The sequence below is a fragment of the Gouania willdenowi genome, chromosome 10, assembly GCF_900634775.1.
Source record: "Gouania willdenowi chromosome 10, fGouWil2.1, whole genome shotgun sequence".
NCBI lineage: Eukaryota > Metazoa > Chordata > Actinopteri > Blenniiformes > Gobiesocidae > Gouania > Gouania willdenowi.
Window position 1 is genome coordinate 39018398 of NC_041053.1, and position 72089 is coordinate 39090486.

The 72089-nt window shown below is 38.6% G+C and overlaps 1 protein-coding gene across 1 annotated transcript; it reads right to left on the bottom strand.

Annotated features, from left to right (window-relative positions):
• Positions 1-7535: 7535 nt before the first annotated feature.
• Positions 7536-59204, bottom strand: ankrd50 (ankyrin repeat domain 50). The gene is made up of 4 exons (XM_028459427.1): positions 58979-59204; positions 55022-56132; positions 29792-30024; positions 7536-11488 (listed from the first exon to the last, which is right to left on the bottom strand). Exons 2-4 carry the CDS (start codon positions 55525-55527, stop codon positions 7950-7952), a joined length of 4278 nt encoding a protein of 1425 aa, XP_028315228.1. The 5' UTR covers positions 55528-56132; positions 58979-59204; the 3' UTR covers positions 7536-7949.
• Between the last annotated feature and the right edge of the window lie 12885 nt (positions 59205-72089).

Here is a 72089-nt window from a genome sequence, read left to right on the forward strand (position 1 = left end):
ATAATAGACATTATATACTCATTGAGTTTAGAGTGCATAGTATGCAGTATGCCACACGTCTCAGCCAGACACGGCATTTTTCTGTAATGACAAAAGCTCAAAGGATTATGGGAAATGTAGGATTTCATGGATATTTCACAGGAAACTACTACGCAGCAGTGGGCTGGACTATAAAAACTCTGATGAGTGCGGACATTCTGCGCAGTATTCGCTCCGCCCCAGTATGTTTGGGCCTTAAGCTTTGACAGTTCACTGATTGTTCCGCCTTGTTCAAAATATTTTCCTTGTGTGTCAGAAACCTGCAAAGACTCAGACATCAGTCCATCTTATTTCTAGTCAGAAATCCCTCTGAACACTGACTTTAGATCTCATTCACCTGATATTCAGATTTTTGAAATAGATTCGGACGTATCAACGGCTATTGAATTTTTACAAGGATTTATTTGAAAAAGTTGCAGACACTATGTCTTTGTCTGTCAAATGTATTTGAAAGAAAACTAAAACAAAGACAGAATTCTCTTTTTAAAACTGTTTTTCATGTTTTTCATGGTCTTGTTGGTCTATTGTCGTAAAAGAAAAGACATGAAGTGAAAGAATAAAAGGGTAAAGCCCCTCCAGGTATGAGCAGCAGAAGGGAATGCAGACCTGAGGAATGATGGTTTTAGTTAAAGTCGAGGGCTAATGAACAGTTAAGCTAGCACAGATATTAGATTCTGCCTCTGCAGCAGTGTTACACTGAGTGCCCTCAAATGACTTGTGTAAGAGAAACAGGTCAATAATCTCTTATTTTCACCTGTTTGGTTTTTTTTGTTTTTTTTTTTTTTACTGATTATGCTCCACAAACAAAGGCCAAACCAAGCCGTGAGGATGCTGATAACCACCTGCTACCAAAAGTCACATCAGGCCATATCTGTGCACTCTCCACAAAGACGTTCCAGCACAACGCGATAAATTAAAAACAAGAGGCCAGATTTGCAACAGTCTTCATCCCGTGCAGAATGCACTTACACAGAATCCACGGTTGATTTGACGTGGGCTTAAAGTCTCAGCCTGCTGTGTCATTTCAATATTTCCCTCCCCATCGTTCTCCATCTGTCCCCGGGCCCCGTTACACACTCAGGACCTTGTCCACAGTCATTGTGCGTGTGCAGCAGAGCTGGAGTTGTTTTTGTCCTGAGATGAACTCTGGCAGCAGTTGTTGTAAAAAGCTGCTGCTCTCTGCTGCTGACGGAGCGAAAGAAAGAATCAGAACCCGGGAAGAGAACAGACAGAGAAGATACGACGACAGCAAAAGGCCGACATGAGAAAATAAGAGAAATGTGGAAAGGCTGCAGCAGACGTGAAGGAAAAAACCGACGAGCCACTCACAAAAAGGCAAATCAATATGAAAAGAGCAGAGAGGGAAGAAGAAGAAGAGGAAGAAAAGAAAAACTAGGGCAGGACACAACAAAAAAAAAGAACCACAGACCCGGAGAGGAAAATGACAAGGAGGGAAAATCCAAATCCCAATGAACAAAAATAGCCACTAAAAGAAGAATGGGATCAGAAGGAAAGTAGTGGGTTTTTACAGATTGGAGTTCCAGGCATTAGAATGTCAATATTATCCACTGTTATCCAGGAAGTTTTTTATTATTGGTGTCATAGTATATAGTCATCTTAAAGGCGTAAATCCTTGTTTTAATCAGAAACAAAATGGGTTAAAAGTGGCCAGAAAAGATGGTGAAATGGGATTTTAAAAACAACAGAAATTGGTTAAAAGTTGCAAATTAGAGTGGGAAGAAACGGACAGAGAAAGTGTCAATATTGGCTTAAAAGTAGGAAAAATTAGTTTAAACTTGCAAACAATGGGAATGACAATTCTTGAATGTGGTTCAATTGTCAAAAAGAAGCATAAAATATGGTGAAAAGAGGGTAAAAGTGACAATAATGGGCCAACATATGTGACATTAGGTGGAACAGTGATGTAAAGGTTTTATAGTAAGTGTTGAAAATGTCTTGAAAGTGGAGAAATGTGAAGAAAAGTCATTGAAATGTGATGGAGAAGTGTCAGAAATGGAATAATGTAACAAAAATGCATTAAAAAGAGCAAAAATATGGCAAGAAAAAGCGATGAAAATAGGTTAAAATATGGTGAGTTTGGTGTAGTCTCAGAAAAAGGGTAAAAAATAAGCAAAAATGGGCTCAAATTGTTCAAAAAATATTTTTAGTTTCTTGAAGGCATCTGCTGAGCCCCTCGCAGTGTTTTGCAAACCAAAAAGGGGTCCTGACCCCAATATTGAGAACCCTTGCTTTAGAGCATCAAATCCGGACCACTCGAGAAAGTTGAAATGATAGAAAAAAACATGAAAAATGTTGTAAATTACCAACTCATTCAGTTATAGATATGTCAGCTCCCCCAAATACAAAAAAATATACATGACGGCAGTTATTTTTAATCTCAAATTGTTGAAAAAACTACATTTTTCCAAGATCTGGTACATTTTTCTCAAATAATTCCATGGAATTTATCAAATCTCCCAAAATCAGGGATATTTAAGTGAACCAGAGCACAAGAATGTTGAATTTCTTCATTTTTCCATGAAAAAAATGGTCCAATTAAGCTCAAACTGCTTCGTATTTGGTCCCTGAACTAAAATGAGTTTGACACCCCTGCTCCACAGACAGGTGGTGAACGTCTAACACATGTATGTGCATCGCTCCTTGTGGTCGACTTTCAAAGATGATTTTCATCTGCTCCTCTATATACGATAAACGACTGAAAGATTCATGTGAATAGACAAACAACAAAGACCAACATCGCCTTCACTGGCCTTGAGTCGCTGTGTTGTTGTTACGGTTACGAGCCCAGACAGGTTCTTTATCTAAATACCTGATTTAACGCTAACCTCAGACACTGTCACATGCACATGGAGATCAGGCATCCATCATTTACTTTTGATATTGCGATTCTGGTTATTGTTGGTGGTTTACATCTGCTCTGGAATCTAGAGTATGGCTGTATTCACAATGGCACACTTTGTACTATGAACTACACACTCAATGAGTATATACTGTCTACTATATACTATTTTTATGATTAGGATAATGAGCGTTCCCACTGAAGTACACTTCCAAGTTTCCCAAGATGCATTTAGAACCTACAACGTTAAAAACCTGAATCACACTGAGGCTAAATATCTCTGTTGATTTTCCGCCTTTACTTTGAAAGTTCAGTAAACATTTTAAGTAAGAAAGTGACCAAGTAGAATATCACCATGTGGTTATTTGATCCATAAAAAAATCCAATTTTGAAGATTTTCAGAGACTCTATTTTGTGCTACTGACAAAACTTTTGGTCAACTTCAAAATAAGAGCCCTATTTACAAATAGGATTAAAAAAACTAATGGAAGGGATGCTTTTATTTGGAAAAGGGGATGTTTGATTTTTAGCTTGAAGCTGGTCCCAGGACCATTTTGCATTCCAGTTGCAATGCATCATGGGACGGTAGAGTATGGGTAGTGTGCCCACTGTGCATATGAAAAATGTCCCGGCATTTCACCTGTACTCACTCTTTTCACACTATCTAATGTGAATGCACTGCAGTCATTTTGATGTCAGTCTTAGTATGAATCGTACGTTAGTGACATTTACAGCCAAAAACAAGGAATTCAAACATGAAACATGAATTGAAACTAAACAGAATAAATAAAAACAAAAAGAAGATGACTAAAAGTAAACAACCTGACAGATTGGATTCAATGTCATTGTTTGTAAAAGTAAAACCCAATGAAATGCAGTTTAACATCATCGCCTTTGTTTTAAAGCCTACGATAAAATGTAATGGGTTTTCATTTTCAATCTTCATGAAGATAAACAGTGCTGAAAATAATGCTGATTTATTGCTGTTTGAAGCAGTAATAGTAAATATTTGTTGGATGTTTACATTCCTGTAGGCATCGTTTACCTCAGGATACGCTGGGAAAAATGTTCTAACGACAGCAGTTCTACATTCGACTGTTACTGAGCTGTAAGTTGATTTGAAACCAATACCTCAGAGGAACATCTCAGTCACATGGAATATAAAAAACTAAAATCCTCTGAAAAAAAGTTGAACTCAACCATCAGCATGTTGTGAATATTTGGAGGCCGTCTGTTAGTGCCGTATCCAAAACAAGTGGAGGGTGGAGGAGGACCAGATGTGGCCTCTGGCAGATGGTTCACATGGTCCTTCAAGCTTGGACTGAGCAGTCAATGACATCAGAACCAGATGGTTCACTAATTAACACCCTCCCTCAGAGCTGGAGCTCCTGGAGTTTAAATGTCACAGTAGGAAACTCAACTTTGACTTAACTTTGACTTTGTCTAAATGTTTACTGTGTAGATGTTGTGCTTCAACTTAAACAGTAAATATACGTACACATAGTGGTACCATCACTGTTTCCTACAAAGCTCAGTTTAACATTTCATAGGCCATAAACTAGGGTGACCATACTTTGATTTCCAAAAAAAGAGGACAATTGGTCCGAAGTTGGCATACTCAAAGTATTCTTGAATCCACCATATAACGACAAAATAGTACAATATAGCAGATACTGTAAGTTGTTATTGTCCATAAGATATTAATAATAATAGATTTTTAAAAAATCTGAAATCAGTGGCGACTCAAGTCAGTCACCTTTATAATGCACTTTAACAATCTGTCCTTGAAAAATGTCACATATACATCTTAAAATCTCTCAATCATTGAAAAAATGAGAAACATCTTCTAGACAATAAATCTATAACGAAAAAGTCAAGGCTTACAGTACATGAAATAATCATTTCTCTTTTCCTCGTATGTTAAGATTTTGTCAAAACAAAGTGGCATCTTTAATGATTCTGTCACGTGTGAGTAAAATTACCGTAATGAACCGTATTGGCTTTAAATAGCAACTCCTTAGCTTCTAGAAAGTGGTGGAATTTCTCAGATAGAGAATTAAATTAATGTGTTCCCCAAGATGAGTTCAAGGTCCCTGGGAAACCTGGACAATTTCATCAATTTGTAAAATATCCCCGGACAAGACGTGAAAAGAGGACATGTCCGGGTAAAACCAGACGTATGGTCACCCTACATAAACTTACAGAGTACGTACTTTACTGACTGACTGTGTTCCCTCTTTCAAGGCTTTGATACAGAAACAAGTGAAAAGTGAAGGATATGAAATCATTATTGATCTCCTAAACAAGTTGAACTCAGTGAACCGTGGAGCGAGGGGAGAGGAGGGAGGAGCTGATGGTGCTCCACAGTTAAAAACCACGGCTTTTGATGCTGCCGTGTCCTGGTTTGGCTGAACCACATCAAATAACCAACAGTAGAAAAGTATGGGATCAAACACCACACAACAAAAAGAACAGATATAAGAGCTAATGGAGTACATCTATCTATATGTAAGAAAGAGTATCTATCTACAGTATCTATACGTAAGAGTAAATAAACAGGAGCTTTGGCAATTAAGCAAATACCGACAGCGCGGGATGAAATACTAAAGACCTTGAAGAACAGATATAAGTATTGGAGTACATCTATCCATATGTAAGAGTATATAAAGTAGCACCACAGACCTTGAAGAACAGAAATAAAAAGTATTAGAGTACATCTATCTATCTGAGTAAAAAAGTGGCAACAGGACTTTCAGCAGTTAAGCAAATATGTTTATTGAGCACTTTAATATACATTGGAAAATTCCACTTTGTATAATACAGGAATTCTTTGAAATGAAGCTTGAATGTACACGTTAAACTATTTACAATCCGATCACTGAACAGTCAAATCAACAAATGACAGACAAACACACGGTCAAGACGAAACAAGCTCACGGCTAAATCTGTACAATGTGGTTTTCTTTCTGGACGCAATCCTTGCCTTCAATCCTTTTAACGGACCCTTCATGGAGATACAGATGAGCTGTGGGATGTTGCGTGACGCTTCGTGTTTTTGTGCATGCGATAGTTCCGCCTAACCCGACGCATCTCTGAATAACTGGCTGTTTCCATTCTGAGATGATATGAACCAGCCTGGAACAGCAGAGCTCATGAGAAACAGATGCTCAGAGAAGCCCCTCCCCCTCCACCTCCTGTGGGGTTACTGGTAGGCTGCGGAACTGATACGCAGAGGGGATGATGTTTCAAACTTTGGCTTTAACTTTGTAATTCAAGCAGTTTTTGCACCGACAGCGAAGAGTTGTCTTATGGCTGAAGCCTGTTTGAGTCGAGTTCAGGGTCGGGGTCAATTATAATTGCATAATTAATTATAATTATGACTTAATTATAATTGTAATCTTAACAGAAAAAAATCTGTTGCTGTTGTAATCGTAACTGAGCTCCGTTAATTGACTTTGTAATTTGCATGAAAACTGTCGTTTACAATTTAATTTAATTAAACACAAAACTGGGGAACCACGTTACAGTTCTATGGTTTACACATATGTAGTTAATTGTCAAAATATGTTTCATATCAAGTTTACCTTTTAGTTCTCTTGAGGATTGATTATTGTATATATCTGGATTATAATTGGACATTTTTTTATTTTTGCTACTGTAATGTGTGCACCCTTTTTTTAAGTAACAGACTTTTACTTAACTATGTAAGTTTTTCTCTCTCTTTGTTTCTTTGTTTAGTGTTAATTCTTTTTATTTGTAACATTTCTCGAGACTCTGTAACAAGACATTTCCCCCAGGGATAAATAAAAGTTAAGTTTAATGAGCCTATTAATAAAAGGCTCAGTAATTGTGATTAATTGTAATTGAATTTCAGTCACTGGGAACGTAATTGTAATTGATTTCTGGGGAAAATAAGAATTTTAATTGTAACTGGCAATAGCGATGGTCAACATAATCATAATTGAACAACATGGATAATTGAAGATGTAATTGACCCCAACCCTGGTCGATTTGTGAATGGATGTTTCACTTCCTGTATTTTGCAGGATGTTGCATCTCTGCCCAGCTGTGTGTGTAGCACCAAACTTCTGTGTCGGGTTGTTTAAATATTCTTAAATCCACACACAAGAACACAACAAACAACTTATAAATCCCATAGGGACAAAAAATAACACTTTTCCCCCCTAATATTTTCAAGAAAAATCCCTCTTATCCAAGTATTTGTTGGAGAAAAACAAAGTATAAAAACAAAGCAAAAAAATAAAAAGGTAAGGAGGCAACTTGAGAACACAGCACCATGGTAGAATGTAACACGACAAAAGTCAACAAAAGTGGCTTTTTTCCCACCAAAGCAAAGATATAAATATGCTTCTATATACTTGTTTCTATGGAGAAAGTCGACACGATTTAGGCTTAGCACACAATCCAAGTGTTTTTTTGGGGAAAGGCCGACTATCAACACACTTTATCAGTTACCGTCTGCTGGTTTGTGACAATGTACGTAGTGGTACACTGCAGTCTGTGCGGGTTAGACAAAAAAAAAAAAAAACACACATCAGTATGTGTCACTTAAACTTTGATAGAGACACAAACGGGGAAACAAACAAAAGTAATTTTCCTTTTTTTTTTTAAAAAAAAAAAGTGCATACACTTAATTAAATATTAATACATTAAATAAAAAGAAACGGAAAGTTTGCAGGGGTACATGAAGAAGGCTGTGACAGATGTAGGCACACCAAAGTATCAGTTCGCACATGTTTTAGGCAGAAATCAATCTTTCGGAAGAAAAAAAAAAAAAAGTCCAATACGTTGTGTAGATGAAAACAGTTGCTATGGCACTCCCCCCGCGTCCCCCCCCAACGTCTGCATGACAAATGGCGATCAAGACATAATGTTTGAGTTTGAGATGAGGGGCTTCCAGATTGAGGCATTCTTCATGCAAGACTGATTCAACCCACGTGATGACAGTTCTGTCGAGTGCAATCCAGTATCAGTTCAGTCAATAAACGGACCACATGTGCTGCTGCCACGCTGTTGTTCTTTACACCAGCTATAACGGAGTCTCCTTTTTGTAGTTGAACGCAGGGTCTGATCCTTCAATCTGCAGTTTCAGGGCTTGTTTAAGGCTTAGCTTTGTTTCCCCGATGGGATAGTTCTCCAAAACATCTTGGTGGCCGCGGTTCTGCCCAGTCCGTGGAACCGATACCCGGCTTAAGAAAACCTGATTGCCCTGGAGGTGGTAGTTGGGGTTGGTCATGATCCCGTTTCTCCTCTTCTCAGCACAGCTCTGCTGCTGGGTGAAGAACTCATCTTGGCACTGGCCCTTTTCCTGCTGGACTGAACCCCCGATCAGGATCTTACAGTGAGGATCCTTGACTGCGATGTTTGCTACTGATTTATTGAAAGCTATTCGTTTGTCAAACTGCGTCATCTCATATTCTAGAACTTGACCGGGGTTGGAACCACTGATTTTAAGTTTTTTCTTGTCTCCTGAAGCACCTTTGCTGTTCATGGTCCCGTTGCCAATTTTACTTCCCTTTGTCAATTTTAAACCGGTTCTCAGTTGAGCCCAGTCAAATTCATTGGATGGAGATGATGGCGGCTGACCAATAGACTTTGTGGTAGAGGACGGAGAGACAATGGACTGTCTGCTGCGGCTGCGAGGGAGCGAATGCTGTTGAATTTGTTCCGTGAATGTTAGTCCATGGAAAATGTCGATGGGCACAGTCTGCGCTGTGGCTGTGGATGATGTGGTTCTTAGCGACGAGTTTTTGGAGCTCTTGAGTGAATTATTTGACAAGGATTTCTGTCGGTCAACAGTGGAATCAGGAGACTCTGATGGTGAACTGAAAGCGTGGACTGGTCCGTTGGTTAGACCCCGTCCGGATGATTGCATGTCGCCCACCCCAGTGCTGCCAGAACTACTGGACTTGATGGTAAGGGACTGCATTTTCCCAGCCACGGAGAGTGGTGTTTTTTCATCCATAGTGTGGACCGGGGAAGGGTTGCAGCCATTTAAAGTTGTAGCTCCGTATTTCTCCAGAAGTTTAATGATCATTGAGTGGCCACCTTTAGCTGCAACCCTGATTGCTGTCCGGCCAAACTGGTCGGCGTGGTTGGGGTCGGCGCCATTTTCAAGAAGTATTTGCACAACGTCAATGTGACCTTCCTGGGCAGCGATTCCGAGGGCTGTTGCTCCCTGGTTGCACGTGTGATCAACGTGCGTAGCATTCTCTATCAAAAACTGCACCACCTTCGTATGACCTTGCCACGCGGCAGATTGGAGTGCCGAACGTTTTTCATTGTCGCAGGCATTCACGTCGGCGTGATAGTTAATCAGCAGCCTCACCATTTCGACATGTCCTTGCCAGCAGGAGACGTGCAGCGCTGTCCTTCCCTCGGTGTCGCAAGCCTCCACGTTAGCCCCGTTTTCAAGGAAATATTCGGTCATGGCTAGCTGATTTTCCAGTGCCAGTATGTAAAGTGTTGGTCGTCCATCGGCATCTTTGTGATCAATATCAGCACCGTGGCTCAGCAGCAGCTCAACAATGTCTCTGTGACTTTCTAGTGCAGCTACCCTGAGAGGGTTTCTTCCATCGTAACCCCTCTGATCAATACAAGACTTGTTTTCCAGAAGAATTTGCACACAATCATAGTGTCCTTCTTGTGCAGATAGTATCAGCGGTATTCGGCCATCATTATCCACCTCTGTACAACGAGCACCTTGTTCAATCAGGGCATCGCACACCTGACGGTGGCCTTCAAATGAAGCCATGTGAAGCGGGGTCCAGCCTGCATCGTCCCTGTGGTTCTCATCCAGACCTCTGTCCAGCAGAGTCCGGACCACCTCCACATTCCCCTGAGCGGACGCTATGCTCAACACAGTCCTTCCTTCGCTGTCAATGCTGTCGACAGCAGCGCCCCAAAAAAGTAGTGCGTTTACAACTGAAGCATGGCCCATTGATGCAGCCGCCAGAAGAGGAGTGCGGCCGTTATTGTCTGTGTGATCGACATCAGCTCCACCTTCCAGAAGTAGGTCTACTACATCTACGTGTCCTTCATAGCCAGCTACAAGGAGAGGCGTCATACAGTCCTTGTCACAGTGGTCTACCTCGGCTCCTCTGTCAATCAAAAGACTCACGACTGATGCATGGCCCTTACTGGCTGGGACACAGAGAGCAGCAACAGAGAGCGCCGTCCTGCCATCCACATCATCATGGTTAACTTCAGCTCCATGGTCCAGAAGGTGCTCCACAATCTCTCTGTGCCCCATGTACGCCGCAGCAATGAGCGCCGTTCGTCCTTCATTGTCTGCCTTGTTGACCTCGGCCCCGTGCTGAAGCAGGTTGAGCACAATGTCTTCATGGCCGCCCCAAGCGGCCGCTCTTAGCGCAGTTCTGCCATCAGCATCAGCACAGTCAACTTTAGCTCCAGCGTAAAGCAGAGCGGAGACAACCTCCGAGTGCCCGCCCCAGGCCGCCGAGCGAAGGGCCGTCCACCCGTCGTGATCTGTGTGGTTTATGTTGGCCTCGCAGCCAATCAGGCAGTTGACCACTTTGGTGTGTCCTTGTCTTGCAGCGAGAGTTAGGGCCGTCTGTCCATGGTTGTCCTCCAGCTCCATGTTTGCCCCTCTGGATATGAGGAGGTTGACTACGTCCAGGTTTCCGCTGTATGTCGCGTTACCCAGAAGGGTTCGACCACTGGAGTCACACTGATTGACGGAGGCCCCGTTGTCCAGTAAAGTCCGTATGGAGTCCTCTCTCTCCAGGGCCCGTTGTACGATACATGATGCATGGTCGTTCTCATTGTTGACATGAGCGCCTGCTTTAACGAGGAGCTGAAGCACTTCCTGTTCTCTTGGTATGGAGGTGCTCAAAGAGTCTTTAGCCGGGGTCCCATTCCAAACCATCCAAAGAGCCAAATGAAATGGCTCGATGTGTAGATTGGAGTTGACAAGGTGCAGAGCAAATTCCTGCACTTCGACGGGTTTGAGCTGCTTCGCTCGGCAGGTGTAGCTCATGGCCAACATCCGGTGTCCCTCTGCCGCGTTGCATAAGTACTTTTGGGTGCAATGTTTAACATCCAGGAGCCACTCTGCAAAACTGTAGTGAAAAAGAATCTTAGTACTTCCAAGGCCGTCAAACAACAGCTTGGAGAGAATATCCATCTTTTTCTGAAACTCCTCCATTGTCAAAGTCATGTTTTTGGTCCAGACTGCGTGATACAGTTCCTTGACTGTAAGAGGCCTGCAGGTTGCCAGGATTACATTAAGAATTGGTTGGACTTTGGCAAACTGTTTTCTGACAAAGAGTCTCTGACAAAGCCACAGGTAGAGGCCGTTGAGAGTGCCCGGGATGTCGCGGATCTCACGAAGCATTATGAAGTTCTCCACCACGCCATCCAACACACGTTCCAGATAGAGAAAGCAGCCGCTGCTTTTGATGTGAAGCTGGTTGAGCATCTCGGCCGTTTCCTTGGTCAGGTGTTGCCTCAGGGCCTCCTCCTGGTCCAGTCGGTGTAGAATGTACTGCTGCACGTCCTTGACGATGTAGGCTTTGCGCAAGTCATCAAGGCTGATTTTTCGGAAGCCTAAAACAAAAGGAAATACAAAAATAAAGGTTACATATCATCACAGACCATTTTAATTACTTTTCTTTATTCAAGCATGAGGAAAACATAGCTAATGTTTTCCTCTACTTTTGAGAGTTTAAAAAAATATATGTTTTTGACAAAAACCTTGCCAATACATTAAGGTAGCGTTTTTTTTTTTCTAAAAGCACACGGTCAGATTGGAATGACCTGCAGGAGTGCTAAAAAAAAGCAAAGAACATCTCCCATTCATAGCCATTCAAGGCTTACTTTTTAATAAAGGTTGCCAGTCTTGAGAATAAAATAATCAGTCTTGGAATAACCTAAGCCACTCTGTGAACAGATGATTAAATGTTTTGTACCCCAAGTGTATCACTTTGTCTTTGCCGAAATAAAAACATAACAGCGTTAACATTCCTAATCAAATAGTCTGAAAAGGAATAAACAACATGTTGTGCTGCTACTGCTAATGTGATCAATGTTTGGTCAATCGTTACACTGTAAATGGCAAAAGGGACAGTGACTATGTTGCCTTTAACGCATTAAAAGTAATTCAAGTGTTTGTTCACAGGCTCATTTCTTGCCCTACATGCCCCCTACACAGACCATTAGAAATTCTAGTGAGAAAATAAATGATCATTGTTGCTCCTAATGAATATTCTTAAATGGGAATTGCTCTTGTAGACTTGTTGGAAGAAAAATAAAGGCTCCTTAATGGCATCAACTAATGGCCATGGAGTGAACTTTCGTCTGTGTTAAACAATCTGTTCATGGTGTGTGTAGCTGCAGCCCGAGGGCAAGGACAGCAGCTTTGCATACTTGTATTTACAGTTCCCATGCTTCCAGAGGTTACTGGGACAGGGAAAATAAGGCCTCCAGAGGCTTGCTCAATGTTGACATGCTGATTTTTTTTATTTATTTTTTTACAGCGTCATCTATGTGACTTCCTGCTCTTGGAACAAAATGCTTTGCTTCATCACACAGTAAGTATATTTGACTGTTCTGAAGCTTATTAGATTTAAATAATGAGGTTATGATGGGAGAAAATGAGCTTGCACAGAGGAAGAGATTTGTCTAAATCAGTGATTCTCGAATAGGGGTACACAATGGCACTACAGGGGGTACTTGAAAGAGAGAGAGAGAGAGAGAGAGAGAGAGAGAGAGAGATGACTGGTAAGGATAAAACTAATGAAATCAATCTATTCAGGAGCCTCTAAATCAGTGTTTTTCAACCTTGGGGTCAGGACCCCATGTGTTGCCTGAACTTTCTGAAAAATGTAAATAGATTTTAGAAATGCTGTAATGATTATTCTTTTTAAAAAAATTAAAACAACACAATTTTAAACAACTGTATTTCAATACAGTCACTGTATTTCTATACTTTCAATATAGTTAAACTAAAATTCAGTTAAAAAAACAAACAAAAAACATGACAAAAATCTAACTCTAGAAAAAAATGTCTTTGGAGTCACAAGAAATTCATGATATTAAAATGGATCTTTCCATTGTTTCCTTCCACTTATTTACAAAATGAGATCATTTAAAATGTGTTAACATGTTAATTCCATCATTACGCTCTATAGTTGTTTTTAAATAGTTTTTTTTTTTTAATAAAATGTTGTAGTTGGACAAAGTTGCTGATGCTGTTGTGTTGTGTGGGTAGAATAGGTCAAGGAAACCAAATGTCCCCCGGGTTTTGTGAGAATGGCACACCTGGAAGGACGGATAACAGCCCTGATACGTGAGTTACTGGGACAGGTTGAACAACAGTAGGAGCAGAGGAGCGTTCTTTATCACCTGCTTCTGGGTTTGTTTATGATCAAAACACTCCCACTAATGGCGCCCACTCACGGTTTTTCACTCAGGCTTTGAGGACTTGTTATAAGTCGAGGACATTTAAGAAACGTGGAGCTACATTCTAATTGAAGCCAACCTTGGTCTGTCTAATGTGGTAACAGACTACCACTCTTTCCACTTTGGCCAACTTTTGGAACAGATGCACAGGGAACATGACACAGTTGTCTCATGTTCTCATCTGCTTCAAATATTCTTTAAGCCAAACATTGGGAGGAGACCAATGCAAACATGAAGAAAACATGCTAACTACAGTTTACTCTGGTTGGCTCATGGTCGATGATGGTGACATTAGCAGGTATAGCTCAGTGCTAGAGCACATCAGGAGGTCTCTGGTTCGGTTCCAAATGCCCTAAATCATTTAGACTTAGATTCTAGTTCGATACTTCCAAACATCTTTCTTATTAAACCAATAACCTCGGCTAATATTTTCACTGACAATTATTTATTTGTTTGTCTGTTAGCAGCTGGATCAGTGTCAAAAATCTAAAATTTCTCATCTCTTGACGAAATTTCAAAAATTCATATCTGTTTGTAATTGGCCGATCTTTCTGAAATTTGATGCAGTTATATTAGGGTTGGTTCCTTAACTACCCCAGAGTATGTACGGTATAGATAGATACTGTAGCTGCATAAATACAACAAAAAAGTTGTACCTGTTTGTTAATTACAACCTCTAACGAGGCTGTAATTAACAATTCACAGTAATATGAGCACGTTATCGGCCGATAACCCTAACCCGGCCGTTTTGCAGATATAATTAACAAATAAAAAAACAGACTTTGCCAGAAGCCTCATCAACCGTAGAGAGGCAGGACTAAGTGCCGCCATCTTGTGTGTGGTGAGCAGACTACAGGAGTGCTTGCATACATATGAAAGTAATGAGACACTCAACAAGTAGAATTATTGGCTAAAATTACCAATTTCCAAACGGTTAAATTTTTTCCTTATATGTACTGTAGCTGTGAAACAGAATGCTTGTAAGTAAAGTATATAAGTAGGTAGTAATTGTTATAGGCAGAATGCTAGGCAGAAAATATCTTCATTGTTTTGTTTGAAAACATTTTTTGTCAATAAATATGAAATGTTTTACCCATCAGTAATAATTCTTTGCGCAAAAATACTTAAAATTACACTGTTACATAATTTTTAGCTTCATCTTATGTCAACAAAATCTCCAACATAGTGCATCCCTGATTTATAAACCGAATGGTGCATTCAATCCCACTCCTGCATCCTGACAACAGCCGACACTCAGTGACCTCCATCATCCTGTTATCAGTGCATTGTTCTACAGCTTTGTGTCACATCCCTCTTCTCCCTTAAAGGAACATTACCTCACTTTACTTGAATTTAAACACTGATGCAGTTGGGAGCAAAAAATTGCTTGAGCGTTAAAGCACAAATCTGAAACTGCACGGTAAAGAAGTGATGATCTATTTGATGATAACTGAAGTCAGGTTAATATCTAAAGTCACAGCAATGATTGAAGAGAAGACACCTCAGGATACTCGTGTGCATTCCTGCTCTCGGCGGGCTCACTACTCATCGCGTTCAGACAAGCTTCAGAGATACAGTTTCAGCCTTTCAGCTATCATCAGCGGGATTCTCTCCAGTTCTCACTACATCTCTTTGGAGCTAAAACCTGCATTAAAGTTACATTTTCTCATGAAAAATTAACTCAATTCACAAGAAGTTAATGTATAAATGGAGTGCCATTAGTTCCCCTTTCTTTTACTAGTCCACCGGCAAACTTCTGGATCAGATCCTTCTTTGGACATTTTGGATTTATTCCAACAGGGACAAGAAAAGCCCATTCAATGGAGAGGGAGAAACCAAAAAAGGACAAACCACGGATATAAAAAACAACTCTTGGCTCAGATGATGGAGCGGCCGTTAGTGAATATGTTCTTAACCCAAAGAAGGACCAGGAAAACTACTACAGAAATGGTTTTGTTTTGCTTTCACACTGAAGCTTGTAACTGACAAAACTAAAGGAACAGACCGTCATCTTGGCGAGGTTAAAAAAATGGAGACACACACACAAAATGTTTTAGTCCCAAAGCCTCCCCATACATCAGCTGCAGACATCAGTGTAGATGACAAATGTGAAGAAGTCAAGGACTGATTCATTCCTGTGGATGTATTCAAACTGCATTAGAAGACTTTGGCACAAAAGTAGCAGCTATGAAATGCTATACATTACATTAATGCGGTCATTCCAACGGACATTGTTTTCCACTCCAACCCCAGGAGTAATCCGGGCCTGGTTTGTGCATCGTTATAAGCAGTCTACAGGAACTGTAGTTGTGTGTTAGCAAGGCTTTGTGTGTATGGGAGAGTACATAGTTCATACCCGGAACAAAAGCGACTGCTAAACAAGCAACAAATGACACATTGATCAGGATGAGGGATGCAGCTCGCCACTACAGGCCTCTGAGCCAGCTGCTGCTTGTTACTCAACTGGATACCAGCCACAGGAGACAGAGCCCTCGCTACAAAAGAGGGACTGTTGGCCTCCTAGATTCATTTTTTCAGATGATCAACGACGCTCCGTGCACGTGTGTGTGAAAAACCTCTCAGATTGGGCGCAGCACACTCCTCTTGGTGGCACACCATGTAAAGTCACTGGATCCATAAAGTAAACAGAAACCCAAGCCCCGCTGCCCCTCTCCTCAGGACTCCCAGTAAACCTGTGCTCAACAAGCGTCTGCTCGACAGCTGCAGAGTTCCACCGTCCAAAAAACACACACAAGCATTACAAGTATGTCAATGTGAGTTCAACCCAGCAGTCTGCAAACAACTGGCTTTACAACGGTTCTAGCATAACCGTCAAGAGAAAGCAACAATGTCTAATTCATGGTGGACAAAGGTAGTAAGTTCCTTAAAGCTGCTACCCTCAGTATTTTTTTATTAGATAAACTCATAGTACAGTATATGCCTCATACAACAATGAGTAGAACATTATTGACTCCAAAAAGAAAAGTAAAAGGTTGAAATTGCAGCTTGAAAGTTTGTTTTTATCTCCACTGTATTGCTTTGTGTATTGCATTGTAGAATGTGGAGTCCCTTAAATCAGGGCTTCTCAAGCTTTTTAACCAATTTGAGCCCATTTTTGTTTTTTAGCCTTCATTTTGCAACTACACCAAACTTGCCAAATTTCAACCTATTTTTAATCACTTTTTCTTGGCATATTTTTGTTCCTTTTAATGCATTTTTCAGGCATTACTCCCAATTCCTGTCATTTCATCATATTTCAAAGCCCTTTCTGCACATTTTTCCACTTGCATGACATTTTTGGCATTTATAAACCCTTTCCACCACTTTTTCTAATGTTGCATGTGTTGACCCATTATTGTCACTTTTAAAGTCTTTTCATCAAATGTCATGCTTGTGTTTGCCAATTTAACCACATACAGCATTTATCACAGCTATTATTTGCCAGTTTAAACTAATTGTTCCTCGTTTTAAGCCAAAATTGACACTTTAATGCCCACTCTAATTTGCAACTTTTAACCAATTTTGGTGGTTTTTAAAATCCCATTTCACCACCTTTTCACTTTTAACACATTTTATTTCTGATTAAAACAAGGATTTACATCTTTGATATGACCATATACTATGGTGCAAAAATAATAAACTTCCCGAATAACAGAAGAAATTATTCATATCACAGATTCACACAACAATGGACCATCATTTTGCTGACTTTATGGATGGACCCCAAAAATCTCTCCCCTTTATTCCCCCTTATAGATGGTCCTGTCTCCACATGACTGTGGTCTCTGGAACCTTTATTTTGGGGGTCGCGGGCTGAACAGGTTGAGAACCACTGCTTTAAATCGATAGAAACGTTTTTACTAACCTTTTTCAATTCTTTTTGACAGAAATAGTGATTGATTCATTGATCTATGAGGCATACACTATGATTGTATCTAATAAAAAGGTTATCTGGGGTAGCAGCTCCATTTCATGCATGTTGGATATGTTTTTCAGCTGTGCAACACGACCACATTGTGAGAAGCTGAAATGAAACGATTACCGTTAACAATTAACGCACGTCAGGTCGAGGCAGAGTGCAGAAAAGGACACGTGTCCTGACATGCCTCATGCAAGGTATCAGACATGATGTAAAAGGCTTTCCAGTCAAACCTGTTGCAGGGCAACACGGAGGGATGGAGGGGGGGGGGGCGAGCATTTTCACACGTGCAGGTCGGCTGACTGAAGAATAAAGCACCACTAGAGCTCGTAGTCTTTCATTATTTGAGTGACAGAAGCTCATTATGATGGTGACAATGGAGCGAGTCAAAGGCAGTGCACCTGGTCATGTGTGTATGCCTCCACTCACTGTATCCCACAATGAAAAGCCAACCCTAATGGAGTTGTCACTATATATCACAGCAGTTCTTGCAGCAGCAACGACTGGAAATTTTATCCGAGCAGGGAAAACTAAAGTAGAAAACTGGAAAAACTAGATTTAAGGAGCCACAGATCAAAGCGACAAGGAGAGCAGAGATGGTTTATTACTCAGTTCAACCAAGTGTGAAAGCAACTGCTGTAGCTGACTGTAGTCGTCATATCAAGATGGATTTTTCTCAGCTTCTTTTATTCCCTATACATTAGACTTTATAACAGTTATTCACCCATAAAGCAAGTAGAGAATGCGTCATTTTGTCATTTAACTACAGACTGTCAGATTTTCCAGAAAACCTTGTGCTCTTTGTTCCCCTCACACTTACTGTAAAGCTGACAAATGCAACTGGCGGCCCGGGGACCACATGCGGTCCTCTGTGTGTCCCCGAAAAGAAAAATGTAATTCATGAAACTGGAAGCTATACGAAGAACAACTAAATATACAAAAAACACAGAAAACAACAGAAAAAAAGTAATAAAAACACAAAAAGATGAAAAAAAATATTCATAAAACACACAAAATTACAACAAAAGATGCACAAAACAACCAACTAAACACACAAAATGACTCCAAAAACAACATCATATACAAAAGTACTTGAAAGACACGCAAAATGACAACAACAACAGAAAAAAAAAAATCACAAAAACACACAATGCCTTAAAAAACACACTAAAAGACATCAAAAACTTGCCAGATGTATGAGAAAATCTACAAAATAAATTTCAAAAACACACAAAATATGTATATTCAAGCTTGTATCAATACTCGGTTTGGTCATTGTTCTATAAATGGTGACATGAATGTTGATAATGTGGCCCCTGGAACAGACAATCACATTTCTGTGGCCCCAGCTGTGATAGAAGTTCCCCATCTCTGCTGTACAGGATTGGTACCCTGCAGCAAAATAATAATAATAAAAAAAAAACCCCAATGACGTCCAAAGAATTCTGCACACCTCTTATTGCGGTTAGACTGGAATCAAGCCCCAATCAAAACCTCAGAATTAAATGAAACACTTGCCTTAGTACCGTGGCAGAGGCATGTCACATACCGAAGGGCATCACTTCAAGAGAACAACCAATTTTTTCCCCTTGTTCAGAGTCATGTTACCTCAGCGCAGCATCCAAGGTGTTACAGATACAGACAGAGGACCTGTAATTTGCCCAGCTGTCAGACTGCATGGTGGTAAATTACAGTATTCAGGGGGGATTATGGTCTCTTGCTCATCCAATGTGATCCTCAACAAGCAGCCTCGCAGACGACAACTCGCATGAATGTGACCATAAATCAGCTCGTCTGTATAAGCCTATTTAAAGAGAAGGGAGGCAAGCTAACTAAATAAGCCACCCTCATTCTTGTTTTCCAGGATTCAAAAGCACAGAAACAATCAATAGTGTTAAGACCATGTCAAATGATTTGTCAAATGGCCTCTTTGGTTCACTAAGGAGTAAACAAGTCTCTAATGCCAGGATGGGGTTTAAAAACTGTTATAATTAAGTAAAATGCAGTGTCGTGAGAGTTTCATTTTTCATTTGCTGATTTGCGTCGCAGAAAGTGGAAAAAAAAAAAAAAAAAAAAAAAAAACTTGCTTGTAGAGACTCTGTGAGATGAGCCGTTTCACTGTTAGTCTCCTGTGGGAGCATTCCACAGCTGAGAAGAAATAAACGTCCCCGGCTGCTTTTACGGGTGTGTTTGTGTTGTCACTTGGCCAGAAGATCCTGTGGTTCCTCCAGAGAGGCCTCTCATTTGGCCCCAAAGAATAGAATAGTTTAGTTTGCCGTCATTGCAACAAACCAGAGGTGTAAAGAGTACCGAAACATCCTACTCAAATAGAAGTACTGTTACTTGATTGAAATTGTACTCAAGTACAAGTACAAATAATTCATACATAAAATACCCAAGGACAAGTAAAAAGTACCTCAATTATATAGTACTCAAAGTAAAACTTACTAGTTACTTTCACCCCCCACATTTATTTTTGGTAATAAATCTTGCCATGGTTCCCTTGCATACAGTAAACATCTCATGTAGAAACAAAATCTTGCTTAATTGGAACTTAATTTATTTTCCACAAAGGCATCTGTACAAAATAAAAGGTTTATCAAAATGTTAAATATTTTTTTTAAATAAAATAACACCAATGAGTTCAATTCAAAATTAAAACAAATTATCAGGCTCCAAGTATAGACACATTAATTAACTTTAAAGGTGCGTTCACACCGAACGCGACTGAAGTGACTAGATAACATTCAAAATGATGTAAATGACACAACATTAAGCAACCTCCCTTCAAGCAACATGAATTGCGCGATTCTGGCGACCGACATAGTCGCTCAAAGTTGAAAAATGTTAACTTTTCAAGTGACTTAAAGTGACAAATCCTCCGGCCGTCACTGTCTGTAGAGCAGAGGCAGCAGCCCCTCCCCCCGCTACAGTGAGACGGCTGCAGTGGGAGGGCTGTACACTTCCTCAACTTACAGGGGCAACATTAAAGCGGTTATAACTCCTTGAAAAAGCCTACATTCTGAGTCAACTCATCCTTTAGTAACTCCGTAAGTTGATCATTTAAACCGTATGTCACTGGAGTGATGAAGTGTTGGAGTGACCAGAAAGCGCCACTATGCTCATGACTCATCACAGGCGATCGCTCGGTGTGAACGCACCTTTCAACAGAGAAAATAACCAGCAATCAATGCTGTTTTGGCGTGATGCATTACGTTTAATCTGATTGGTTGGCTATGATGTGATGCTTTTGATTGTTGCCTGGTCATTTCATTTTTTGTAGTTTCACAATGTCTGTGGATCATTTTAAAACAAAATCTTAATTGTAATGAATTACTTTACTATTGTACTTTAATACTTACTAAAGTACAATGACTGATTTAGAAATACACTCAAATAAGTACATGTACCCATAAAAGCAACTCAATTACAGTAATGTGAGTACTTGTAATCCGTTACATTTGCCTCTGAAAGAAAGCACATCGCTCCACTCAGTCCATGAGTCTCTTGATAAAGAGCTGCTATCAGGTGAATTACACTACGGCACTCTTTCCATCCCGTTCACAGTGCACAGAACAGAGGTGAAAGATGTGCTTCAGCTCATGAATGGGTCAGAGTTAATGTGCTCCTCAAAGAGACTCAAAAGACCCACCCAAGAGTTGCACACTTTGGCTACAATAGCAATGGAATTTGGAAATAATTATCCATCCTTTCTTGGGTCCGTGAGTAAAACCTCCAGATTACTTTTGGTCCAAAGGACAAAAAGCATGAGCAAACACGTCATCCTAGGAAGGACATGAGTAAACTTCCATGAAAATGCCTCATTGGATAAGCGTGCAGTAGAAGGGGCCACACACTGCCGTTACATTCCTCAGGCCGAGCCAGGAAGATAACCGCATTAATTAAAGCTGTGATTCATGACCAAAATGTGCTGATGTGTCAGTATCTATGGGGGGAAATCTCTAAGTTTCTGCCTGGTGGAGGATAGTAATGTATAAAATCTTAATCATATCTACCATTTCATAAACTAAAGCACATGTGTCAAACTCAAGGCCCTGTGGCCAAAGCTGGCCCTATACAGCATTAATTTCAGCCTGCAGCAGAGATAAAAAAAAAAAGTCAGAGAAACAATGGATCATTGTGTACATTACCAACTAATTCAGTTGTAAATATCTCAGCTAGATACCTCCAAAATAATACACAAATTCAATGAAACTCCACAATGGTAGCAGTCATTTTTAATCCTAAATCAGCGGTTCCCAACATGGGGTACGTGTACCCCAAGGGGTACTAACACTCTCAGGGGGTACACAGAAAATTTGACAGTTAATTTTTTAACATTACAGATTTTTCATGCACGCAGACTTTTTTCTCATCTATCAATAATAATTTGTGGCACAAAAACTCTTTAAAATAAACCAAAAGGTGAAGTTGAAATTATAAAATGTATTCTAAATAAATAAAAAAAGGCCTAAATTAAAAGTAAATGTTGGACTAGACAGAAAACAGTTTAGACTAGCCTGCAGACACAAAATAAATAAGGTATAACATGAACTAAGGGATATTTGCAATAAGAAATAAAGGCTAAGGGGTACATGGAACAATAAAGTTTGGGAAACACTGTCCGAAATTGTTAAAAGAATACAATTTTTCTGTAATTATTCCACAAATCTCCCTAAATTGCATAAAAATTTACCACAACATCAAAAAAATTAATTAAAAGTGAAGATCCTGCAGGGACTGATATATGTCACTTACTGCATTGATATTATCAGTGCCTTACATCATATATTTTATCATTTATTTTTACCTGGAAGTGCAAACTAGAGCACAATAATGATTAAATTACTAAATTTCTTTCCTAAAATCTGTGGCCCACTTAAGATAAACTGCTTCGTATTTGGCCCCTGAACTAAAATGAGTTTGACACCCCTGAACTAAATCTTATGTTTACAATTGAAGACCATAGTTGAACCAAAGCTATTGAAATAGTTCAAAACTTTTAGATTTCTTTCTTCTTTTCATCTTTAAAATTACTCAACACCGTCCGGCTACTTATAGAACTTTGATGCTTTGTGTGATCTTCTGCTGTACTACGGGCGGCGTCGGTGTGCCCATGCATGTTCACTACTAGTCCATGTCTTTGATGATTCATCAACAGTATTGGGCAGATGGTAGTCGACACAGTTCAGTGATGTTTGCACAATATAAAAAGATCACACACTCGACTGAATCTAATAGTGAGAGGGTGATGATGATGATAATTGTTCTAATGGCACAAAACCAGATTAAAAAGTACCATGTCAAACAAACTAAACCACTCTGTGTGTGCTCAATCCAAAAATGAACTGGACTACTTTAGTGCATGAAAACCACTTCCACCATGTTTAAAAAGCATGGACTGATGATAGATGGAGCTATAGGCTGTTGAAATCCAGCATGACTGGAAATAGTTTCTATTTAAACACTATGCAAACCCCATCACCCACTTTTCGTCCCCACCCTCCCTTTCCTCTCTCGCTTTAAAGCTCCTGTCTGCTGGAGGCTGTGCTCCATTGCCTCATATTCTAACCATCTCTCAACCAAAACTGCTGGCTTCTTCAACTCTGCTAATTAATGGTGCCCCGACAACTCATAGAAAGTGAAAGCTGATCTCCACACCTTTTCCAATCCCACGGGACACACAGACATGCCACGGCTGCGGTTTTCACCAAGTGCAACTTGAGACTGAATCTCAAGAGTGAAATTCAATCCAAGTCAAAGATAAAAGTGGTAATCTGACGCTTAACCAAACACGAGTGATCGTAACCTGCGAGTCAGCCAAACTAGTACCCTGGCAAAATTCTTGTTCCCCTCGACGCAAACAGGCTAGTCTTTGTTTGTGAGGCATTAGGCGAGCGGATGCTAGAGAGGCGTTCTGCTCCTGAGGTCGGTATGCCTCCTTCTTCCTGCTTGGTCTCAGAGGTGTTGAAAACTTCCCAAAGCACATTCCTCTCTAAGATAGACACAAGGAATAACAGTTGAGCAAGGAATGAAGAATTCTTGCTCCTGGGGAAAAAGTTGTATCGGTGATGAACCAAAAATAACACGACGTAGCCGAGGACTTTTACAACGTGTCAGACTCCAGTGGGTTAAGCATCAATCCAGAAGAAGGGGAAATTTCTTAGATGTGATGCAACTATCTATCAGAGCTCTACTGAGGAGAGATTTCCTTAAAGCAGACCTTGTGGTCAGAGCAGAGGTCATTCCTAAAACTTTATCGCCATTCTGTTCACACAACCACAAAGTTCCCATCAGCACACACTACAGTAGAAAAAAGGCAAGGGGATGACTGGCTGCTCAAAGTGTTTAAAGTTTAATAGTTTTGGGGGCTGATGGAAAAACAGGGGGAATCCAGGCACTCCATAATTGAAAAAAATCAAAAATGAGGAAGGAGATACTAAAAAGCCTTTATTATAATGTAAGGCTGCAATAATTACTCGACATAATCGATAATGTCGACTACAAAAATTAGTCGGCGTGGATTTTATGTCATAGACACGTCATTTCATTTGTAAATGAATGATGAAATCCAACCAGTGGCCGCTTGCTGCTTTCTTTCTTTCGTTCTTTCTGCTGCAGTACCTCATATTGACTGCTAGGAAGGGGGGCAGTGTTACGCCACAAACTTTGTGCAAGTAAACAGCGAAGAAGAAGAATGGCTTAACGCGACCTAAAGTTTCTAAAGCTTCAGAACTTTTCAACGAAAACCAACCAGTGAAATATTTTTAGTGTAAATTCTGAGGTTCAGCTGTCAATCATTAAAGCATGACGCGATACATGGAGGGAGGGACCCCCCAAACAGAAACAGCAGAAACCCGGTTTGTACACGGACCGAGAGAGGAGTGACATCACTACCGCTGATATTTACCCAATCGTTCATTTCTAATCACATGCTAATGTGTTTGTTAGCCAACAGTCTGTGATTTAATTAGGTATTAATTAATAATGAGTTTTATTAGGTGTGTGTGTACGTCTGAAAGTATGTTTTTCTGTTGATACTAGTGAACCTCTTTTATTCATTATCAACCATGTGATTTGGATAATATTAATTAGACATTTCTTAACTTGTAAGGATTCTTTCAAACAATATGTTATTTATTATTTTTTTGATGGACTTGATTTAAGTAAAATTTATTTTGTGATTGGTTTAAACCACATTACCTCCACAACCTGTAGGCAGGTTAGCGCCAGCTTTTTAAACTTACTTATTCACTCTCTTTGTTTACTACTATTACTACTTTGTTCAAGATCACAAACACTTTAAAGTTTGTGACAATTAATTTATTTATGATGCTATTTTTGTTTCAATGATATTTTGTGTGTTGAATACTGTATGTACACTACAAATACATGTTTTAATTCCTCTCTGTAAAACATGCTATCACAGTACAACAGGGACACATTCACAGATGGAGGATTTAAGTAGATGCCCTAAAAAAGCAGTCCAATGTATTTGCTTCAAAACATAAAAAAAAAAAATCATTGATAGATTAGTCAACTACAAAAATAATCATTAGTTGCAGCTCTATTATAATGACCAAATCATTAAAAAGCCAACAAGTTTCAACCAAGCATGGCTAACAAACCTTTGTGGTTGTTGTCACACCAATGTATGTTTTTGGTATCATTTTGTGTATTTTGTTGTTGTTTGTCTGTTCTTTTTATAATTCAGTATATTTCTATCTTATTTTCTTTGTCGTTTTTGTGTGTTGTTGGTAATATTTAAATTTGTGTATTTTGCAGTGATCTTGTGTGTGTAGCTGGTAATGTTAAGTATTTTTCTCTCTGTGTTTTTGGTGTCATTTTGTGTATTTTGTTGTTGTTTGCTCTTTTCATTATTCAGTATATTTTTCTCTTATCTTGTGTGTTTTTGTTGTCGTTTTGAAAGTTGCTATAGTGATTATTATTTTTAACTAAAAATAAACATACACCCCCCATATTTTTAATACTTTCATCTGTTAATTTTCTTCTCTCTCTCAAGTAACCACTGTAGTGTAATTGCGTACTCCCAGGGATACAACGTACCCCCATTTGAAAAACACTGGTGTAGACTACACAGGCCGCGGTAGACTGGGAAGCTTCAACTCTAGATAAAATAGGTCACTCCTATAATCTACCTTAACACAGAGCAGAGAAGGAGTTGAGCATTTTTGGCAGGTCATCCCCATCTTCTGATGTATGAACAAAATGGAAAGTATTTCTTTGATTTCCCTTTGCTTTAGCTGCACCAATAAGAAGTATTCATACTGCTATATATGTGTGATACAGCTAAAAAGCCAGCAGTGCACATGCTAGTGAATAAATATCTGTGCCAGCCTCCATCCGTCTATGGATAAGTAGGGAGGGAAGAGTCGGTCTTGCAGAAGAATATTTGGTGAACCGAAAAGCAAAGGACTGAATCCAACAAATCAAAGCAAGCCTCTAAAAGCCTTAGCATAAGGGGAAGTTCACGGCTTTTTGTGGCTCTGAAGGAGCATCTCGGTACACAAACTCAAAAGCAGTGAAATGATAAAAGCCACAAAATCTCCCACAGCGCGTTCGTTTGCACAAACAAGCAGACACCAGCAAGTCTGACAAAAACAGACAATCCCCATCACACGAACACTTCCCTCCTCACAAACAAGTGCACGACAACTGATGTGCAAGAACTCCTCTCGCTTTATTCCAAATGGGCAAACGATATAAAAACATGACAAAGTCTGTCAGCATTGTAAAACGATGATAGTTGTTCTATCAACTTAAAGGGCAGTATTATGAAACATTCACTTTATAATGGTTTTGCTACAGTGATATGCATTCTGTTAGCCTCATTCAGAGTAACAAAGTTCTGTTTACTCCCTCCCTTGTTATTCCACATTTTGTAAAAAGTCAGCACCAAACGGTACAGTTGGATTTTTACCCCAATATTACATCATTAGGGGGAAACTTCTCCTCCTGACAATCCTGGCTCCTCCTACCCTACATAAGAATGTGAGCTCCTCCCTCTCAAACTACCTCACAGTTAAAACAAACATAGCAAAGGCCAGTTGATATTACAGTTAATATCTTTACTTTCAGTATGAAAATCCCGAAAAGCGTCCCACAACAGTTTCACTTTTAGTATCCGTTATACCACCTTGTATTGGTTTTATGGGATGATCTGACATGTTTGTGACCCAATGTGACGCAGCGGTTGGACAAAACAATGGACTATCGTCTTAAATGGACTATTTCTGTGGTCAGAGGAGGAGAAGGAAGACAGTTAATGGTTTACTGCTGCTGCTGCTGTGATAAACACACAGACTGAAGTAACGCTAAAGTAGTGTGTGGGTTTACGCCCACTCTTGCATATGCATGAAGGCCCAAAAAACAGGCTGACTTTTCAGAGGCTAAAACTCCAGAAAACAAGCAAGTTTGGGAAAATAAACCTCAACTACTATGTTGTTGGGGTTCTTAGAACAAATGGAGATTGGTGAAAAATAGCATAATACCGGACCTTTAAATTGAAATTCTCCAGAAAACATGAAAAAGCAGAGAACGAGAAGACTGAACTCCAGGGAAGCAAATCTGACCGGAGACTCTAAGGATTTAGAAACACTGATATAGTAACACATCAAATGTTTCCCATTAGGTTTAAGCAACATCACAGTCAGTCGAGTCAGCAATCAAAATAAAATTTGATAAATCAAATCCCCTAGACCAGACACATCAGCTCTCACATGCACGCACGCACACACACGCACACACGCACACCATTTATTGCAAAATGCTGCTGAAAAACATCAAATGTGAAACTTTTCCCAAGTGTGTTGTCTGCAAGATCAACAGTTTTTTTTTTTGAGAAAACGGCACTCAGTATACAAATGCAAGAATAGGTACCCACGCCGGGGCCTTTGATGCGAGAGGAATGCGTGGGTGGGCATGGTGTCTTTGTGATTACCAAGTGGGCAGCTTGCATCACAGATGGTTTGTTGACACCCACGAACAGCTTGAGATGATTTTCCAGTGTCCTGAAAGCCAACCTCCACTATTTCCACTGTCACCACTGATGAGATCCAAACCAATGTGTGATTGGGTTTCAAATGTTTATTACGACATGCAATCACATATTTATTTGTAATGTAATCACATGAAAAGCATTGGAACTACAAACAAAAAGCTCATTAGACTTAAATACCTGAATAGATTTTTGTAGAACAAAGGTGGTCATTTAGGGCTCTATTCTCCCATGTGCGTAAGTCCAAAAAGTTTTTGGCTACGTGCTATTCTACCCCCTATCTTAAGTCAGTCGCTGTGCGCCTCCATCCCAGTTATGCACTGATCAAATCAACCTGTTATATTGTTCATCAACAAAAGTGAACTTCATCATTTTCATGGATTCCATTTGCAAGCTTTGGGAAAACTCTATGTGCCGTGATTTCTAGACAGCCCAAAAAAATGACATCACTGCCTCCTTTCCTTCAACCCGCCTTCATTCACACACTACGTGCTTTTTGGCTCCTTACGCGCGGTGGGCGTGTCAGCCGCCAAAACTGGAGAATACGCGCAGGAACAAAGCGTGTAACTGCAGGCGCGTAAAAAAACGCTTAAGTCCAGACGGGAGAATAGACCCCATAGAGATCACTCTCAGGCATTAATGAGACTAATTGATGTAGTTTATAATCTACAAGTTATCTCTGTGATGATTGAAATAAACAACCACCAATATATAAAAACAGCTCCCATCAAAAGAATCGAGTTTGATAAATTAAATTGTCTCGGTTGTTTTTAAGCGATGTGCACGCAAAGATAATCGGACTGTTTTGTCCCGATTTCCCCTTTCCCAACTAAGAACGGCAAACTCCAGATTATTTCATGTCTTAAAGCAGGGGTGTCAAACACCTTTTGGTTCAGGGGCCGAATACAAAATTGTTTGATCTTAAATGGTCCGCAGATTTTAGTTTCAATTTCAACAGACAATGTCCCCAAGTTTGTACTTTACACAATGTATAAATGATACATGGCACCGACAATATCCAGACAATAAGTGAGAGAAACGAGTCCCTGCAGGTTTTTCTCTTTTAAATTTCATTGATTTCGTGACTAATTTGCATTTCATTGGCAAAAATGATGTGACAATGTCAGGAAAATTCAAAGAGTTCTTTGAACAATTTGAAATTTAAAATGACTGCAGTCATGTGATAAAAGCATGGGAAAATTGCGATCCTCCAAATAATGTGGAGTTTCAAAGATTTTTTTATATTTAGGAATCTGATCTGATTTATCTACAAATGAATTATTTGGTACTTTGGATAATAATTTGTGTTTTATCTGTCTTTTTTACTTTCTCCTGCTGGGTGAATTTGATGGTCGTTTAACAGGTGTCTAATAAGATGATCCCATCAGATGATCCTGTGCTCTGAGGTGTGTTAAGAGTGAATTTGTCCCGATAATCTGCTCTGAAACGAGTCGGGGCCGCCAATTGTGTTTATTAAACTTGTCCAATAATTGTGACCAAAACTCCTCGTGTGAGTGAGGAAAACCGCCTCATGACCTGAGACGTGACACGGAATGTAGCCAATCAAGAAGCAAGCAATGCTGCGTTCAAGGCAACTCAGAACTTGGCATTTCTGAGTTTAACGGAGCAACACGTAGAAATATCTCCAACTTGTCTGACCACTATAATATAATATTTTTCTTGACTTTACTAAGTAAGAAAAACATCAGGTGATGTTCCAAGTCCCTTTTTCAAGTAGGAGGTTGAAAAATCCAGAGTTTTGAGTTGCTTTTTTTGGAAGATCTGGTTTGATCACGTGATTGTAGTGTGCAGTGTTGATATTATCCACCCCCACACAAAAAACCATTGGCTGCCTGAGTTTTCATACTTAACAGATGAAAAAATCTCTTTACATTGAGAAAATCCTTGTGTGTGCCCACGTTAACGATCAGAGATAATAGCTAATCAGCACATCTTTCTAATCTCTTTGGCAGAAACACCTAAACATCAGCGGTGTGTTTTTTTTTTTTTTTATCCTCTTCACTGCAGCACTGCACACACATTCAGAAATGTTGTTGCACTTTTCACAGATCAGGACACTACCGACACTGAAATACCTAACAAAAGCAAAATCAAGAACAACTACGACAGTTACCAGTGATAAACTCTTTAGCTTTTTTCTGGAATATTGTGTATGAGTAAAGAGATGCTGAGAGGGTCTGGGTTGAGGAGAGGGCACACACACACACACAGCGTGCCTGCTGAGGAGGCTTCCTCCCACACAGTCAGGTTTCACATTAATGTTATGCCAGCTCATCTCCACTGAGGAGGCTGCCGGCCTGACAGGCAGATAATAGCAGCTGGTGCTGCCCAGAGTTGTTGCACATGGAGGCGATGCAGCTTCCATACAGATCTGACATCAACAGTGACTCAAACCTCTCTAAGCAAGCGCTGATGTTAGCTAACCATTTAAATTAGATGTAGTTGTATAACAGTATCACAGTATACAGGTAAGAAAAGGCAGATGAATCACCTGTAAACAGTTTAGTGATGGCCTTGTTCTGTCGGCGGGCTGAGCAGATGAGCAGCAGCCAGGGAGGCAGGAACTCATGATGGTTGGCCAGGAGCTCAGCGATGGTCCGGGGGGAACCCGGGGGCGACCTCTGCTCCGCCTCACCCAGCTGACAACCTTCGTCGATGGAGTCCACGAGCAGGAACAGAGCCTGCTGAGGAGGCTTCACACCCATAAGAGGCAAGAGAAGGCACCTGGAAACAAAAACAAAGAAGAAGAGATGAGGACATGTTGACACGTCTGCAAACCTACAACGGTGTGATCCAACACCTAGGTAAGGTAATTAAAGCTGCTGGAGATTCATTTCTTTATCAGATAAAAACATAATGTAAGCCTCGTCGATCAATAACCGAAGACAATTTGCTCAAAAAAAGATGTGAAAAGCTGTGTTGGTAACTCATTTTGATAGATATAGTTTATTGTCATTAATACATATACACCATAGGCGCATACAGAACAAAATTTTCCACACAAGGCTTGAGAGTTAAGCTTTAAAAATCAAAGCAAAAAATTACACAATAAAACAGTATACAAACACACATTTAAAACTTTTGAAAGAGTTTTTTGCGAAAAACCACAAGAAATTACAGTAAGAATAAAGTAATAACACTTCTATGCATGTGTTTACGGCAGTGGTTCTCAACCTAGGGGTCAGAGAATATTATCTAAACAATCTTAGCCCATTTTTGTTTTCATCACTTTTTCTTGCCATATTTTTGCTATTTTTAATGCATTTTTACTACATTACTCCCATTTCTGACACTTCTCTATCAAATTCCACTAACTTTTCTGCACAATGTTTCCACTTTCGGCACTTATAACATAAACCCTTTCCACTACCTATACCTAATGTCATTGACCCATTATTGTCACTTTTAACCTCTCCATTATATTTCATGCATATGTTTTGCCAATTCAACTATATTTACGATTAGTCATGCCCATTATTTGCCAGTTTAATCTAATTGTTCCTACTTTTGAAATTACTCCATTTCTGCCACTTTTGAGCCAATATTGAAACTTAAAACCCTTTTTACTACTTTTTGTGTTAGCTTTTGGCCACAAACTTGCAACTTGTAACCAATTTTCACCACCGTTTCCAACATTTTGGTCATGCTTAACCCATATTATTTCTGATTAAAACAAAGATTTACATCTTGAAGATCACTATACTGTATATGGTGCAAATAATAATAATAACCTACCTGGATAACAAGGCAAGGCAAGGCAAATTTATTTGTATAGCACATTTCATACTCAAGGCAACTCAATGTGCTTTACATGATAAAACATTCAATTGTTTAAAATCAATAAGAACATTTAAAATCATCAGTAAAATCAATTAAAATCATCAGTAAAATCAATTAAAATCATCAGTAAAATCAATTAAAATCATCAGTAAAATCAATTAAAATCATCAGTAAAATCAATTAAAATCATCAGTAAAATCAATTAAAATCATCAGTAAAATCATCATGACATCAACAACATGACTAAAAATCTCTCTCTCAATCATATGCAGTAGAGAAAAAAAGTGCCTTTAACTTTGATTTAAAAATGTTCACATGTGATGCTGACTTCAGCTCTGCTAGCAGTTTGTTCCACTTCTTTGCAGCATAACAACTAAAAGCAGCATCACCATGTTTACTGTGAGCTCTGGGCTCCACTATCTGACCTGTGTCCATAGATCTGAGAGACCTGCTGGGTTCATACCTGACTAACATGTCACTGATGTATTCTGGACCAAACCCATTCACAGATTTATACACCAGCAGCAGAACTTTAAAGTCTATTCTGAGGCTGACTGGGAGCCAGTGTAAAGACTTTAAAACTGGAGTAATGTGCTCTGACCTCTTTGTTCTGGTTAAGACCCGAGCAGCAGCGTTCTGAACCAGCTGTAGCTGTTTGATGCTCTTTAGGGGGATTCCTGTCAGAAGACCATTACAATAGTCCAGTCTGCTGGATATAAAAGCATGGACCAGTTTCTCCTGATCTTTCTGAGTCATTAAACCTTTCACTCTGGAGATGTTCTTTAGGTGGTAGAAGTGTTTTTGTGATAGATTTGATCTGACTGCTGAATGTAAGATCTGAGTCAATCAGAACACCAAGGTTTTTGACTTGGTCTTTAGCTTTTAAAGATCGAGACTCAAGATAATTGCTGACATCTGTCCTCTTTTCCTTGTTACCAAAGACAATCACCTCCATCTTGTCATGGTTTAGTTGAAGGAAGTTTTCACTCATCCAGCAGTTTACTTTTTCTAAACACCTCAGTGGGACCATGGTCATCTGGGTTCAGTGATGGATATAGTTGTGTGTCATCTGCGTAGCTCTGATAATCAACCTTACAGTTCTGTAAAATGTGTCCTAAAGGAAGCATGTAAAGGTTAAACAGAAGGGGTCCAAGAACAGATCCCTGAGGAACCCCACAGGACATTGGTAATCTGTCAGATTCAAAGTTTCCAATGCTTACAAAATAGCTTCGCTCCTCCAAGTATGACTTAAACCATTGCATTACTTTTCCATTTAGTCCAACCCATGTTTGCAATCTGTGCAACAAAATTGTATGATCTACAGTGTCAAATGCAGCACTTAGATCCAACAGAATGAGAACAGATACTTTTCCTGAATCAGTGTTCAACCCCTATGTCATTGATCACTTTGATAAGAACAGTGGATATTATTCAGATGAATAAATAAATGTGGTTATCACAGATTCATAGAACAATGAACCATCATTTTGCTGACTTTATGGATGGACCCCGAAAATCTCTCCCCTTTATTCCCCCTTATAGATGGTCCGGTCTACACATGACTGTTCTACAATGTTCATGACTGTGTTCAGCTACAGTGGGGGGGTCACCGCTCTCTGGGACCTTTATTTTTTGGTTTGAGGGCTGAAAAGGTTCAGAACCACTGGTCTACAAGACTTCACATCCCACAATGCAATGTGTGAAACCTTTCAGACAATGTAAATAAACCAAGTGTTTGATATGGAAACCAATTTCAATCTTTTACATCTTTTTTTGAAGCAAATGATCTTTGATTTATTGATCTATGAGGCCTACACTATGTCTTTATCTGATTAAAAAAAACCTTTTAACTCAAATAGCTTTCTTCTTATTTCACAGAAACGAGTGTTTCATGTATTTTTTTCTGTGCAGCCTTTCTCAATTTATAAATGGTTCAGAAGACAATTTCGGTTAGAAAAAGCAACATATTGCCATTTTCAACTTGTTTCCAAACTGAATTACATTTGTGGTTCTTACAGCTAAAGATGTCACTCAAACATATTCAATGTGATGGGATTTGGAGTTTTAATCACAGCCTCGTCAATCTAAAGTGAATGGTTTATACAGCGTAGGCGTAAACATTTTCTCCATCCAACCCAAAATGGATTCATTAGCAGACACGCTGTCTGAGCTCAAAAAAACACAGAGCTAAATATTATAGCTCTGCTGAATTTTATTACACATGACAAAGATTACCCAGAGGCTTAATGTTCTGCCTTGAGATGATGTTAAGAGATGAAGAGAAAAAAGTGTTGAGTAACTAAACATGCCTCTCGCCACTGCTGCCTGCCTATGCAAACCCATTATAACCAGCCCTGTGGCATCCACTGATAAAGCAGGCATGACATATAGCACTTGGTATCGAGCGTTGCATCAAAACTCAGCTGAGCGCAACATTTCAGAAGGCTTCATTAATCCTTTACCAACACAGAACGCCATTCAGACGTAGAAACCACTTACTGTAGCGACTTCACACGTTAGCGTTACACTGCACTGACAAAGCTAACAAACCCAATCTGCCAGAGCTCTGTACCACTGTTATTGTGACTGCCACCAACAAATAAACAAACCAACCAACCAACCATTAGACATCCATCATTTCCCAAGACTTAGAAAATAACTTTCAGCTTCACTGGCTGAGATAAAAGATGTGACGAGTCTCACGTTTTAAACCTTTTCTTTTAGTTTGGAGATAAATTAAACAGAAATAATGATTCTTTGCTTACGTTATGGTTTGAGTTGAAGCTATTAATGGATCTGATTGATTGATTATATTTCATTAATCCCCGAGGGGAAATTCAGTTTCAGTTACATCACGACCAAGAAACAATTATAATAATAATAACAAATTCATTCCAAGGAATCTCAAAGTGCTACATTTAAAAACGCAATAAAACTACACAAGAACACTTAAAAGCTTTCCTAAATAAATATGTCTTTAGTTTAGCTTTAAATGAGTCCAGACTCTGCACTCCTCTGAGCTCCACAGGGAGGTTATTCCAGAGCCGCGGTGTAACTGAACAAAAGGCTCTATCCCCCATGGTTCGGAGCTTAATGCTGGGATACACCGTGCGATTTTTTCAATCGTTGCACTCAGCTCCAGCGCAAACTGTGCGACTCAGACGCAGAGCCTGAATGTGCGCAGCCCACGATACATGCTCTCACACTGTACGGACCGACAATCTGACACGATCTGAATGCTCAAACTGTACGTTCATACACGACACGTCGGGGTCTTGTTTCCGGAAATGCAACGTACAAATTAGAAAAAGAAGAAGAACAAGAAGACTGAAGCGTCGCCATTAAAACAGACAAAGAAGAAAAACCCAGAAGTGGAGAGACGTTCGCAAATCTCAGCAAAAAGAGCTTTAAAAAAGAAAAGATGGTGATGTGATGGACCAGAAGCTGGCTGGACAGACGTGGGCACGACACTCCGTCAATTTTACAGTGGTCCTACGGTGTTCGCGTATGTGCAGTGTGAGCGTTTACGGTAAGCCGGTCCATGGCACTGCTTTAACTGTGAGATACCCTCACGAGGAGCGACTGGATTTCAAACGACCTACGATTGCTGATCGAGAGCTGGTCGTGAGGTGTTAATTGCTTCTCGTGACCCCATGTATACTACACGATACACAACACACGATCTAGCAGAGACTCGCACGATCTCACAAAATAGTCGCACAAGTCGAAAATCGGCTCAAACTGGGCCAAAAATCGCACAGTGTATGCCTGCCTTTAGTGGAGAGGTACTGGTGGAGATGGCTGCTGGATGATCTCAGGGTGTGGGTGCAGGAACAGGAACAAAAAAAACTGTGGAGCAGCCAGCAGCAGTATCACACAAATAAATCCTTCATCTTCTGAATATAAAGACTCTTTATTGACTGCTTCTTAATTGTACCCACGTTGCTTGTAAGCTCTGGCATCAAACAATTAAGAACTGTTTTAATGAGCCTTCTCTGAAATGCTTAACAGTCCGTCACAAACACTGTGGCTCCAGAGAGATTTCTTTTATATTTTCAGAGGTTCATTATTCTTGATGGCATATTAAAACATTTTGAAGAACGTTCTTGAATGCTGAGGAACAACTCCACATTTCAGTCCCATTCCTTTTTCTACAGTGCAACGCAGGGATGCTCATGGTTAACCGATAACAAAAACTTAAACCCATAACTACAAAGTTATTTTTTTAAATTATGTCAATCAACTCATGGGGGCATGTCAACATGTACAACATGTGGCCACTTTGCAGCAATGAATCTAACAAAACTGAGCTCTGTATGAGGTCACTTGCAAAATCTGTGGCACAGCCAGGGACGTTTTTTTACTACTGGCGATGTTAGCAACCACCCAGGGTGATTAAAAAATAAATTTAAAAAATTGCGTTTTCTACACAACCGTTGACTTCCATGTTAAATTAGTGGAGTATTATCACATTAACTTGCTGCCAACAGTCATACAGGCTGTCTATCAACACACACGGGGCAACAAGCATGCATGCAGCCTATGTGACCGAATTATATGTCCAAGCCTGGCGCGACCCATCTGGTTCCGTCAGGTATGATTGATATCCACCCTGTGTGAGAGAGTCTCAGGCCCAGTTTACACAACAATGTTTTTAAGTGAAAAAGCAAATGTTTTGTTGCGTTTTGTCTGTATGTTTACCAACGCTTGAAAACAGAACGTTCTAAAAACAAGCTGTTGAGTAAAAGTTTTTTTTAAATGCTTCTAACACATGAAGCTGCTCGTGATGTGTATAGTTGTAAATAGAACGAGTGGCTAGTAAATAAAGCTGAGTTATTAAAGAAACTCACCTTGGATCATTCTACATGTGTGGGACGTGCATGGATTTGAATAGCGTTGGGCAGCAATGGGTTCAGGCTTAAAGAGAGATCAGCTTTATTCGGGCCCGGGCCGTATTCTGTCGGCTTCATACTTGTGTTCAAAGGAAGTGTCTCTGCTTTGGTTCACTGCAAAACTACACCACCATCTATTGGCCTGGCATGTTTACTATGTCGCTTTTTGATGTTTTCCTCATGTAAACAGAGATCATTTTAAAAACGTTGCCGTGTGAATGTGGAACTTTTTGGAAACAAAATTGGAAACAGAAGCAAAACGTTGTCGTGTAAAAAGGGCCTCAGAGGAAAAGCAAGGAGGTGGAGGAGGGACCAGCAGCACTGCAGGTTTGTTTTTTAAAGAATTCTAATATTGTGTTATTGTTTATGCTTTTGTTTGCAAGTAAAAATGTACAGCCATACGAGAAGACGGTTTTTCATCAAGGAACTTATGAATGGTTCATTCAGTCTGTGACTGGTTTCCATTACCGTTGAAAAAGCGCAAAATCAAAACAGCACAATAAAACTGGTAATGGAAACACCTGAGTTTTGAAAAAAAAAAAAACTCAAATATTGCTAAAAGGTTTTTACGTTTTCATGAGGAGGATTTTTTGATGTTAAAAAAGCGGCATCAAAACACTTTTTCCGTAAATTCATGTCTCAGAGAGTGGGGTACCTGGTCACATGACCACTTCTCTCCGAGAAAACATGGCGTGGTACGTATGGACAGAAGAGGAAAGACCCAGACATTTCCTAGCATTTATACTTAAAAACTATTACTTCCACATTACACGTGAAACAACAAAGGAATACTAAGTGTTATAAGGAGGTTTGAAGCATCCATCATCCTGCAGAGAAGTCTTACGGGATGAGATTTTACGGGAGTTACGAGGCTCTAAAACAACCTTCAATGGAAACACGTTGAGAGCGCAATTATACTGTCGATATTAAGAAATATTGCTTTTATTTTGCAAAAATCTGTAATGGAAATGGGCGGGCCTCGTGCCAGCAGGATTGCATTATTATTATTATAACGACTTATTCTACTTAATAAAAACGTATTACATTGGAATTATGGAGGAGAACTACAATGTTATTTATGTGAGGTTGTGCAATGTCAAAGATTATAGCCTCAGTTAAATTGCTATAGCACCACATTCATTGGTGTTTTTCTGTTCACTCTGTGGGTAAAGGACTTACAAATAAAACAGTGTGGACAGGAAACTTATAGGGGGTAAAAAGTCAGCAAAAGCCAACACATTTCCCAATTAGTCCTTTAACCAGCAGCATAATTAAACGTTTGAGATATGGCCCCTGCAGGTGGCCGTTCAATAGTCGGGGCCTGTTGTGCAAAGCTACAAAGTTAAGATGGGCTTTGAAAAGTTTGTGTGAGCAGTCGGAGCTCAGCAGGAGAGAAAAGCAAACGCTCAGGTCGTATTACCCTCGCACTTCACCGTGATGTTGCTCTGCCTTTCAGAGACGCAGGCAATCACTCCTCCTTATGGCCCCGGCAAACAGAAAAACCTGCAGAGCCATTTGGGAGCGCTGCCAAAAGGGAATGTCTGTCCACGGGGGTGGTTGTGTGTGTGTGTGTGTGTGTGAATGGCTTGTGTCCGAGGCCTGCGTCGCCTACTGAGACAATCAAATCCACAGTGACAGCAAGTGGGCTCAACAAAGAGCCTTTCTTCTCCAACAATTCAGCTACTTTCAGGCCGTCATAGAGTCAAAAGACAAAGAACGTGGACAAAAAAAACTCAGCGGGACGTTACAGATGGAGAGAAAATAAGCTACGGAAAGTCTGAGTTTTACCTGGGCTGGAAAATTCAAAGCGATTCTACCACACACGCTCCAACCAAACGCCTGTGTTTACCGTTCGGTGTTTAACAAGTCATGGGCACATGAGAGCAAGATGGAAATGAGCTTTTAAAAACCAAGAACTGAAGAACAGAGGGATCTCTAATGCTCTAACCATCTGTCATGTAATGTTGCCGTCGCTCCAGGCACAATGTGCAAAGTTGAGCTTTCAGAGCAACGTTCAGAGGAGATATTTGGGGCAGCAGCAGCAGGCAAAGAGCCAAATAACTTACAAATTGACATGGCTCGTTTTGTAAAGCAGGCAGGGAGCCTGAAAACCACTCCATCGCACACTTACACACACAGGTGAAAGTAACAGATCACAAGTACTCATTGGGGTGGTTCAAAATATGGGAGAATAAGTAAATGTTTTCCAAATTTTGCTCATTTTGCTAAATCGCATTTTGCCTCGTTTCCATTGACATTTTGAACATTTGTACCAAAGATTCTGCCAATATAACGTCTGTAAAGAGTGGCACACTTTTTATTGCTCAACTGAATAATGCGTAACTTTCACAGGTATCAGGAGGTTGAGCGATTTAAAGTTAAGTATGGTCTTTTTTTTCCATTTCTACACCCAATCGTAACGGAGTAAATTATCATTTATTTTGTTTTAAAATGATCAAGAGACATTGTTAAACTGCAAAAAAAAGAAACGACCAGATAACAATCAAATGCATCACGTCATAGACGACCAATAAGACTACACGCAATGCATTTTTTAAAAAAACATTTGTTTTTATTCATTTCACACCGTACAGTAAAAATATTGTAGAGTTTTCCTACTACATAATCGTTTTTGAATTTATTATCTTCAGGTAACAAAAAATCCAAAACAGACAAAAACAAATGAAGTTCCAATTGTACAAGATTTCATCTCTTCCTTTTTAATTTTCTACATGAGATGTTTACTGTATGCAAGGGAACCGTGGCAAGATTTATTACCAGGTGGTGAAAGTAACTAGTAACTTTTACTTTGATTACTATTTAGTTGAGCTACTTTTTACTTGTACTTGAGTATTTTATGTATGCCTTACTTGTACTTGAGTACAATTTCAATCAAGTAACAGTACTTCTACTTGACTAGATATATCAGCACTCTTTACACCTCTGCTTACTCAGAGAAATCCACTGTATCTGGCATCATCGTTGCTTTATTATTGGTCAAATAATGAGGAGATAAGTGGAGCTCTTAAAGATGCATACACAAAGCTCTGTGTTAATAGTTAACATGACAGCAAAAGAACAACAGCTGACTCATACGTTCAGACTGTCTGTCCGTCTGCCCACTTTCCAACGAGAGCCTCACAACTACAAAAACAGTAACTGCAGTCGTTCCGTTGGAAGTCGTCGCTCCGATACTTCAAACGTATTCCTCCCATTACATCGGCCATATGTTCTTCTCCTCAATCTGCCTTCATCTCAATTCATTTACACCTGATTGAGTGAAGACGCCAGATGTCAGATATCTTCCTGTTTGTTTTTTTTTTGTTGCTTTTTTCCTGCTTCCAAGTAGCAGAATTGTAATTTTATGAGTCTTAAAAACATTTTTGCCACCCTTAAATCAGTAATTTACAACTAAAAAACAGACAGGGCCTTTATCTTAAGTGATTTCACACAACTGAGTTTAGAATTGGGCATCACTTTACTATTGTCCTAAAACTCCAGCTACAAACTTGACACAAAAGATAAGATAATAATTCATTCTTTTGATCTCTAAATAATGGCCACATTTATGTGAGACCTTTAATTCCCATAAAAATTTAAACTGACCTTGTAAACACCTAATTCTGAATGAAAATGGCCATTTCGAATTAAACTTATCGTGTATTCCTATTTTATTTCAGAATGGAATAATTTCTCGATCTTGTATACGTTTAATTCTGCTTTAAATTATATCAATTCAGATTTACCATTTCCATGTAAACAGGAAGCAAATTACTTTAATTCCAAATTATTCAATTCTGAACAATGAATTCCGAATTAAAAAAACATGTACGTTAACCGTGGCCATTGTATCAGCAATTTGTTACATTTGACAATAATTTGTTCTTTTTATTATTCAGTATATTTCTATTCCTTTTGTGTGTTTTTGCTGTTGTTTTGTGAGTTTCTGGTAATAGTCAGTGTGATAGTCATTTTTAACTAAAATAAACATTATAAAATAAACCCCCATATTTTTTATGCTTTCATTTCTTAATTTTCTTCTCTCTCTCTCTGAAGTACCACCTGTAGTGCCATCACATACCCCTAGGGGTTCTAAAAAGTCGGAGCCTTGAGTTTGAGCTGCTATAAGCTGTCCTACTGCTGTGAGCTTGAACCTTGCAACGTGGTTCCTCTGCACGCTCCATTTAAAGAAACATGTGATGACCTTTAAAGAAGTCTTGTGATGTTTGTCTTTATTTGAAGACGATCATGAGACTCGTCACCAACAGTGACCACATTGTTCTGAAGGAAATCAAACTTTAGCTGCACGTCACAACAACATGTGTGAAATGAAAAACCTTTTACTCTGCTAACTACTTGGAGATTTCAGAGAGAAAACGATGTCCTACTGTAGCTGAGTTTAGATATTCATGAAACAAATTGACAAATATTGTTCCTCGTTCAGCGTTTGACAAAATGTAAACACACCCACGAGGCAGATATGTTTTTTTTCTCCTAGCATGCAGACACAGCTCCTCAGATGACAGGCACAGCTTTCCAGCCCAGACGAGGTGTGCATTCCTGGCCAGCTATCCTATACTGTCAAAGGAATCTGAAATTTCATCCCGTCCAACCCCCTCCAACTCTCTGCTCTGCTAACTCTCAAACACACAGATGTGCTACTGCTAACACACAATGGGATGTTCGAGAAAGCTTTAGTTTTAACACAGGCCAGGAAAAATTGAGTAAAAAGCAGCAAAAAAATGACTCATTATTGAAAAACCAAGTTGCAGAAAGATTTTCCTCGCACCAAAGCTTGAGAAATTACCTTTTCACAATAACAATTGTATTTTATGAACGATTTCCCAAGGAATGCTCACTTAAGATCATTCAATAACGTGAGTTAGGGCTGGGCGCCTGGACCAAAATTCATATTTCAATACTCTTTTGCAAAATGGCGATATAAATCCCAATATTTTCAACTCAAAGTCTTACCACAAAGACAATTGCTGATGAAAAATGCCACACAGGCTCACATTTATTAACAAACAGCTGCACAATATGTGCCACTTTTGGCTTTTTCTCCTGTAAGGGACAGCACGTGTGAGTGAGTGAGAAATCCATCAAAATGAGGTTTTCATGGTCTTCTGAGAAGTAGCGGAAGCAGCGACTCCTAAAACGAGTTTTTTAATACAAAATAAGCTGTAAAATAAAAATATATTGATACAAGCAATATTGAAATTTTCTGTATCACCAAAATAGAACATCTTGAATCTTGATATATTGCCCAGGCCTAAAGTGAGGAATCCCATTCTCTCTCTTTTGGGTTGTAATTTTACATATTCTGTATATTTAAAGCAGGACTTGTTGGTAATGAACATAAAACATTGCATACAGACCAAGCAGACTATTATGCTGATGTGTGAATGGCTGTGGAAGGATAATTAGTTAGCCCAGTTAGCAAGTAATGCTAACTAAAGGTGCTTCCTTTGTCATTAGACGATCATAAGGAATAGAAATGGAATTGCACAACCCAATGACAGTTAAAGTGTAAGTACACCCTAAAACAACTTTTTTTTCTACTGAATACTAAGGGTGTAAGAAAAAATTGATTCCGCGATATTTCACCTCACAATTATCGTATCGATGCAAAAAACGACAAACGTTTTTGAAATTTTGAGTGGCTGGCATGTCCACCACATAGGATGTATAGCAGATACTTTTGTATATTCTAAGAGAGTAGTTGAAGCTGTTACAGGGGTAAAAGTTTCCCGATCCGATATTGATTTATATCGGAAATATCGGATTTTATCGAACTGCATCTAAAATCACCAATATAAGTGCTCCGATAAAATTTTCCGCTCCAGCACTTCTATCTATTGGTGACTGTGGTTCTCACTCCCAACAAAGTTTTTATTCAATTGTAGAATACTGCAGATATTATGTTGAAGGTTAAAATACATGGAACCAATTCATTAATAATAGATGGGTCAGTTTTCATCATCCCTACTGTTGCCAAATATTGTTTTCTGTTTGAGTAACATCACTTACAAAATAAGTAATAAAAGTATGCATGATTCGTGCTGAGATCGTACCGAATCGATATCGGTGTCGGCCGATATGCAAGGCTGCAATAACGGTATTGCATCAGAAGTGAAAAAGTTGTATCGGGACATCCCTATGAAATACTATACCAAATGTTTCCTATGTCATGTAATTCCTGAGATATTCAAAGCTGAAAATGGAAGAAAAATAAGGACGAGCAAAAATCAACACATGCACACCTCAATAAATTGTCCATATCTCAAAAAGTGTTCATCTCAAACAAAAAAATGTACAGTGCGCCTATTGAATGATCGAGGAACAATTGGTAAGAATTTCTGATTTTTTTTTTTAGACCAAAGTGCGTGGAATATTTGTGACATGACATGGAATGATCCAAAGATGAAATAAAACTGGACAACTTTAGATAGATAGTTGTTGTAGGTTGTTCCAGGTAAAAGAAGCAGAGTGGGAGCTCTGTACACTTAGAGTGCAGAAGTCTGACGTTTTAATTCATAAATGAAAGTGTACCAATGCAAACACCTGTGTGTGGACAGTGACGAGCAGATAACAGGAAAAGGCAGCACCAAGCCGTTTCCTAACATCTGAAGCTTCCACATCAATAAAAACTTCCACCACTTCGTTTATTATTTTAGATCCAATCGCGTGAACGTCACTATTACATTTTCACTAATTCAGAGTTTTTCTAGGATCTCATTCATCATATCTTTAGAAAGCTTTAAATTGGATTTTCGGCCACCTTTTGCTCAGCTGGATTCCATTTAAGTGAATGAAATACATGCCCACATGTTCACGTAGGCAGGAACATCCACAAAGGCACAAATAAACCCACACAGAGCCAATGCTGAGTCATCGTTGCAGTCGCACCAGCGCCTCTGTTCCTCTTCATCTGCCCCAACGGAGATGACGAGTCACGCCAACAGCCTCTGTTGTGTGTGTGTGTGCGCGCGCACGTTTCAAAAATGTGGGGCCTAATCTGCAGCAGGTTTTCCAGAGTCGTGCACCGCATGAAAGATGCTAAACTGCTTTCATTTAAGGTCCTTTAAAGTCCAATAAGAGTCAGAACAGTCAAAAAGTCAACAGAGAAGAAGAAGAAAGAACAAAACTAGGAATCTTTTCGTGTCACTTCAAATTAATTGACAGTTTGAAAAGAGTAAGGAGTAGAAAATCAAGTGAAGAAAAGAAAAAAAGAAAGTAAAGAAAAAGAAGAAAGTGAAGAAAGAAAGTGAAGAAAGTGGAAGAAAGAAAGTGAAGAAAGTGGAAGAAAGAAAGTAGAAGAAAGAAAGTGAAGAAAGTAGAAGAAAGAAAGTGAAGAAAGTGGAAGAAAGAAAGTGAAGAAAGTAGAAGAAAGAAAGTGATGAAAGTAGAATAAAGAAAGTGAAGAAAAAGAAAGAAAAAGAAGAAAAAGAAAGAAAAAGAAGAAAGAAAAAGAAAGAAGAAAGAAGAAAGAAGAAAGAAGAAAGAAGAAAGAAGAATTTCTTTTTTTTAGATTTTTTAGAAAATAAAATAAAACTTTTAGGATGAAACTCAGGGGTGTCAAACGTTCAGGGGCCAAATATGGACCAGTTTAATCTCAAGTGGGCCACAGATTAGGGCTGCACATTTAATTTATTTAAAGCGTAATTTTGTACTGTAAACTGTACACATATTGTTTGTTTAAATGTAGTGTAATAAAAACAGTTCATTTACCAAATATGATCGTGATTATAATATTGATCAAAATAATTGTGATTATCTTTATAATCGTGCAGCCCTACCACAGATTTAAGGTGGGGAAAAAAGGAGCAAATTGCTCTAGTTTTCAATATCAGTCCCTGCAGGATCTCCACATCACTACTTCTTAGTTTTGTAACCAATTTTTATGTAATTTAGATGGATTTTGTGGAACTGTTTGTGAGAAATTTCAAGATTTATGTTGAGTTCTTTCCATATTTTGTATTTAAAATTACTGCATTCTAGTGATATAAGTATGAGAAAATTGTGAACCCTCCAAAATATTGTGGAGTTTCAATAAAATTGTAATCTTGAGATATCTACAACTGGATTATTTGATAATTTACACAATAATTCATGTTTTCTACTAACTCCTGCGGGCCGAATTGGATGCTCTGATGGGCCAAATTTGGCCCCTGGGAATAAGGAACCTTCTATGTGCTTGAAAACACGAGAAAATATGATCTATTATTATATCCCAACCCTAATGAGAATAATAAGGCACTCAATACTAATATTTTCCTTTAAAAAAAAAGAACTATTCAATTGTATGGGTCAATAACGTATGAAGATTTTTTCACCACATGATATTAAAGCGGGCATCATCGGGCAAGGTTTGCATGAATATTATGGTGGAAATAAAAATAGGCAGAAAATAAGAGTAAATTAGAGTAATTTTAAAGAAACAGCAGATATTCCCAGACAGTCACACCATATGATAGTTTGACACAAGAACAGAATAAATTAAAAAAAAATAAAAAAAATCAAAGTGAGTGCATAAATACTAAGTTACTACATATACAGTATTTAGTATCTTTTTCTGTATTTAAAGCTGTTTTTTAACTAAAAGAAAAACAGTTGGACAGAACATGTCTTGACCCATGTGCTTTGTAACGATACAAGTTGAGCTGAATACAGTCTGACTAAAGGCAGGCATACACTGTACACTTTTTGGCCCATTTTGAGCCAATTTTTGACTCGTGCAACCATTTTGTGGGATTGTGCGACTCTCAGCTAGATCGTGTGTCGTGCATCGTGTAGTATACATGGGGTCACGAGAAGTGGTTAACACCTCACGACCAGCTCCCGATCAGCAATCGTAGGTCGTAAGGATTTCAAACATGTTGTGAGGGTATCTCACAGTTGAAGCAGTGCCATGGACCGGCTTACCGTAAACGCTCACACTGCTCATGCCCGAACACCGTAGGACCACTGTAAAATTGATGGAATGTACTGCCCACGTCTGTCCATCCAGCTCATGGTCCATCACATCACCGTCTTTTCTTTTTTAAAGCTCTTTTTTCTGAGATTTGCGAGCGTCTCTCCACTTACGGGTTTTTCTTCTTCGTCTGTTTTAATGGCGACGCTTCAGTGTTCTTCTTCTTCTTCTACTTTGTACTTTGCATTTCCGGAAACAAGACCCCGACGTGTCGTGTATGAACGCACAGTGTGAGCAGTCAGATCGTGTCAGATTGTCGGTCCGTACAGTGTGAGAGCATGTATCGTGGGCTGCGCACATTCAGGCTCTGCGTCTGAGTCGCACAGTGTGAACTGGAGCTGAGTGCAACGATTGAAAAGAATCGCACAGTGCATCCCAGCATTAAGGCTTGTGGTGTATCGATGTTTAGAGCCTGTGTTTAAAGTTGGGGCCAATGTGTGCACGGTGTCTCTGATGGAGACACTTGAATTATGTGCATTTGGTTTAAAAGTGCTTAGTGAATAAAACCCTTAATGAACTCTGTGATGACACAGCATTCCACATTTAGAATCTAAAGCATCATCACTTTAGCTTTAGACACTGGCCGTGTTGGAAATACTACTCATACTAACGTACTACTCATACTAAGTTTGACTTCAAAATGAGTACGGAGTACGTTCACATTAGATAGTATGACAAGATTGAGTACGTGAAAAATACTCAAATGTATACTATAAGGGGACATTTTTGAAGTATGCATGCCACAAAATACAATATATGCTGATATTAAACAATACGATATACATTGCAATATATCACGTTATCAATAATTACAAATTCCCCCTTTAAACGTATGAAATACAATTTATTTCATTTTTTTTTATTGCGAGAGGAAGTAAACGTTAACTAACTGTAATTCAAGTATTAATATCAAAAACAAGTGGTATGTGTTTATCAAACTGTCAAATTACATTTTTCAAAAAAAGTTTTACTTTTGCTTTGACAACAGATTCTGGTAAGTTCTTAAATTCTTAACAAAAAGTATCCACATAGATCTATCAAAGTGTGCAGTTTTATATGAAATCAATCAATCAGTGAGGTAGTTTCACTGACACCTAGTGATTGGGTGTTTACGTGCTATGCATATGTTTAGCGACATTTGATGTTTTTTAGTTAAAAAAAACATGATTTAAAAAAGGGATTTGGACATTTTTTGGATCAATACGATAATTGCATGGTAGAATATCACGATATATCGCAGACTCGTTTTTTTTCCTTACACCCTTAGTATGGAGTGTGCCATTTTGAACAAAGCCACTGTCTCCACTATAGCCCCCACAGTAATGATAGACCAATACATCGGCCATTTTTTGCATTTTTTAGGTGTATCAACATTAGGGGTGAATATCGGCAATAATGTTGCAATACGATACGTATCGAGATACAATATTATCGCGATATACCGTGATGTCACGATATTCTCCCCAGTTAATATCAAAATTAAACGTTAGAAGATAAAAAAATCAAGTTGCTGTATATGTTCATCAGAAGATATTGATCATTCAGAGGACAAATTGAGTCAAAACTATTCAAAACATCCAATTTATTATTAGTGTTTTTGCACATTTTCACTGAAAAAAAAAGAAAATGCAATGTTACACACTGCCATCATAAAATAAAGTGCAACAAGTTTCTTTTCACTGTGTAGAAGTCTCAAAGTAACCATGACAACAAAATGACGGCATTGTAACAACTGTAAGTGAGAACATTAAGGATAAACTGATAATGCACAAAAATAAGAAAAAAAATATTTATCCTATTGTATCAGCTAAAGCACTGATCTGAACAGATTATATGAAAATAAAATGTCTGTGTATACATAAATATAGCAGGTATTACACACTGCCATCATAAAATCAAGTGCATCAAATAACCATTGCAACACATTGCAAGCAATGTAACCACTGAAATATTGCACAAATACACAAAAATATTGATTAAATATGAAAAAAAAATTAAATTAAATGAAAAAAAAAAATCGACTTTTTAAATGAAAAAAAATCGATTTAAAATCGGCACCCAAAAAAAAATCACGATATATCGTGAAATCGATTTTTTTCACACCCCTAATCAACATCGGATGATGCGGGCTGCTGCATCCGCCGATCCACATTTTTTACAGAGAGCAGAAATATTTTTTACATCACCTGTTTTTAATATTTCAGACTCGTACCGTTTGTGATCATCATTGTGTAATTTTTATGATGTAAATTGAGAGAGCAAAAGTAATATTGGCTCAAGAAAATCGGCAGTCTGTATCGTCATCGGCTAAGGCTGATGGAAAACTATGTTTATAGGACCTAAAAAATCCATATCGTCTATCCCTACCCCACAGACTGTTCCACGGGTGTGTAAAAGACTAGCGATGTCCCGATACAACTTTTTCACTTCCAATACGATACCGATATTCAACAATTCAAGTTCAGTTATTTTTTACCATCAGTATATGGTGGGAACAACAAAAACTTATCGGATAGCTTATACCAGAGATTTTAGATATGGATGTTCAATAAAATCCGATATTCACTTTCTGGCTTATATCGGACCGATATCAATATCAGATCGGGACACCCCTAGTCAGAGTAGCCCTTTACCTTTAGCTCACAAGACTCAGTGAATCCAACCTATTCTGAGCCACTGCTTTCGTCTTATGGCAGCCTCATTTTTGCATAAATATTTAAGCGAATGTTTTCTCGTCATCATCTCTATTTGCATTATATTCATACCTTTTACATATTACCTATGCACTAATGAAACTCTCATGAAACAATAAAAGTTTCATTACATGGTGAAATTTACTGTGTTTTCATGCTGTGTACAAGACAACAATAAAAATATAGAATTTTGCTCCAACTCAGCAGCTTTAGGTACAACTCTAATCGAAATATGAGAGAGAGAGAGAGAGAGAGAGCGAGAGAGCGAGAGCCCAGAAATGAAGTCTCCAATGTATCAGATGTGTTATCTACACTAGACATCAGTAGCGATGGGTGCACTTAAAACAGAAGGAAGGCAAACTGAAAGGTGAGGCGACCTTTTATCGGCAGAACTGTGGCTCATGACCTTTACCGGCAGCCATTTGTCCTGCTAATGCTTCACTTTACCTCGTGTAACATTAGAAATAAAAGTGTTCTGCAGGCACAAGAGGCTCACACACAAGTTTAGGATAAATAAAACATTTTGCCATGATCTGATCTGTCTTAATCAGTGGTTTTCAAACTTTTTTGGCACATGTGCCCCCTTTATCTTACTTTTTAACCCCAGATTATGTCCGACTACAACATTTTGCTCAGAATTCTGTGAAAAAAACAACTATAGATCATAATGATGGAATGAATGAGTGATACACATTTTAAAGAATCTCATCTTTGTAAATAAGTGGAATTAAACAGTTTTTAGTGACTCATGAATAGATTTATTTCAATATTTTTGATAATTTACGGTAATCTACCATCAAGTGGGACCAAAATTAACTTGTATTTTTAGTTCATGTTCTAATCAAGATAATTTCTATCATCATTTTGTGTGTTTTTGTGTATTTTGTCTGTTCTTTTTATTATTTAGTATATTTTTCTCTTATTTTGTGTGTTTTTGTGTGTTGTTGGTATTATTTAAATTATACTATTTCAGTGTGTGTGTTTTGGTGTCATGTTGTGATCTTGTGTATTTTTGGTGACGTTTTTCTGGATTTTGTTGTCGTTTGTCCTTTTTATTATTTAGTATATTTTTATTTTATTTTGTGTACCCCATGTACAGTGCCATCGCATACTCCTAGGGGTACACACACCAACATTTGAGAAACACTGGTCTAAATAACTCAACAATAAACTGAAAGTGCTCTTGATTAATTTTAACTTTTGTATGGAAATAAAATATGCCGTAAACAAAAAATCAGCAGTAGCAACTTAAAAAGCAATTATAGTATTTTAATGAGCTTGAAGCCACTTCATATACTAAATAAACATTGCTTCTGTCTCACTACATCATCTGCAGCTATAAATTCCAGACTGAGGGAACCTGCAATATTTACTGCTAGCTGCAGTTCTATTACCTAAATTATTATCAATGAATTATAGCGGAGGGTAATCGTGTGCTTTGCATTTGAAAGCAAGAATCAATTAGCATTTTGATATAAATTCAGGCTACTGCCAAGCACAGACTTGGTTCACCCTCTGAAGGAGATAACGTACTTTGGTTAATGCATGAAAACGCAGATGGTGAAAGCATCAGTAATACTATTAAAGCTGCATTCATAATAAAATATAGGAAGCTGAGGAGAAGAAGTTTCAGGCAAACGTTGTGTGGACTGACTTCAAGCTTAGAGATAGATTTTACACAAAGTGAGATCATTTTCAAAGTGTTATAATCAAAACCCAACTGCACTATTACAGAGTGCAGAGCCCGTATTTTAAATGTGAATATTGTGGACGATCAGGTTAATCTAATCGTGGTCACAAATTTATGATCACGATTAAAATGTGATTAATTGTGCAGCCCTAATTGAACCAACCCTGGCAGGTACTAATGCACAGACAAACATTTGTGTAGCCCTTGTATGAGACGAAAATGTCACACTAACGTACAATACACTAGGATTTATCAACCTTTCATCACTTTTTCTTGCCATGTTTTTGCTCCTTTTAATGCATTTTTGCTTCATTACTCCCATTTATGACATTTCTCCATCACATTTAAACATCTTTTCTGCATATTTTTTTTTAAATTTCAAGACATTTTCAGCACTTATAAACCCTTTCCACCACTTTTATTCCTAATGTCACATATGTTGACCCATTATTGTCACTTTGAACCTCATTTCACCATATGTATACCAATTTAACCATATTTGTCATGCCCATTATTTGCCATTTTAAACAAATTGTTTCCTTTTTCAGCCACTTTTAAGCCAATATTGACACTTTGCCAGTCTAATTTGAACCAATTTCTGTGGTTTTTAAAATCCCATTTCACCACCTTTTCCACAGTTTTTTGTCACTTTTAACCCTCTATTTTTTTTGTTAAAAAAAGGATTTACATCTTTAAGATGACTATATACTATGTGTGACCAAGTAGAATATCATCATGTGCTCATTTGATCCATAAACCTCACATAAACACATTTTCAGAAACCCATTGTGCTATTGACAAACCTTCCAGTTAACTTCAAAACAAGAGCCCTATTTACAAAAGTGTTTAAAAAAAAAACTAAAGGAAGACAAGAGATACTGTAGTGGCACTCGGCTCGTTCCTCTCATGTACCACCATGTAAACCCAATCTTTAACACCACAATTGGGACACGTGCAACAACACATGACAACCTCCTTCTGGTTTTAAACTTTTTAGTTGCAATAAGAAGAAAAAGGTTGAAATGTCTGAACCACGGTCAAAAGACTGTGTTGCTTCCATCACATATTCTGCTTAAGAAAAAACATGACTGATGTAGGTTACATCCAATCACCCTAAAGAACTAGGAGTGTCGTTTTTAACACATGAGCACATCCCTAAAATACAAATTTTGAATTAATATAAAATATATGAATTATGATAAACTTCAACATATCATTCTAAAAAATACATATATTTAAACACAAATATTACTATTAGTAAAATAGTGTCTTTATGGCCCTTACAGATACCTTTTACTTTGACCATTTTGGAACTTTCTTTGTCCCATTTTTGCCCCTTTTCCAAAAAAATTGACACTTTTGTTATTTTCAGATTTTAGCTTCATTTTACATAATAAATATCCCTTTTTTTCCTAATTTTTGTCAATTTTTGCAAGTTCTTTTTCACACTTTTATCCAATTTTTGTCGATTATTTGACCATTTTTTGGTCACTTTTATCCATGTAATTTTTTTTTAGGCAGCCCTTCACCCTTCCTACCATAAATGCATACAAACCAGCACCGCTCCCTGCTTCAGAAACTTACAATTATTACAGGTATTTGCTTTTAAATTAAGCAAACGTCTTATTTTAGACCCAGAAAATAAAAACAAATATTCAACAGATGTATGACTTCTGCTGTCACTCACTCCCAGTTTCCCTCCACCCAGACACCGTCCTGTATATGGAGCACAATGCATGCTTCCTGTTATTAAAGCTGTGAGTGATTTCACAGAGATGTTCAGTCGTTCCACTCTTGGTCATATTCTGCCTCCCGACACCCACTTTCACTGGCACACATGTGTACAACGGACTGAAAATCCACACAGAGCGTTCCACTGCATCGGCCGCAGCCTGAACTTTAAAAGAAGAAAAAAATAGCATGCGAGACGCCGGAAAATACGGCAATGGCATCAAATTAAGGAAAGCTGATTAAACAAAAACAAAATGGAAATATGCAAAATCAAACTGAAACGAGGGGTAAAAATGTGAAGCTCTAACAACCAAATATGAGGTTTTGCTAATTTAACACTTTAGGCAGTGTGCGCATCGGTGCTAGCATGTCCTTTTTCCTCACACTATTCATGGTACACAATAGCAGCAGGTGTGTGGGTAAAAATGGGTAAATAGAGAAACGAGTTTTATTCAGCCTGAATCAATTAAATAACAGAAGGAATGCTTCCACTGCGAATATTCATTTTCAATATAAATGTATGGTTTGAAAATGCCAGATATGAGTGTTTGATGTTTATGAGCTGATAGCGATGAGATTATTTGCATACAACGACGCCCAGGGATGATTTACACCAAGATGCTGCTGACTGAATTAAATATGTGTCAGGCAGTGATAGAATGCAGATGTAGGGCAAAATGTTAGGCGTGTGTCAAAGCGTTTGCTTTACGAGGGCCTGAGCGAGCGTGAGCAGCTCGTCCACAGCTGACGACAGAAGTCCGTGTTTAGTTACCCTTCATAACCTGCCTTTTATCTCACAGGGTCAAACTCAAGTCAGAGCCATCGTAGAAGCCACATGATTACGAGCAGATGACAAGAAAAGTACCCACTTCCCTGGGAAGCAGCATGACTTAAAAAAAAAGAAAAACCGTGTGTGGGTAGAGCTGGTGACTCTGGTGAGCGTTTTTCAAAGATGATTTACCTTGCTGAACATTTGACCTACTTTTCCCCCGTGTGTGTGTGTGATGTTTAGATGGTGCAATAAGTATCACCAGATGGCCAGACGAGAGGCAAGTGTGCGTTCAGTGTTGCATTCCAGCATGTGCTACATCAACGAGTCGTTCTGAGTAACGGACAAAAACACATGTATCTTCTTTTTAAAAACTCTCCTACAAACTCAGTCCATCCTGATCAGGTTCTAAGCCTGGACAGGGTACGCTGGAAGTCCACCAGCTTACTGGACGTCAGGTTTCAATGCACTGCTGATCATTTCTGCCACTTGTAGAACTGGAACAACGCGTCAATGACGACGTAGACGTCAAAGATACCTCGACAAGTGATGCACCAAAATTCCAGCGACTGAAAGTGTTTGGCCCAAAGTAGCCCAAAAGTGCATTTTTGGTTTTTGGTCGAAAAAAGCTGACCAAAACTATATTAAAAATTTGTTTGTTTCTTTAATGGTGTTTTTGTGATTTTGTTTGATGGCTAAATACTTGTTCATGTGGATCTTGTTTTTTTTTTCTTTCGGATTATGAATTTTATATTTTGATAAGCGCATTAAAATTGAATTTAATTGAATTGAAACTGTTCCCATAATATTTTCTTAATACATATATTATATATACCCTGCTGTTTGTTTCATGTCTAATATTAGTTCTACCTCAGGTGTGCACTGATTTCATATTTACAAACTTGCATTGCATATTTTCTTTCATTAAGCATTAATTTATGGTTTATTAACAGTTTATTTTTTTAATTGAGGGTTTATAGTTTTTTTTCCATAGTTTCGTTGACCTCTTTTTAAATGTTAAAGATTACGTTTAAAATAAAAGTAATTAAATTTGGCCTATTATCTTGTGGTCCTAATTTTGAATAAAAAAAGAAAAAAAAAGAATCAATAATTATCGATATCGACTGATATGAAACGTGATACATTTCTCTGGCATATCGCCCAGCCCTAGGTTTTGGCATTGATCAAGTGATGTTAAATAATTGTTACCTGAAAAATGTATTGTTCAATTAATCAAGAAAAATAATAGCTAAAAAAAAGGTTTGGGACAGCTCTAGCCACTTGTAAAACGTGTGAATCATAAGCCCCGCCCCCCTGCATGCCACACCAGGAGGGAAAACCAACACAAGCTTGACATCAAGCAGTAAGTGTTGAGGCTGAAGAAGGCGGGGCCAATGGGCCATGTGATGATGAGGGTGAGTGGGGGGGGTACAGCAGGTCAGGAGGTGGAGAGGTTTAGCTGGTGGGGGGGGAAGGGGGAGGGGCTGTCTTTTCTTTTTACATTTTCAGCCAAATCTGACTTCTGGACGTCCACCATGAAGCAATAATAAAACATCTGTTTATCCACAGAGATGAAAGAGATAATCTCAAACACGGAAAGGATGACGGCGACAGGGATTAGAGGGATTGGATGGATGAATGTTTAGGATCAATAAAGGATTAAAAAAGACAAAAGAAATCTAATTAATTCATTACATTACTTAATAATCTATTTTATACTACATTTTATTCGACCTGCTGCAGCTAAGGACCCAAAGCCAGTTAAACTAAAACTAATTAATACACTTAATAAGCATTAAATTCTCAAATTGAATCAAACGTCAGCAGCAAAAACCATATGAAGTCCTCATAGATCAATAAATCAAATCATTTGCTCAAAAAAAGAAGAGATAAAATGTTTAAATTAAACACAACGTTAAAAAAAAAAGTTTTTTGCATTGCATTGTGGGATGGACTGATGCAGAGAAGTGTTTTATGGATTTATTGATCCATGAGGTAGGGCTGGGAGATTATGGACCGAAACTCATATCAACAACTTTTCTCAAAATACTGATACGATATAAATCCCAACATTTTTAACTCAATAAAATTCTAACCAGAAACACAACTCAGGCATAATGTGCCCATTTCGGCTTTTTTTTCCAAATAAGACAGGGTTTCTCAGACACTTGGAAGGGTCACCACTCGCCAGATGCCTTCAAGAAACTTCGATTTTCTGAACAATTTGAGCCAATTTTTGCTTATTTTTACCTTTTTTCTGCAACGACATCAAACTTGTCATATTTTAACTTATTTTCATCACTTTTTCTTGCTGTATTTTTGCTCCTTTTAATACATTTTTGTGACATTACTCCCATTTCTGCCACTTCTACATCACATTTCAATGCATTTTTTCAACTTTCAAGACATTTTCAGCTCTTATCAACCCTTTCCACCACTTGTCAGATATGTTGAACCATTATTGTCACTTTTAACCTCTTTCCACCATTCATGATTTGTCATGCCCATTAAACTGATTGTTCCTACTTTTTAAATTACATTACCCCCCATTTATGCCACTTTTAAGCCAATATTGACACATCAGTTTTCGGCCACTCCAATTTTTATTTCTAACCAATTTCTATGGTTTTTAAAATCCCATTTCACCACCTTTTCCACCATTTTTGGTCACTTTTAAAACAATTTATTTCTGATTAAAACAAGGATTTACATCTTTAACATGACTGTATACTATCGAGCAATTAAACTTTCAGAATAACAGTGGGGAGGAGTCCCTGGTCTCTGACAACTTTATTTTGGTTGTCGCGAGTAAAAAGGTTGAGAACCACTGCATTGAGGGACAGCATGTGTGAGTGAGTTCTGTAGTGTGGCTGGGTTAAGATGCACTAGGTAATCCATCTAACAGTGGTTTTCATTCTGTTCTGAGAAGTAGCGAAAACAGCAACTCCTAAAGCAAGTATTTTGATACAAAATAAGCTACAATACAAAAGATATCAATACAGGCAATATTGTAATTTTATATATCGCCAAAATAGAAATTTTGATATATCTCTTGTCTTTGAATAACAGAATAACAGATAATGAACTATTCCTATTAAAGTTGTGTGAATGAGACATAGAGTATGATAGTTCATGACCCAGCTCATAGTAGGACAGTTATCTGTGCACGTGTGAGTGAGTTTAGCTTCTTACCTTTTAAAGGCTTCTGTCGGGTTCCTCTCACACTCTCCAGGCTGTAAAAAGCTCTGCACATCTGGATCCTTCACCCTCTCCTCGTATCCAGGCACGAGCCCGCTGTGGCATATCTGAGCCACCAGACCACGGATGAACCCCCCCACACACAGCGTGTCCGAGTCGTCCGCCCGGCAGAAGTGGAATGCTAGGCTTTGCTGGTGCAGGGCGCGGTGGGCCCCCTGACCCGTCGTGGGCCACAGCAGCTCTGTGCACAGCGCCGTTTTCCCACTGCCTGGTCCTCCAACCAGCAACACGCCCCAAGAACTGCCCGATTTAGCAGGTCCGACAGAGACACTGCTGGGATTGGAGGGTCCGCCAGCGGGACAGAGCGGGGGCTGCTTACTGGGAGTGCTGGTCACACCGCTCAGGTTGTTGGTTTTCTCCTGAAGGCAATGCTGGACCTTATGGAACACCCACTCCCGGCAGTAAAAGCGCTTCCCCTGCAGCAAACTGGTTTGGGCCATTTTGGATCTGACGCTGCTGTTCTACCTATTCCTCCTCTTCACTCTGCCCCTCATTTTGACGACCACCAACATTCCTTTTTGTCAGCCACAGTTGAACATCTCCAAAATGTCGAGTGTAATTCCTTGTTTTTGGTGCTGATTTTAAGCCATGGTGAACAGGAGAGTGAGGGTGGGGGGTGGGGAGGAGGAGGAGAGCCAGAGCTGCAGCAGATGACAGGAAAAGCAGCTGAGCTTTAAGTGCCAAGCAGAAAAATCTAGGTCAAAAAAAAAGGGGAAAAAAAAAAAAAAAAAATAGGAAATCAAAATCGAGCCTTTAGACCCAAAGATTTTCCACCAACTTTTTCCACCGTTTTCCCACTGGTTGGACTGAGTGCTCCTTGTTATGACGGGCGTGTTGCTTTAGCATGGCGCTGGGGAGGAGGGCACCCACTGGCAAACTCCAGCCAGCACCACTTGATCCAATTAGCCATGGGAGCCACTGATACATCTGCACTGATGCATTTCAGATGCGACTCCATCCAGTGTGCGTTTCCATTCCATGAACAACACGGAAACCAGGGTCGCCAACGCATTCGATTTCTCCGACAACAGTCAGTAGACCCAACCTGGAGAACACAGAGGAAACCAAACCTGATTATGTAAACAAAAGATGAACTCTTTCAACCTCAATAATGGGTGCTGATGCACAACTGAGTGAAAACAACAAAGGGTCATTTCAGGACATCCCACGCACAACAGACTCAAAAAATTCTGAATTTTTTACCAATTGTTCCTCAATAACTAAATTAACACACTGTAACTTTTTTGTACTTTTTGAGATATGGTCAATTTAGTGAGGTGTGTATGTGTCGATTTTAGCTTGCCCTTATTTTTCTTCCATTTTCAGCTTCCAATATCTCAAGAACTCCATCACATAAGAAAATTAAATTTGGTAAAGGTACACAGATCCACCTACCCTCTCAGAATATACAAAAATATCTGCTATACATCATATCTGGTAGACATGCCAGCTCCTTAAAATTGGAAAAAAAAAGTTAGTGTGGGTTTGAGTCTGGAGCATATGCCTCAGCTCCCTGTAATTTGATCATTTTAGAGCTATGAACATAGACTGTTCACATCACTAATGATTAGTCACATACTGTATATGCATTGGTTCTGGACCCAGACTTTGGGTTATTTCACCACTCACGGATATTGAAAATCCTTTACATGAGGTCATTGTAGCTTGCCCCTGTGTCTTATAACCAGTTATTGTTTATTAGTATTCGTATTTCCAGAGCATGTCACGCAAGAACCAATGCATATATGTGACTAATCATTAGTGATGTGAACAGTCTGTGTTCATAGCTCTAAGCTGATCAAATAACAGGGAGCTGAGGCATATGCTAAGTAGTTTAATGAAGGCCCAAACATGCTAAAACCCCAACAAACTTTTTTTTCCAATTATGAGGAGCTGACATATCCACCAGATAGGATGTATAGCAGATATTTTTGTATATTCTGAGAGAGTACCGTAGGTGGATCTGTATTACTATATCACATTTCAGTTTCCTGTGTGGTGTAGTTGCTGAGCTATTGGAAGCTGAAAATGGAAAAAAAAAATAAGGACGAGGGAAAATCGACACATACCCCCCACCCCTGGCTAAATTGGCCATATCTAAAAAAAAGTGTAAATACGATGAAACAAAAAATATACAGTGTGTCTATTGAATAATCGTAGAACAATTGGTGAAAAATTCAGAATGTTTTGAGACCGAAGTGGTGGGATGTCCGTAAAATGTGTTGAAATGACCCTTTAGCTGCTAAATATTTAATAATTTTTTAAAGTGTTTTCATCAACAACAAAGCACATTTAGACTCCTTTGAAAGAGTCCGTCCATTTCCTCTGGTCTGTTTTATCCCAGTGATTCCCCCTCTTCCTTCCCATGTGGCTCTAAATCCCAAAACAGTTCCACATCCGCCCTGTAGCAGTGGAGACGACCCATGTTCTCTGCATTGACCAGGGTGAATGTGAAGAACAGGGTTGCAACACGGTGGAAAATTATCTTCAGGAAATAGAAACTTTTCATGGGAAATTCTTATTGACATTAACTGGAAATTGGGAGTCATTTTAAACAACTACAACATATCCAAACACATTTAAAAAATAATACGATTAAAAAATACAACATTTCAACTGAGGCTTAAAAAAATCCAGGAATTCTCAAAGTTGGAAAATTTCCAAAATAAAAGGTTGGTCTTTATTAATGGGGATAAAACTGGGGAAAGCATCATCTGAAATATCACCAACAGTTAGATAAAAGTGACTCAAATTCTGGTAAATTCCAACAAATAATTCCCATGAAAAGTTTATCAATGAATATTTCCAGTATTCCCATTTTTTTTGAATTCCCATTGCAAAACTCAGGATGAAAAAGATGAGTTTTTAAAGAAAAAAGGTAAAAACCAAAAATCGACAGTTCCATGCAAAGCAGAGGTTTCCAAAAAAAAAGAAAAAAAGGAATTTGTGTTCATTTCCACTGTATTGTGTGTTTAAAGAAGCAATGGGAGTTTAATTTGGGAATATAAACAACTGCTACTAAAAAACCATGGTAAACAAGTAATCCCTTGTTAAAATGTAGTAGTAGTAGTTGATGATTTTATTATCTGTAATTGGTTTCTACACACCTTAGGTAAGGCAGGGTCATGCTATGCATCTGTCTGCGCCATTAAATAGTATTTTTGTTAAAAAAATTAAAATAAAAAAAAACGGGATATATCGCCGAAACGATTTTTCCTTCCTACACCCTTAATGGATACCCAGCTCTGTTAGACATAATTGTTTAGGATTAGGGAGGAAATGGAGATAGGCGGGTGGGATATAAATTTTGATTATTTATTTTTTTTTTACACCTATAATGACATGTAAACAGGTTTCCATTCCATTTTTTTCTTAAAGAAAAAGGGCTTATGAAAATGTCAATAGAATCCTGGCAAACACACACACACACACACTAACTCACTAAGACTCTCCTTGTCTGCTGCACAAAGCTCCAAAAACACACCATTAAACACAAACTACAACGACACAAATGTAGTAAAAAAGGACAATGCAAATGTTTCGCACGCACGCGCACACACACACAGGAGCTTTAAAAGGACACACCAGGACCAGAGCTACACACAACTGTCTGTTTTAAAGCACAAAAAGGAAAGAATAAAGGCGAACTGTTGCTAAAACAAACCATTAACTTCATTTCCCCCCCCCCCCGACACACACACGCACGCGCGCGCACACACACACACACACACACACACACACACACACACACACACACACACACACACACACACACACACACACACACACACACACACACACACACACACACACACACACACACACAGTGAAGCCTTTCAACAGTTTTTTTAAACCGTGTACAGCAGCAGCTCCACACGGGCTTCCTCTCACCTCTTCCCCGGCTCCTGTTACAGATTTCTGGACACGGAGGCGACAGCCTCCCGGTGCTCGGTAAAAAACATCCGCGGAAACGTTAATGTCCTCGGCTGTAGTCGGTGTTGAGTCAGTCAGAGGAGAACATTAGAGCGTTTCTTCTTGTCTGTTCTTTGAATCGTTAGTTGCTGTGGCTGTGGGCTCCTCCTCACAGCACAGCACAGCAGAATGACTCTCCGCCTACAAACACTCTGCATTTCTCCACCACTGCATGCAGAGCACACGCCAAGCAGCGCCGCACAGCCTCATGGGAAATGGAGTGCATTAGCATTAAATCAGGGACACCTCAACTTTTAGCCCAACGGTGCTCACAAAAATGTGTTTTTATCACATATCAACATTTATGTCAGTTTACAATTACACATGTTTAATTACATTTCAATAATAATAACAGTTACCAGTATTTTTTCCAATTACAAATAAATTATAATTATTTCTTTATCCTCAGAAAGTGAATTACAATTACGTTCTGAATTACCAAAGTTAAATTACAATTACGTTCTCAATTACTAAAGTTCACTTACTAATAATCACAAATACTGACACTGAAAAAAAATAACCTAATAAAAGTCAACCTACCTCTTGTGTTAGCTTTCTGTTAGCATCTCTTATGATAGCAGGTCCTAAATCAGCTGTAAAATACACTAAATACAAATATATAGCATCTAATTTATTTCCTATCGATTGATTACCTTGTTATACTTCCTAATCAATGAAAACATAGGTTTTAATTTACTTTAATTTTGAAAAATTAAGTCAAAATCCAAATTGTGATAAAAGTCGAAGGTTTGCCAATGAAGTAAAATGTACAGATGCTGACGAGGGCCAATTATCCTTTGTTGTAATTGATCACGATATCAGTCATAATTTTTGGTGTTATTCAGCATCAGTAACTGAAAAAAATAAATAAGTATAAGATGTATACGCTATATTTCCAGAAGGTTCTACTCTCAACATAATAATGTTCACAACTTTGAAGATTGAAGCTTGAATATCAACATTACCATCAAATGATTCGAGGACACGTTTTTTTAATGTGTAATTTCTCATTAAATCTTGCGTGTTAGAAATTCCCAGGTTTCTTTGCAGCCCTGATTCTCAACATGTGGGTTGTGGTTTCAGGGTCCCTGTGTTTGTAGGGAGCAGCTCCATTTGGATGCACACAGGAGATAAGCAGATCCATATATTGAAGTGGCCTGCAGAGCTCTCACAAACACTTACCGGCCATTTACATGATAGTGCATCTGTCAGCGTGTGCCCTTCAGTAAATAAAGCAGTTATACATTATTTATACAGTCCTTGACATTTGGTTCGTAACCGCAGGCGTTATTTTTCTGACCTTTGGTTGATAAACAAATTTGGAATTTTGATTTGTGGTATGTTTTTTGAAAAAATTAAAAATAAAAATTACTAATATTCATTGATACATTAAAAAAAAAAAAAAGGAAAATGTTTAATTTCTGCATATTTAACATTTTTGCTTTAGGTTATATTAGTTAAACAAATCAAAGCTTCTTATGTAAAACAAAAAAATCCATTATTTTTGTTTAGTTTGTAAGTTAGTTTTAGATTTTACAAGTACTAGATGCTAAATTTAAAAAAAAGGACCTGAAATGAAGAATCTGGAGTAGCTCTTCTTCTTCTACTTATATTTTGTCTTGATCTTTATTCAATTGACACTATTTTTTATTTGTTTTGAAACTTTTTTATTCATTCGCTACAAGCTGGTATGTAATAATTGAAATGTTATTACTTTAATCTCATAAAATTATGTTTTTCATTCAAAAAAGACTTTATTCTCATAAAAATTCCAACTTTTTTCTCAAAATATGACAACTTTATTCTCGTAGTGCCCTAGTTTTTAATTCTTTTTTTTAATTTGACCCTAATACGCCGTTGTATTTTTAGGTTCCAAAATCCTAACTTTTTAGTAATACAATAAATTGTTCACTTTGAAGCAAATAGTCCAGCAATAAATTATTTTTAAATATGTCCTAAATTACCTTTGCCAAAAAAGCAAAAACATACTGATAAAAAGAAAACTGATATAAATAGAAGGTCATTTATCTGTTATTCAGTCATTATTATTTCGGTTCCCACTCTGGTATACACAGAGGTGAAAGTAACAGATTACACGTACTCAATGAATTGCTTTTATGGGTACTTGTACTTCTTTGAGTACATTTCTAAATCAGTAATTATATTTGTACTTAAGTACATTTTAAATGAAGTCATTTGTTACATTTCTACACCCAACTGTTACTAAATAAATGATATATTTTTGTTTTAAAATAATCAACAGACATTGTAAAAATACAAAAATTTAAATGACCAGACAACAATCAAATGCATCACATCATAGCCGAACAATCAGATTAAACGTGTTAAAGGTCCAGTATTATGCAATTTTTCACCCATCTTCATTTGTTCTAAGAATCCGAACAACATAGGTTTATTTTCCCAAACACGCCTGTTTTCCAGAGTTTTAGCCTCTGAAAAGTCACTGTAATGACGCTTCTAAAAACAGGCTGTTTTGGGGCCTTCATGCATATGCATGAGTGGGCGTGTCTGTAGTAGAGGGGGCGATCACTATAATGATTTTATTTTGCTATCCACACCCTCTTGTTATTGTTTTCAGCCACAAAACTGCACATTACAGTAAAACACATGGCTATTTAGGAGGCTATTGTGATTGTGAGTCAGACAAAAATGCTGCTACACGTTGTGCGTTTATCACAGCAGCAGCAGCGGAGTCAGTCAGCTGTTTTGTTGCTTTCTTGTCATCCTCAACTATTCTGACCACAAAACTAGTCCATTTAAGACGATAGTCCACTGTTTTGTCCAACCGCTGCGTCGCATTGGGTTACAAACACGTCAGATTATCTCAAAGGTGAAACGAAGCAATATAACCGCTGCTAAAAATGGAACTGATTGTAACTGCTACACCGTGGCTGCCCACTGCTCCTTCGGGAGGGGTTAAATACAGAGAACACATTTTGTGTAGTTTTACATATATGACAGTAAAGTACAATATACATTCTATATCAAACCTTAGTGTTTGTTTTACCTGTGAGGTAGTTTGAGAGGGAGGAGCTCACATTCGTACGTAGGATAGGAGGAGCCAGGATTGTCAGGAGGAGGAGTTTCCGCGATGTGATGTCACAATGAGAGAAAAATCCAATTTGCCCTTTTGAAGCTGATTTATTAGAAAATGTGGAATAACAAGGGAGGAGGAAACAGAACTTTTTCAACTTTGACCCTCTGAATGAGGCTAAAAGAATGTATATTACTGTTGCAAAACCCCTTTAAGAGTGAATACATTTATATTATTATTTTACTTATACTTAGAGCCTGATAATTTTTATTTTTTTTTATTTTGAAATTGAATTCATTGGTTATATTTTATTTAAAAAACAATTTTATTTTATACAGATGCCTTTGTGCAAAAAAGAAGAAGTTCCAATTGTACAAGATTTGGTCTCTTCCTTTTTTTTTGTTTCACTTTGTTTGCACATGCTGAGGAAGGAAGTGACTGCAGCTTGTGCAGTCGCTTCCTTTTTAAGTTTCTACATGAGATGTTTACTGTATGCAAGATTTATTACCAAAAATAAACGTGTGGGGTGAAAGTAACTAGTATCTTTTACTTTGAGTACTATTTAATTGAGCTACTTTTTACTTGTACTTGAGTATTTTATGTATGACTTACTTGTTCTTGTACTTGAGTGCAATTTCAAACAAGTAACAGTGATACTTCTACTAGGACAGTGTTTCCCAGACTCTTTTCACAGTCTCGTACCCCTTCAGACATGTAACCTGAGGTCATGTACCCCACCGCTGCACGCTTAAAAAACACAATCATTTAATGCAGTCTTTTTCAACCTTCGGGGTCGTGACCCCGTGTTGAGTCGCCTGGAATTCAAATGGGGTCCTGAAATGTCTAATAATAATAATAATAATAATAATAATAATAATAATAATAATAATAATGTACAGAGGCACTAGACTATATCAGTACGTTTTACACCTCTGGGTAAACAGATGTTTTGATCCGGACAAGTATTCAGCTACTGAAATATGAGCTTGTCTTTAAATGAATAATTATGATTAAACACACTGGAAAGACCTTTATTAGATATTAAATTATATTAAAAAAAAAGTGAGTAGCGTATAAAATATGAGGAAACTACGTTTTAGTGTCAGGAAATTTATTAGTAATCTGCTCCTCCCTTGAATGTTGGTGATGTGATGGTTGGGGGAGGGGCGTGTAGCCCCCACCACTCAAAATGTCCAGACACGTCCCTGCAGGACAAACGTTTGCTAATATTCATGAAAATGATTTCCACACAATGAGAAGCTAAAATCAATACGTACCATCCAGAATGCTAATGCTGTAATTATGAAGAAGGAGACGACCCAAAGAGCAGCAGCACTTCTCTCTCTCTGTGAATAGACGCTGACTAACACGTAATTGGCAATCAGCTGCAGGCCTGGAAGCGCTTATTTACAATCACAGAATCGGTTCTCCGCTGGCATTTTAAGAGTATTCTGTGTGTGTCTCCAAGTGTGAAAATAATCAAAATGCCTGATCGGCTTGTTGTAGGCAGTGCAGAAACAGATTAAACGTGGCGTGTTCTACGGCGGCGTTCAAGGCCCATTAGTGTGTCCATTTCCAGGTACAGTACAGCAATCCTTCACTGGAATGAAACGTGAAGGTTCAGGAATAAGTTTAATTCTGAACTGAGATGGAAAGCTCACACATCACCTGGGGAAACCAAGCTCAGGGATTTTTCCAGATTCAACCATAGTCGGGCTCAGTTAAGCCAGGATTTAATGTACACCAACAGCTGCACCGCTTCTCACCAGTCAGTCAAGCTCCAGAAGACTTGACCATCATCGGATGGAGACGAGTCCGCTTACAGGTGGAGACAGACTGGCTGGTGTCCTGGTGCAGCCAGAACAACCTGGAGCTCAAAGACAGTGGAGATGATAGCAGACTTCAGGAAGCAGGAAGGACAGAGCCCCCCTCACCCTATGAGACTCTGTAGTGAGCTCCGTGGAGTACTTCTGCTTCCTGGGGACCTTCATCACCCAGGACCTCAAGTGGGAGCTGAACATCAGCTCCATCATCAAAAAAGCTCAACAGAGGATGTACTTCCTGCAGTAGCTGAAGAAGTTCAGTCTGCCAACAAACTTCTACAGCTCCATCATCCAGTCCATCCTCTGCTCCTCCATCACCATCTGGTACACTGCAGCTACGGCCAAGGAGAAGACCAGACTGCAGCGTATCATCCACTGAGCAGAGAATGTCATCGGCTGCAATCTGCCCTCCCTCCAGGACCTGTACGCCTCCAGGATTCTGAGGAGTGCAGGAAAGATTGTGGCCGACCCCTCCCACCCCAGTCACAAACTGTTCCAATCTCTCCCCTCGAGAAGGAGGTTTCGGTCCATCAAGACCAGAACCTCTAGACACAAAAACAGTTTCTTTCCCTCTGCCACGAGCCTGAGCCCTGTCAAAATTTTAGAAATATTGCTTTCGCTTTGCGGAAAACAGTAATGGAAACACAGTTAGAGAGAACAACTTCCCTGCTCAGCGTTCTGAGACAGGACAACGACAGACAGGCATGATCCAGATGGGAAATCTCTCCGAAAATGAGGGAGTTTTAAGGTATTTGAGCAACGCGGAATCTAAAGTCACGGCAACCTGGAAGGTTATCCATGTATCTGAAATAGGGCTGTGAGGATACACTCAACCAACGATTAGAATCCTTTCAATTTGAATACACAGATCATATTTTGGAGAAAAAAAAAACAGATTAGTCAAAATATAGATCCTTATTCTTTTAGTTAAATTGTCAAGAATTTTTTCAACTTATAACCTCTATAACTTCTGCTTAAAACCTTCTTTAAAACAGTCTGAACTCATAAACCAAAATAAACTGCACATTCATTACCATGCAAAGTTGAACAAAAATATGTACATTTTTTCAAAACATAAAATTTTTCGGTGGGTGTGTGTCGCGTGTCACTCTGTGCCAACAGTTCGGGCTTAATCTCGATCATTATACCACGAGTTTGGGCCATGTTCGGACATTGCGCAGTAAATCAGGTGATGTGTTTCTATCGGCTCGAGAATAACACACAAATGAATGTTTCCTCATCTCTGCACGCGTGCAAATCTTCTCCCGCCGCTGTTCTTGGTTCAGCCCAGAGCGTACGGCTGAATCAAAGACCGTAAGGTCTAAACAAGCGCCACTAAAACACACTCATCACCCCCTATTGTTTAAGCATAGTATGGAAGCACATACTGTGCTGTATCCATTTTAATCCCCTTTATTTGCATCGCTTTTTAGCAGATTTCAGTCCTTACATCTCTAATCCAAAATCCAACAAGATTCCATTTCACGTTGATTGTCCATCAATCTCCCTTTGTTTGAAATGTTTGTGACAGACAATTTGTTCCACTTCACTTCGCACATGTGCTTCATCAGTGAAATATTAGGAGGAAAATGCTCCACTGAGAAATGTTTCCTCCCACTGACAGAGCTCCACGGGATGTTCTCCTCACAAACAGAGAAGCATCACGTTAGCCTCACATGGAAAGAAACCTTTCAAACTAAAAAAAAAAACAGTAACTGAATGTTGCAATATTAGGCTAAAATGTTCACTTAATAGCCCTGGACTGGTTCCCTGTCCAGGGTGTACCCCCGCCCAGTGCCCAATGACAGCCGGAGATTGGCACCGGCAGACCCCCGGGACCCTGACAAACAGGAAAAAGTGGGTCTGAAAATGGATGGATGGATGGATGGATGGATGATGGATGGATGGATGGATGTTCACCGAATAAATCATGAAAATGTGAGTATGCTGAATCCATTAATGGGATCCACACTGGCAAACCAATTGTGCACTAAAAAATCCAAGATGGCCGCCAATTTGGATATTTTGTAATAACTTTGGTTCTATTTGACATAGAAGCATGATCTCAGTGGCAAATTACAGATTTTCAGAGTCAAGGAATTCAATAATTTATCTTAAAATACCAAGATGGCCACCATCCGTATTGCCAATTTCAATCGTGTCATAATTTGGGTTCCGTTAGACATAGAAACATGATCTTTGTGGCAACATGTAGGTTTTTGGGGACAAGGATTGTCATTAAATAGCTTAAAATACTGTAAATTACATCCAGAGCAGGATATAAGACGGCCACCACAACGCTTTACACATGGAAATGGTGAAATTTTGCAGCCACAACTGTGGATTGCATCTAAATCCCCATCAAAAACATTCATTAATATATCTATTTTCACTTATTTCTCAGGAAGATTATATCCATGGTGATCCTGGTGTATGCATAAGCATTAATCTGATGTGTTTATTTTGCAGCACTTGCCAAACTTTTACAGTGGAGATCTAATTGATACTTAAATGAACGTAACACATGTAATATTAGACCTAATGGCTTTCATTGGCTTTATTTACTGCTCCAGTCGCTCTGCTGTTTGGATTCAGCAGACTGAACTTAACAACAACCTGCTGAAATATGTATGTCTCCCGTGTGTGTGTGTGTGTGTGTGTGTGTGTGTGGGTGTGTGTGTGTGTGTGTGTGTGTGTGTGTGTGTGTGTGTGTGTGTGTGTGTGTGTGTGTGTGTGTGTGTGTGTGTGTGTGTGTGTGTGTGTGTGTGACACATGTCATGGGCACTATAATCTATTTGACTCGCCCTCCTCATGCGCTACAGAGAACCTAAATTATTCAATCCTAAAGCAAAAAAACATGTCTTCATGCTGCAGGTTTCATGGGGAAACTAAAATTTGAGTCCAATTTCCAGGAAAAAGGATGTAAGTGTGTGTAATACTCCCCAAAGCTGTGTGTGCACAGTGCACACGAAGCATTTTGTGCGTATACGATGGATTAAAGCGTGTTTTCCTCGGGGCTGTTTTGCTCTTTTTTTTTTTTTTATCACCCCTCGCCTGCCTTTGATTGCCTTAAGCAAATGTTACAAAAGGTTAATTTCATTTTAAAAAGTCCAAATTATTATTATTATTTCTGGACCCCATAGACATTTTCAACTTTTAAAATTACTATTCTGAGTTTTATTGGCCTTTCTGCTCTTCAAAATAATGTGTTTTGTCTGCAAGTAAGATGACTTCACTTTTGAGAAAATCTTACCTATATGTTAGTTTAATATTAACATACAGATTTAATGTTAAATTTTGGTAATATAGTCAGAGCTTTTAGTACACTAACATGTGTAACCGATAAGTTTAAAGATGCAGGAGTAACTTGATTTATTGTTATTGTTTCACGCATTGCATTGTGGGATGTAGAGTCCCCATAAACCGATGTATAAAGGCGTTCATTTATTGATTTCTTGTGTTTGCACTAAAAACTGCAGCTAAATACTTCAAAAACTGTAGGTATGCTTTTTAGTAAAACCAATAGAGCTTCATCTAATCCTGACATACTAGTTGCTGGAGAAAAATTACAAATTGTAAATCAATACAAATACCTTGGGTTAGTAATAGATTCTCACCTCTCCTTTAAAGCCCATATTGACAAATTATGTAAAAATATCAAGTTTAATCTAGCAAATTTCCGCTCAATCCGAAATGAAATGTCAACTGAAGCTGCAATAATTTTTCTACATTCCATGATCTTCAGCCACTTTAACTACTGCCTAACAAGTTGGTCTCAGGCTAGTCAGAGTGCAAAAAGACCTTTGGTAACATTATACAAACAAGCCATTAAAGTCTTGGATAGAAAACCAAGGCACTATCATCACTGTGCAGTCCTAAAAAAGTACCACCTTTTAAATTGGGACAGTCTCCATAGATTTGCGGATTTGAGTCTCATATACAAAATAACACATGACTTGGCCCCAGCTCCTCTGGCAGAGTTCGTCAGCCAAAGAAACAGCTCTGAGCGCGTCATTCGAGGCTCTGTAAGAGGCGATTGTGTCATCCCTCTGCGCAGGAGTGCTTTCAGTCTCTCAGCCTGGTCAGTTAGGGGCGCTGCTGAGTGGAACTCAATACCTGAGGAGGTTAAACAGCTAACCACTTACAATGCCTTTATAAAAAAATTGAAAATTTATCTTATTAACATGTACGTCTGCCAACATTAAAAGTCGAGCATGTTGAACTGCATTGTATTGTACTCGATAACGTAGCCTTTTGAACACGTGATTTTTGTGTGTTTTAATATTGTAACAGGTTTTTTGTGTGTTTTAATATTGTAACTGGTATTGTCATTGTTGTTATTGACTTTTACATGTATTGTCGTGCTTGTATTGTATTGCCTTTTTACATCTTGGCCAGGGGACTACAGATGAAAAATAGCCTTCTGGCTAATTCTGGCTTTTTTTAACCATGTTTGTTCATAGGTTATATGAAATTGCACTGTCCCCTTTCAAATAAACCAATACAATACAACAACTCCAAAAGTGATTTCATAACACATTTTAGGTGTTTTTTATTCACAGACTGAAAACGTGGCTCAACAATGTTGGATGTTTATTTTAGGGTTACATGGAATGATCCCAATATGGCTGAAATTGAGCATCTCATGAAGTGAGGAGAATACCGGGAATTAATTAGTGTAAAAAAGAAGATAAGTCAATTACTGCTATGGTTGTTTGGAGAAGATACACAAGGAATCACAGAAAGAATGAAGTAAAAATACTTTTATGCATCTGTTTACGGGACTCCACATCCCACAATGCAATGCGTGAAAGAGATGAAAACAAATTTTCAAGTGGCAATTCTAACCTTTTACTTTTTTTTAATCTTTGATTTATTGATCTATGAGGTCGACACTGAAAAAAAAACATCTCCAGCAGCTTTAATTCAGTAGTTGAGTTTGTGTGTGTTTCTGTTAATATGTATGGAATTTAAAGCAGTAGTTTTCTATCTTTTGGGGCTCAAGTTTCTCTTATTTCTAATTCCAAGACCGCCCTATTGTTCGACTACAACATACTGTGAAAAAACGAATAAAGAACAAAATGATGGGTGAATAAGTGATAACACAGGATCTCATTTTGTAAATAAGTGGAAAGAAAGTATTTATTGCCTTCTGAATAAAATTATTGCTATAAATTTTATTAGTAATGGTCATGTCCCTTCCGATGTGGAACCAAGACTGATCCTTGTATTTTCACTTTATCTTCTAATCGACATTTTTTTTCATTATCATTATTACGATTACCATTTTTAACTAAAAATAAACATTATAAAACCCCATATTTTGAATGCTTTCTTTTTTTTCCACTCCTTCTCTCTTCTCTCTAAACAATGGTTTAAAGGGTACCTGTAGGGAACTTTAATAGCTAATAATAATAAAAAAGAAAATCTAAGGAACTATCTCATCATCATCATCATCATCATCATGATCATCATCATCATCATCATCATCATCATCATCATCATCATCATCATCATCATCATCATCTATTTTCCCCTTCCACTGCTTCAGCGGGTACGGTGCCAAGAATTCACTCCAACAGAGGCAGGAACCTTGACTTATCTTGCATTGCAGTTAAATAGCAGAAAGGCCTGTGAGTTTATCGTAGTTTTTCCATATGTCATGGGTATACGGTTTATAATTAGAGCGGAACAGAATGTGTTTTTGCAGGGCTGAGATAGGAAGTCTAGTTATAATATGAGCAAAGTACTTAAGATGTTGGACAAGACAGAAGATACGGATCAGTGTAGAGTGGGTGAGATGGAGTTTGTCGAGATTGGTATATTTGAAGCGCCAGTCTACGTTGTCTTTGTCTAACGATAGTGTTTTATCTCTTTGTCTTGGTAGTACATTGACATGTTCGAACCCATTTCGGACAGGTTTTCTAAGAAAATTAATTCATGTGGAGTCCAATTTTGCCAGCTGTGAAGAGTTAAGATGACAGCCTTGAGTACTGTACGTAAGAAGGTTGCGCACACACACCGTAAGAAACTGTAAACCCAAGTGGACAGCTTTATCCAACTATCTGTGAGCACGGTTTTTATCTCATTCCATTTCTTATGAGCTGAAGCAATAAGATGGACAGTAAATGCAGAACAACCTTCAACATTTGATATGACATAGCCAAGGTATGTGTGTCTCTTTTATCTTAACAATGGACCTCAGATCTTTTTCCTCTTGTGTAACATTGAAACACATTGTCTTAGTGTTTGCTACAGAAATTGTTTACCCAAAACGAGTAAACTCTTCATCAAATATCCTCAGCATGTTTCCTAGTTTAGTTGTGCTCTTACAAAACATGACAATGTCATCTGCATGGCTGACTTGGATAAGGCGTGTATCTTCATTATTATAAGGGTGATCCCTTGGTGGCTTCTATTAGTGTAGGTAATTGGGATTGCATACTTTATGAGGACACCAGGATTTGGCAGATCTCGATCTACTCGGTCAAGAATACATCACAGAACAAAGTCAAGGGAGATGTTGAAAATACATCCGGATTCAAGGCCTCCCTATCTGCAGCCAGATATTGTTTCAAAAGCTGATGTTGAGTGCTTGATTGCTGCTGTTGTCTCGTTGTATATGCATTTCAAAAGTTTGATAATCGTTTTCGCTCCAGTAGGTAACTCTAGGATCTTGAAGAGAGTATTTTGGTCAATCCAGTCATACTTTGAAATCAATAAAAGAGCAGTAGAGTAATCCCTCATGATTGTCGATAACATTTTTCACAACAAAAATTGCATCATTAGTGAACTTGTTTGCTCTAAAGCCAAACTGGGTTGTCAGGAGGAGTACTTTGTAAATTGGTCTTAGCTGCTCTACAATTATTGCAACAAAGATCTTGTAGCATGTAGCAGTGATAGATAGACAACGGTAGTTGTTAGGATCCATAGTATCTCCTTTATTTTTGTACAAGCACGTGTTTAGAGAGTGAAGAAACGACTTGGGTACAGTGAAAGTTGACCAAATGATAGTCATTAAGGTGTACAGCAGGGAGACTAGCTTCGTCGAAGAGTTATACTTGACTTGCTCGGCAACCAATCCATCAGACCCTAAACTTTTGCCATTTTTCAAGCTCTTCACAATCCTTTTTATTTCCTTTCCTGAGGGGAGGGCTTTCATCAACATCTACTGTACGGCATTCATCCGTTGGTAATATATGCTGGTGATCTTGGGAATTGTTGATTTCATCTGGCAGGTTCATAGAGGGGTGGTTGAAATGCTCACTGAAATGATTGAAGTTTAGTAGATGGCATGAGGATATTTTGCAACTTCTTGGTTGCACTGTATTCTTTAATCATGTTGAACTCTTGCTCAGCATCTTTTGCTTCACTTGCGATATTGAGTGCATTTGCTTTCCTTGTATAGAAATCATTTTTCAGTTTTCTGGATAGTTTCTTGATGTCACACCTCAATTGTTTGAGTCTCAGTGGATCTTTTCAGGTACTTCATTCGTTAATAAGCGAGACAAATTCGTAATTTATCTACTCTGTTTAGTGATTAACTTTTGTGGCACTGATTCATCAGCTGCCTTATAGAGGCAGCCAACGATTGTTCTTTCAATCATGTCCACATCTGAACTGTTCATCGTTTCATTAGCCAGAAGTTCTTCAGATACACGACTGAATTCATCTTAAACTCGTTCATCTGGGTTTAATGACATCCTGCTCAGGCTTTTTTCTTAGCTGCTGGTGTGTTTCGACAACAGTGTTCTTTTCTGTCTGCCATAGTTGGTAATCTGGAGGATAATACTAACATTTGGTGGTCAGACTCAAACAAGATACTGGCCCGGCAATAGACATGGCATTGACTTCATCTCTTTTGAACATATTCTTCCATGAGGATATTTTCTGTCCTCTTCTTGAAGCCAGTTCTCATGTACCATGTTGTGGTATGTATGGATTTTGCTGGAAACATCGAATTTATAATGAACAGATTGTTATTTTCCCATAACGTCAGGAGACGTTTCCATTTGTAGTGAGATCGTCATTATTTGGCCCGAGGCACTTCCATAATCCTACGGAGTCGTTACCAATAGTCGCATTCATATCGACCACCAATAACTACGGTATCTAAAACTAAGGTGTTTATTCTTCATGGCCTTGATAGTGC

Excerpts from the sequence above, each read along its gene's own strand:
- ankrd50 (XM_028459427.1), bottom strand. The coding sequence starts at position 55,527 with ATGGCCCAAACCAGTTTGCTGCAGGGGAAGCGCTTTTACTGCCGGGAG. Across the intron at positions 30,025-55,021 it reads CCGACAGAAGCCTTTAAAAG|GTGCCTTCTCTTGCCTCTTA; the intron begins GTAAGAAGCTAA and ends TTTTGTTTCCAG. Across the intron at positions 11,489-29,791 it reads CATCACTAAACTGTTTACAG|GCTTCCGAAAAATCAGCCTT; the intron begins GTGATTCATCTG and ends CTTTTGTTTTAG.